The sequence below is a fragment of the Delphinus delphis genome, chromosome 10 (genome assembly GCF_949987515.2).
Source record: "Delphinus delphis chromosome 10, mDelDel1.2, whole genome shotgun sequence".
NCBI classification, from domain to species: Eukaryota; Metazoa; Chordata; class Mammalia; order Artiodactyla; family Delphinidae; genus Delphinus; species Delphinus delphis.
In genome coordinates, this window is record NC_082692.2 from 27,722,362 (window position 1) to 27,794,450 (window position 72,089).

Genomic DNA, 72,089 nt, shown 5'->3' on the forward strand with positions numbered 1-72,089 from the left:
CAGTGAAACATTTGTAGAATAAAAGTACAAAAAAGTATCCTTATAAAGTATTTCCAAATTTTGTAGAGTATGACCTAGCCTTTTTCCTCCTTTCAGATACTCTTTGTGGAGAAAATATGCATCTGACATCTTATCCTATCTCATGGTCAAACGTAATCAGAATCTGGTACAGTGAGTCTAAATATTTCAAGTATGGGGAATGGACCTCGACAGATGATGACATGATGATTGAGCATTACACTCAGGTAAACTGTGTGCTGGCAAATATACCCATTGGTTAAGTGACTATAAGCATGCGTGGAAAATAGGCGAATGAGAACCATGGAAAATCATTCTATCCATTTTTTGCAAACTTACACCCTTTAAAGATTTTTGTTTACTTTTAGTGGGAAATAATATTTGGAAACCAGTATCTGGGATCTGGGTGTGTGCAAGGACAGAGAAAAAACTAGGGAAGGGGTTGGAAAAGGAGGCTGAAACTTGATAAATGCAAGAGTGGAAGGAGATGAACACAGAAGGGAAGTGGGACTCTGTCACTGGAGCCTTATTAGCTATCATCAATTTTACATTGTATTTTCAATGCAGTAGAAGTCATTAAACAGGTGAATGATAGTACATTTAAAACTCATAGACTTAAATCACTCATGTATAGCAATGCAGACATTTCTAGGTAAAAGATTAGCAAATAGCATTCTTCTTTTAAGACTGATATCCTTGGACAAAAGAAGTATGTGCCAGGAACCCAAGAATATTATAGCATTAGACGATTTATTTATATAATTTACGTTATCAGACAGAGGATAAAAACCAAAATAATTACCCAGAGAGCTAAAAATATGACAAATGTGTGACGTCAATTCCTACTTTCCACTTCTTTTAGATAAAAGTAGACTAGCCCCACTATTTCCATCAAAAGAGCATGAGCTCTATTACTTTGGAATAGTAATTTAATATTTCCTCTTCCAAACACTTAAAAGGTTTATTATTTAATCCCCACCAAATACCTATGATGTAAAAGATAATATTATTATATTCCATTTTAGGAATAGGAAAATGAAATTTCAAGACATAAAGCAAACTGGTAAATACCATCCCACCAGGAAGTGGTAGAGACAGACTTTGAACCTGACTTAATTTTTTCTTGAAGCTCAACTTGTTACTCTCCACCATGCCAGTTTTTTGATGATTAAGTAAAGTCCCTTCCATGCTTTGATTTTTATGATCACCAAGCAGCCTTCATCAGGTTATTCCATATAGATTTGATAAGAAGAGAATGAGTCAGGGTCAGCGATGGCAACTGGGTGTGCATATGTATGTGTGTTATCTAGACACGTGGGAATCCTCTTGTTTCTAGGACTTCCTAATAAGCCATGCTCAAAGCATCCTAAAAACATGTGTTTATTTTCAATCAAGGATAACAATATTCGGAGAGTAATCATTTAGCAAACTACCAAATTGTTAATAAAATAACCTTATCTTTACAGGTTGTTTGGGCCACTTCTTACCTTATTGGCTGTGGCATATCATCATGTCGTAAAGGAATTCAGTATCTCTACATTTGTCACTATTGTCACGAGTATGTATTTTACAGCTTAGCTTCACATAGCTTTTAGAAACATATTTCCCTTACTAGTTTCCCTAATTTAGTTTCTCAACCATTCTAAAATAAAACTCAAATAAATATTTCTTATCAGTTAAGAACTTTAGGGATACAATGTCTTTTAGCCAACACCTAAAACACTACACCCACACACACATATTTTTATTTATATTTTTCTAAATAAATCCTTATCTCAATATAATGTTCAAATTAGGCACTATGACCAGTCATCTGGCTATGTGTTATTCCTTCTTCAAGCACTATTAGTTAAGAGAAACAAATTTCATCTAGCTTAAGCAAAAAAAAAAAAGGATATTTATTTTAACAATGCAAGAGTATTTTTAGAATGCAAGGGCAAAAATGCAATGGAGTATCAAGAATGAACAAATGAAAAAGCCAAGTGTTTTTATATTTAGCATTTTAGTATTGACATATGTATTTCCTTTAGAAATTAAATTTACATGTTACCAAAGGTGTGAGCAACAATTCCAAGAAGAGATCCTCTGATTGCTCTGGTTAGGGACAGCTGTACTCCTTTGTCTTGTCACCTCTGGTTATGAAGCAAGGTCAACTTCAGAAAAGGTAACTGCAAGAACCCACAGGGACCCACTTGTGTGGCTTGAGTGGTGATTATCAGAAAGCAGGGATTGTTCTGAGCTGGATATAAACCTCCATTAGTTTACTACAAATGCCAGTTTAAATGTTCTTCTGCTAAGGAAAGTTGTTGGTCTGCATATGTCTCCTTCACCTACCTGTGCTTACTTGTTCAATACACAAGTCTTTCCTCCATAAGATGAGCTCCAAGTATGGTAGTTATTGAACTCTCAGTTCCCATGTGTGTAGCACAATAAAAGATATGCAACATGAATCAATGAAATTGATTTCTCTCATAGTAAGTTACCATATTTACACTTTAAATGAGGTCTCCACTGTCCCTGTAGATTCAATAGATGTAACATATTCATACAATAGCTCTATGTGGGCTCTCTTCTGGTTTTATCATGTCTTGATTTCAGTACTTAATATTTGTTGTGATTTTATCTGTGTGATTAGTACTAAAGACAGTAAGGTCTCCTTGCATATACAATGCATCAATTGTACTAAATCCTTATGGGAGCTCATGGTCTGCAGTAAACTTCTGACAACACAGAAAAGTAGAATACATGGGGCTGAAATAACGAGAATTTTCTCAGCCAAAGATGAGGCCAAGAGTCTGACAAAACCCCTTGCTGAATTAAGTAATGTTTCTTTTATAAATTCAAATTTTAACAATTCATTCAAGGAGAAATATATCAGATAGAATATTTACTTTATTTTTTATTCAATATTAAGTGCAAATAAGGAGTTTGGGGTTTTTTGAGCACGCACAAGCCACTCGTTCTCCTTGCTTGGCCCTGCAATAAACCTTCCTCTACTCCAAAAGAAAAAAAGATTTAAGTGAAAATCAGCCAAAATCCCCATTGTTTTCTAGATATCTAAGGGAAGACCGTCTTCTCTGAAATTTTAAATTGGCTCGAAACAGGAAATTCTCATTTATTCTCTCTCCCCAAACTCCAACACTTTGGCTTTATCCATGTTGTTGTACTTTCATCTTTTATAATAGTGCACGTGTTTCTACAAATGACACTGACATGTATCAAAATTCTCATGATATAGGGCAAGATGAAGTTAGAACATCTCCAATTTGACTCACTTAAAAATTTTCTTACATTATTAAGAACCATGCCCTTTTACATAAATGTTTATCAAGTCCTTATGGGTATAAATAAGGATAAGAGTCCTATCATAAACGTTTCTAAAGCCCCCTGCTTGTTAGAACTTGACTGTCCAAAGAGATGCAAATTGTCTCAAAATATTCTTAGCACCTCAGAGTTGCCTGCGGTATATTCAAAAAGATAAATTATTCTCATTCTAAGGCTAGAAATCTTACATGTCATAGAGATTACATACAAGTGGTTACAAGTGGTTTTCAAAAATTGTTTCATTATTTTAAATTATTTTAATTGATTTTCAATAGTGAGTAAAATTTTATATGCATTTTTCAAACATCAATTTTATTAGGCCCTTTTTTCTTTATTCTTTTTTAAGGGGCAATGATCCTGACAAAAAGAATGTACCTCATAATGAGGGAACTCCATGCGGAGACTGTCCAAATAACTGTGAAGATAAACTTTGTAGTAAGTTTTACATCTCAGTGTGCTTACTCTTGACTGTTGATCCGGGAGCGATGTGTCCTTAAAATCAAGCATGTAACAATATTGTACTTTTCTATTACTTTTTCTTCAATCATCCCAAAGGAAAAATCAACGTTCTCTGATTTCCCTTCCTCCACCCCCAGAGTGACCCAGAAGACCACTGGTTAAATCTTTCGGATTGGAAATTAGAATGTCCAAGTCTAAACTCAAGGTTCCACCCTAAAGCTTAAAGTTCCCACCCTAATATGGGCACCTCGGATAACATGTTAATATAAGTATAAATTTTTCTCTGCTCTATAAAAAGTTTCTTGGCTCTCTTATTGCAGCCCTGAAGTTAGACATCTTGCTTTCAGGTTACTGGCGTTCTCAGATTACTTGCTGGTCATAACCTCCCTAACCTGCCTGACAACTTATCATGGCCGGCAATTTCTTACTGAGTGATCCTTATTCTTTGAAGTTTCCACTGACAGACACACTGGAAGATATTAGCTGATGATCACACTGTCCGTTTACCGCACTTCCTTTTATTTCCTAAGTAAATCTTACCTAAAATGTAATATTAACCAAATGAGTTCCAATTACATGTTCATTTCCTTAGATAGCAAAAGTTTCTTTTTATAGAGCTTCCTGCAGGCATAATTCCTTACTCCACAGGGATATGTTTATATCATAATTTTCAATAAGTTTGTGGAGAAATAACAAACCTCCCCCCGCCAAAGAAAATATCCTTTACCTTCAGATTTGTAAGACCAAAAAACTTATTTTCCTTCACCTGACCAGGTCATTCTGTTTGCTTTTAAATCCTATCACTTTCAGTAATTCATTTCTGAAAATAAAAGTACTTGGAGAAAGATCATATATCTACTAATTAGCTTTGCTACAGGGAATGGGGTAGGTTTTTTTTATCCAAGAGACAAAAGCAATGTCTACAATGGAATTGAAAAATGCAATAGAAGTGAAATGAGAGTAGAAAAGAAAAAAAGTATTACTTAAGAATATTGACTATATAACACAGAATATACATCTCTTAAGCCCTCTACTCACATATAAATGCATGAGAAAATGATAGATGAGCTTTTGAGTCAATATTGGGTAACCCTGCTTCTTCCTTTCAGCAAACCCTTGCATCTACTACGATGAATACAGTAATTGTAAGACACAGACACGAGGTCCTGCCTGCAGCCACCTGTCAGTTCAACGACTCTGCAAAGCTAGTTGCCTGTATCCCACTGAGATAAAATAGCCTTTGTTATTTGCAGCTGTAATGTGCTGTTGACTCATACCTTTGACCTTACTTTGCTTCAGCAGTTTCCCCTGCATTTCATGTGGTTTTAATTACACCCGAGATCTTAATTTTCACTAATCAAATATGGGCATCGGTATGTTTACGACAGTGCCCCTCACTCCTGTTCTGATACATCGTGAAGTAACACTGTTTTAAACTTTCTTAAACCTGGGGTGAATATGATTGATGAAATATGACTGAACTATGAAATATGATTTAAATATGCGGCAGTTCAACACGTGCCTCATATTTAAATCATGTGATGTCTCGTTCTCAGGTTGACATGATTCAGTGGATTGGATAACTGATGCAGCAACCTGTGCTAAAGGAGGGTCTTTCCCTGTTTGTCTCCTTCCCCTGCTTTCCCAGGTCTCCACCCGCCCTGATGTTTGTCTTTCCTGTACAATTTACATGCACGAATAATTCTTCACTTCTTAACTTTACTTCTACCTTAAATCAACCATTAAAACAATCCACGAAGCAAACAAAGAGTCCAGTCTCATTACTTGAAAGGTAAACATTGGTTAATTGGAAATGATTTAAACGTCTCATTGTTTCATTGCCATGTCTATACACATCTGTAAAGCAGGGCAAGAAAACCGCGTGAGTGCTTAACTGAACAAAAGATGTATTCATCATTGATTACATGCAAGGGGTAATCCATATATGGAGGATATTGTCTCCCTCATTTCAAACCGAATTGGAACATTAAAGAAGCCTAGTGAGGAGGGCTGTAGTAAACAGAGCCCATGGCTCTTCATTGGATGAGTCCTTGCCAAGAAAGAAGAGTCCTTCGTCTTCCTGTTGGGCTCTGCTATCCTCACAGGGTATGAGAGCTTCCCCTCTTGGTCTCCTGACTCTACTTCATTGAGGTTGCTGTTTATTAATCTTTCACGAGGGCAACTTTTTGAATACTTCCCAACCTCACTCCAATGACCACAGCTTATCAGGAGTGTTTGTGGACACAGCAGCATTCTTACTCCTAGACTTGAAATCTCATGGTATGTTCCAGGGTCACCATCAGGGGGAGTGTCAAGGCTGGACTCAGGAACCCAAATACATTGTTCTATTAAAAACAGATGTGTGTGGAGACAGCCCACACTCTATGGAATGTGTATCTCTCTAAATAAACCTGCTTTCAGTTTTTTAAAAAAGCATAGATGTGTGTGTGTGTGTGTGTGTGTGTGTGTGTGTGTACATATACTAATGGATGTCCAGAAAACCTGTAAAACAAAGGTAGTAGAGAGCATCACTGAGGGCAAAAGCCTAATTAGATTGTTGGGTTTTTAGTGGAGAGCAAATGGGCACAAAAATGGATCCAGGTTACAGGGAAACTTGAAGGAAAGACAAACTGAATGACTTCGATTTGATGCCATAAGAAAAGGTAATACATCCTGATTCTCAATTTAAAAAGCTCTACAATATAGGCAGAACACTCTATGATAAATCACAACAAGATCCTTTTTGACCCACCTCCCAGAGAAATGGAAATAAAAACAAAAATAAACAAATGGGACCTAATGACACTTCAAAGCTTTTGCACAGCAAAGGAAACCATAAACAAGACCAAAAGACAACCCTCAAAATGGGAGAAAATATTTGCAAATGAAGCAATGGACAAAGGATTAATCTCCAAAATGTATAAGCAGCTCAATAACAAAAAAACAAACAACCCAATCCAAAAATGGGCAGAAGACCTAAATAGAGATTTCTCCAAAGAAGATATACAGACTGCCAACAAACACATGAAAGAATGTTCAACATCACTAATCATTAGAGAAATGCAAATCAAAACTACAATGAGATATCACCTCACACCAGTCAGAACGGCCATCATCAAAAAATCTACAAACAATAAATGCTGGACAGGGTGTGGAGAAAAGGGAACACTCTTGCACTGCTGGTGGGAATGTGAATTGGTACAGCCACTATGGAGAACAGTATGGAGGTTCCTTAAAAAACTACAAATAGAACTACCATATGACCCAGCAATCCCACTACTGGGCATATACCCTGAGAAAACCATAATTCAAAAAGAGTCATGTACCAAAATGTTCATTGCAGCTCTATTTACAATAGCCCGGAGATGGAAACAACCTAAGTGTCCATCCTCGGATGAATGGATAAAGAAGATGTGGCACATATATACAATGGAATATTACTCAGCCATAAAAAGAAACGAAATTGAGCTATTTGTAATGAGGTGGATAGACCTAGAGTCTGTCATACAGAGTGAAGTAAGTCAGAAAGAGAAAGACAAATACCATATGCTAACACATATATATGGAATTTAAGAAAAAAAATGTCATGAAGAACCTAGGGGTAAGACAGGAATAAAGACACAGACCTACTAGAGAATGGACTTGAGGATATGGGGAGCGGGAAGGGTAAGCTGTGACAAAGCGAGAGAGAGGCATGGACACATATACACTACCAAACATAAGGTAGATAGCTAGTGGGAAGCAGCCACATAGCACAGGGAGATCAACTTGGCACTTTGTGACCGCCTGGAGGGGTGGGATAGGGAGGGTGGGAGGGAGGGAGACACAAGAGGGAAGAGATATGGGAACATATGTATATGTATAAGTGATTCACTTTGCTATATAAAGCAGAAACTAACACACCATTGTAAAGCAATTATACTCCAATAAATATGTAAGAAAAAAATAAAAGTTGCAATAAATGATCTAGAAGGAAAAAAATAAAAAAAATTAAAAGTTCTGCAATAAAAACTCATTTCTCTTCAGATGTAAATGGAAGCATGTGTAATAAAATTATCCAAGATATGCAGATGGACAACTGCCTATATTAGGGGTCATTGTTCTAAGCATTTGGTAACCTGGTCATAACAGCTAGATTTCTTTACTAGTGAGGGCATTAGTATTCCCTTTGCCAGAAGATCTTATGCCCTGATTTGGTATTTTCTGTCAGTTCTACCCCTTCAGGTACATATAGTTTGATAGGAATATGTCTTTTGGTGTGAAATTATTAAACGCTGTAGAACCATGGTTTTCTCTCTAGTCACTTCATTCATCTCAGGGTTTAGAAAATTCATTCACATGAAGGGTAATTCTAGAAAATGACCACGAGATGGCAGCATATACATATTATCGTTAAACTTGTTTTGAAGCCAAGGAAAATTAACTGTTAGATTGATATCCTAAAATTATTCTAAAGAGTAGCTAAACGATTTGCATAAAAAGATTATAGTAAAAACAAAACAACCTCCACACTTTGTTGGCAACAGGTCACAGTCCTTTAAGTGGATGTACACAATGAAAGGATAATAGCATTAGGGAGGTTATTCGTCCCACACCCTACTGATTACTTGTAGAATAGCTGTTGCTGACAACGACCTGATAACATATCTGAGCCTCAGTTTCCTCATTTGCAAATGGGGATAATAATAGTCCCTCCCTTGTAGAGTTGCCATGAGGGTAAAGTAAGGGGAAAATATATACAGAATTCCTAACAGATCCCGGCATGTTGTGTTAGCTATTTTTATAATTCACAATTTTCCATTGAGATGCCTGACACTATAGTTGCTTCTAATCAAAGCTGTCACTTATTAATTGTGCTCATAGTATAAAATTTAGTATATCACAATTGTATTACATGGAATATCTCATGGTAATAAAGGTAATACATGGCCTTCATTAAGTTGAGGTAGTTTCTTTCTATTCTAGTTGTTGAGTATATCACAAAAGGGTGTCGAATTTGTTCAAACACTTTTGAAAACAGTTGAGAAGATCATGTTTTTCCCCCCTTCCTTCTCTTAATGTGGTCTATTAAGTTGATTTATATTTGTAGGTTAATCCATCCTTGATTCCAGGAATAAATTCCACTTGGTCATGGCATACAATCTTTTTAATATACTCCTGAATTCAGTTTGCTAGTATTTTTGAGGATGTTTTCAGTAATAATCCTAAATTTTATTGTAGTTCCCTTTTCTTCTAATGTCTGTTTATGGCTCTGATGTTAGCATAACACTGGCTTTTCAAAATAAACTAGAAAGTTATCCCTCCTCTTCAATTTCTTGAATGAGTTTGAGAAGGATTCATGTTAATTCTTCTGTAAATATTTAGTAGAATTCACCAGAGAAATGTCTGGTGCTGGGCTATTCTTTGTTGGGAGATTTTGCTTAAAAATTCATTCTCTTTATTATGTATAGGCCTACAGAGCTTTTTTATTTCTTCATGACTTAATCTTGACAGGTTGTGTGTTTCTATGAATTTGCCCATTTCTTTTAGGCAATTCAATTTCTGGCATACTATTGTTCATAGCACTCTCATAATCCTTTTTCTTTCTGTGATTTTACTTATTTGTCATCTTTTTTCTTAGTCAAATCTAGCTAAATGTTTGTCAATTTTGTTGATGTTTTTGAAGAACCAGCTTGTTGATTTTCTCTACTGTTTTTCTATTCTCAAATTTATTTATCTCTGCTCTAATCTTTATTGTTTCCTTTTTTCTACTACCTTTGGATTTAGTTTATTCTTTTCCTAGTTCCATCAAGTGTAAAGGTAGCTAGTTGACTTGAGGTGTTTCTTTTTTTAACATAAACATTTACAATTATAAATTTTCATCTGTTTTTCTTTCTCTGCAAACCATAAATTTTTGGATATTGTGTTTCGTTTTCTATAATTTGAAGACATATTCTGATTTCCCTTGTGATTTCTTCTTGTCCCACTGGTTGTTCAAGAGTTTTGTGTTTAATTTCCACATATTTGTGATTTTTTCACATGTCTTCAACCAATGCCTGCTGAACTTGAAGCCAGCAGCCAGGGATCAGGAATTCTGGGTATTTTTCTGAAACTTGTCCTGTTACTCTTCTTGAATTTCCTGACCACAGAACTGCTGTGGAAGGCAGGAGGAGAAGCAAGAACACGTGTGTTTGTGAGCAAACCTTCAAAATGCCAACTTTATCTGAGTGCTCTGAGTGCCTTGTTGACACCACACTGGTACTGGGCGGCAAACTCAAGTATCTATGGACTTTTCCAATCAGCTCTTTAAATTGTTAATTCAGGAGATCATGTTGGGAAAGGAGGGCCTCCTTTTCAGCCACGCCCTGGGCATTTTGAATCCTGATATTATCTCCATCCAGCTCGTACAGTTCTGTTCATGTATGTGAGCAGATATTTATTTTCCTCATCAAGTGATGGTAATGACGGTAATGAGAAAATGTGTAGGGTTTTCACGGCGCATCCCTGAAGGGAGATGGGGGAGTTGCGCGAATAATTCAGTTGGCTCAGGACTGCGCTGAGGGCATAAAGCCCGGTGACGTCGCCCGCACGTGGACGGCGGGGTATTTTACACACGTGGCCGGAGCGGTGAACAGCAGCCGGTCCCTGGCCGCTGCCCTGCAGCACAAAGATCTGGGCTCTAAGCCAGGGTAAGAATTAGAGCAGGCTGGTTTAGACTAATTCTATTCTCCTTTAACTCAGAAATCTAAGAGCTCACATGACAGCTACCCAAGGGATTTTGTTTTTGGTTTTTTTTTTTTAGTAAACTAGTAGTAAAACCCTAGCTTTCTGCTTCACAGTTCAAAGTAAATAATTTTATCTTACACCATAAAACTATGATTTCTCCTGTACTATTCCTTCAGGTACATTTTAATCTAATACAACCATTTTGCAAACATATGAAATGACAGGGCAGTCTTCTCCAAGTCGGATTTCAAGCTCAAATATATATGTATAGCTATACAATGCATAAATACACACACAACTGTACACACAGGCACCTCTTTATTACCTCAGAATGAAAATGCATTTATTAGCCTAAGAGTGGCACCAAATGGAAATGTATGCACATACATTTAGATACCAGACCCCTTGAAAATAAAGCAGTTGTAGCTATTAATGTTCCTCTTTGACAGTTTTTTAAATTCCTCAAAAATATGAAACAGCATGAATACTGTCAATATATCACAACGGCCACATTAGGTTTTGTGATATGCATCATAATATAAAGAGCACTATTAGAGCACAACTTGGGAACCATTAAATCATTCTAAATCATTGTTCTATTCCATTAGTGTCAATGGTGAAACCACGTAATAGGCTTTACTACAAACTTCACCTTGGTAGGCCACTGTCTCTAATAACCACTTCTCTATGATGTGGTATCATACCCAGAAATCCAGGGAGAAAATAAAGTCTCCCTTATTTCTTTTTTATTGGATGGGTAAAGTTAAATTTAGCTGTAAGTAAAAAAAAAAAATCCTGAAGCTTTGTTCACTAACTGCGAGCTGCTGCTACTTGTACAAAAAAAAATTAGGCAGACCTTGGAAGAACAGTTTGAAATACATTTAAAACCTGGCAATGCTGAGGCCAGGGTAGGCCAGGCAGTGCCTGCAATTACGATGTCATTTTTGAAATGCACTTTAGCACATTTGTCCGCCTCTTTACACTTTTGTTCAGGAGCAGAGTCCTGATTATAGGAACACTGTAAGTTTCAAACCTGCCCTTTCCCTTATTCTCCCCTGGTTTGCGCTGTACCCTTTTAAAAAGTCATTTGGGCACTTTGTTGAGGTGAGGCTGGGAAGGACTTCAGCTCAAACTGAGATCAATTTTCAAATGTTTCAGGGAGAATCGTTGTACAGTGTTCTGTGCCCCTCTTCTTTACAAATAGAACCATTTATTCCCCTCCCCCTACTACGAATTTAGTCACAATCCCTTCGCTCTATTTCTTAGATACACTTACAAATATAATGCTCACTGCAAAGATTTCTACTACACGATAGACACCTTTGTTACTGGCTAAGGACGTTTTAGGATAGGATAACATAAGTGAAAGTCAGATGCAATTGCATAAATGAATAATAATATAACGAATGACTGAAATAATTCATCATTTAATAGACTACCAGAGCAAAGACAAAATTCTTTATATTCTCTCTGTTAACTTTGATAAATTGTAAAGTGTTTAAACAATTATTGATTGTAAATAAGTACTTTTTTTTAAACATCTTTATTGGAGTGTAATTTCTTTACAAAAACAACAATCTACCCTTTTCAGGTGAGCTTTGAATAAAGCCAGTTTAGGGCACTGAAACAGATTATTACTCTAATGGCTCCATTTTGCTTTTGGTCCATTCTTTAGGAACAGACTTAAAAAAAAATAATAACAATACATGTATCCCTATGATAAGATGATGTTTTAAACTTAGGAAGAGAAAGCAATATGGCAAAGAGGCACAAATAACAAATACATTAAGGGAAGTAGAAATAAGTCACTAGGAGCTGAATACTTCAGAAGGATAAGCAAAAATCATAGTGAGGAATCTGGTAGATGTATGTTTATAAGAATTATCTAATAAAAGGAAAAAAATAAATAAATTTGGAAATTATAAAGTAGATAAAGTGTAAGAAATATAGAAATCCAGTCTCATACCTGGTAGACTTATTTAAAGTGTCCTCATGCCATGAAACACTTTTAGATTTCTCTGTTAATAGTGTTAGATTTCTTTGTTAATTTGCTTACCCACATCACATGTACCAGACTGACATAAAAACATGTCTCTCCATCCCTCCAATTTCTCTTCCCTTCCATTTTCTTTTCTTCTTTCTCTCTGTCTCTCTCTACCTGCCTGCCTCCCTCTCCTTTTCTTATCTTTTTCCCTCTGTCTCCCTCCCTTTCCCTCTTCTGTCCCATCTCCCTCCTGTTAGCTCTCTTGCCCTCTCTTCTTCTTTCTTTCCTTCCTTTTTAAAAAATTAACAGTCTTTTTCAATGCTGGTTTATGCATAATATGTTTGGAAATAGCAATGCAGGAAAGTGTTAACATAGCACTTCATGGAAGGGAAATTAAAAATAAAAACCTGAGGTATTACGGCTTTTTTTTAATGAGGATTCAAACAGAAAAAAGCATAAGCTTGATTTGCTGTCTCTGTTGCCTAAAGAAAGTCTTTTAGCTAAAGCCTCACCTCTGCCCTTGTTCTTTACTTTCAGGGTATATTGTATTTCTCTTTTTTGTTACATGTTTGGTTTGCAATGTCACTGATGTTAATAGGAAAGAGACAGAATTGCTGTTTGAAAAGTCCATGCTCTGCTTTTTGAAGGCTACCTTTATTTTCTATTTTTGTGATATTTTCTTTTTTTGCTTTTGAAAATAAATCATGGCAAAGGTCAACTCTTAAATACATTGGAAAACTTACCTGAGTCAAAATTACATTTAAAAAATAATAGATGTTATCTTCTGATGTCAAATTGGCATATCAGATTTTATCACTTAAGAATTTAATCTCAAAGTGTCATGAATAAACTGGTATCAGAATTAAAAGGAAAACATTGTTGATGTTTGTTCTAAAGTGCTGGTTTTAGGCTTCAAATGGGGAACACACTAGATTTGATTTGTATCACACAGTTATCAGACAGAGTAGTTGTGTCTTCCAGATCAAAGGAAAAAAAAAAAAAACCCCAAGTCAAGCCATGTATTACTGCTTCTTAATTTCATTTACCTTCTGATTCCAGAGAAGATTTTGCTGAAGGCTTAGTAAGAGTAAGAATCTACAGGGAATGCTTCACTTGTGGCTTTGCCTAATTCTACATTCCTTCTAGATGGAAAATGGTGACGGTTGGAAAGGTGTGGGGAAAACTTTTTTTTTTTTTCCGGTACACGGGCCTCTCACTGTTGTGGCCTCTCCCGTTGCGGAGCACAGGCTCCGGACGCGCAGGCTCAGCGGCCATGGCTCACGGGCCCAGCCGCTCCGCGGCATGTGGGATCTTCCCGGACCGGGGCACGAACCCGCGTCCCCTGCATCGGCAGGCGGACTCTCAACCACTGCGCCACCAGGGAAGCCCCGTGGGGAAAACTTTGCAGTAGGATTACACTATGGCTAATCTGCAGGATCAAATAACCTACTTATTACTGAATATGCTAATCTATTTTCCATATTCTGTACATCCATTCCGATTTTAAGAAACAGTGCTTAAAGAATCTGGATTAATATGTGATCATAAAGCCTGCATGGAAAACCAATGCCATTAAATACTCTTTCATAGAAAAAAAGAAAAAAAAAAGAATTAGAGCAGGCTGGGAAACTGGAAATGCCCAGCCCGGGGATGGGGGTGGGAAGGTAGGTGGGTGAAAAGTGGGGAGAGAAGGATCTGTGGGGTGAGGGGTCTTCTGATCCTTCATGCCTCTTCAGGCACTCAGGTTGGTACATGACCTGATTCGGTTCAGACAGACGTCAGAGTGGTCAGTTTTGTTGCTCAGCACCTAGCCACCAAAGACTCAACATCCTGTCTGAGATATCCTATTGAAACTCATTACCTATTGTAAAAGACAAATCATTCTAGTTATGTGAAACACTGAGTCATAGCAGAAACCTGAAGTCATTTCTAACTCTGGTTTTTCATGAGATCAAACTAAGAGTTGTAGTTTCTTATGTTTTGAACAAACAGTTATTAGAAACTGTATATTACAAATAATTAGAATCGTGACTGAGGACTCTTCTGGACTTTATGTAATCTGCTGGCTTCCAGGAAAAGACATGAAGAGATATAGGTGGGCCCCCCTAAATCCACTCAATACATGCCTGGCTATTTACAGAAATTACCTTCTAAGGAGTGTATGGGTTGGAGGCCTAGATAAGGAGTTGAGAGTCTTGAAAGTGTGCTGTGATATTCCAAGGAAGTCGGTCAACCAACAGTTAACTGAGCTTCTTTAAAGAGCCCGTATCTTGGGCTTCCCTGGTGGCGCAGTGGTTGAGAGTCCGCCTGCCGATGCAGGGGACAGGGATTCGTGCCCTGGTCTGGGAAGATCCCACATGCCACGGAGCGGCTGGGCCCGTGAGCCATGGCCGCTGAGCCTGCATGTCCAGAGCCTGTGCTCCGCAACGGGAGAGGCCACAAAAGTGAGAGGCCCGCGTACTGCCAAAAAAAAAAAGCCCATATCTTGGGACTTCCCTGGTGGCACAGTGGTTAAGAATCCACCTGCCAATGCAGGGGACACAGGTTCGATCCCTGGTCTGGGAAGATCCCACATGCTGAGGAGCAGCCAAGCCCATGCGCCACAACTACTGAGCCCACGAACCACAACTACTGAGCCTGTGTGCCACAAGTACTGAAGCCCATGCACATAGAGCCTGTGCTCCACAACAAGAGAAGTCGCCACAATGAGAAACCTGCGCACCACAATGAAGAGTAGCCCCTGCTTGCCACAACTGGAGAAAGCCCGTGCGCTGCAACAAAGACCGAAAGTAGCCAAAAATAAATAAATAAAATTAAAAAAAAAAAAAAAAGAAAAGAAGCTCACGTCTTTGAGCTTGCGGGACATCAAAACACAAAATGATGTCAGAAGGAGATTATTGTCTTAATGGTGAGATCAAATAAATGCAGTAAAGCATTAGAAAAACAACACGAAACAGCTGAGTCAAGTTTTAAGTTTGTGACAGGGATTACTGATACTACCTATCTCTTCTTCATGTCTTTATTTTAAATATTCTCTTTTTCCCTATTCTAGGATTACAAAACCATACACCATGCTCTTCTTGTAGACACCCTAGAAGAACCATATCATCCTGGTCTTAAAACACCTACAAGAAAGGGCACAGTACTTTTCCATTAGTAAGTATCCAGGTAAAATAATGGCAGCCAGCTTTTCAACTATGCATGAATTAGGGTTTAAAGGAATAAAATATCAATTTTTCTTTAAATATATGTCACCCAAAGTGTCACTGCCTTCACTGATACAACAAAAAATTAGGTTGGGTGAGTGAGGGAGTAGGGAGAGGAAAGTGTCAGGGAGGAGTATGTGGCATCTTTTGTCTATTAAATTATGGAATTACGGGTCATCTAATGGAAACCTGTGGCATGATTAAGCTATACAAAGTTGTCAGGCTCATGTGTATGTCTTTCAAAGAGCTGATAGGATACAGCTCTTTGGGTATCAAAGAATACAACAGCCTAGATATCAAGTTAGCCAAAAGGTCTCCAGCGGAACTGGGCCTTGAGCATTGGAATATATGATTAGATCATAGTGATTTTTTTTCCTATGACACCTGGAAGTAAAAACAGGTCTTATAAACACTTCTAAAACTAGCAGTTCAAACAACATGCATTTACAGAGAGAGCGTATGAGCTCAGCAGACTGCTACTCATTGCGAAGGGTAATAATAAAATATTAATAATTTCCATTTATTGAGTATTATATGTCAGGCATCATAGTAGGTGTTTTATGTACATTATGCTGTTTTCAAAGCAAAATTATGATATGATAATCCACAGTTTACAGAAGAGAAATCTGTAGATCAGAGAAGATTTTTCAAGAACTGATGGTTTCCAAAGACTGTGCTCTTATCCAATAAGCTATAGAAAGTTGGCACCGGGAAGTAAAGGTCACAGAAAGGTGAGCCACAGAAGTTCAGCTCTAAGGTAGGATCTTCGTTACCTTCACAGTGATTAACCAGTCTTCAGTGGTTATTATAGAAATACTAGGCCAAAAAGGCAGCATCCAGATTTTAGTTTGCATCAGAAGAGAAGAGGGCTGGCCAGGGAGTGAGGGTATGCTTTACTTACTTGTGTTAAAAGCTACATGGGAACCAAATAATGTCAAAAACAATGTCCGATAACTGGCAATGAAATTGGAAGCTATTGGTGTGAAAAATTCTGGTTTGGAATTGTACTGACTTAGGTTTACTTGCACAGCCAGAACTTTCTAAAACAGAAATAGATGTAATATATATTGTGCTCTAACCTTCTCTGTACATTTCTTCTTCCTACAGACAAAGCAGATACTTCATCCTGCTCTGAAAACAAACAGTAAGTGATAACTCATTTATTTAAACGTGAACATTTTATTTGTCAATCATTTTTATTTTGCCAACGGTAAAGTTATATATTTAACAAATGTACCCATGATTTTCAAACTTTATGGATAGTTATTGAGACAATGATCTTGAATTAATTCTACTCTCACTATGTCAAGTTGAAACAAATGCATTTTTTACATCTCATTCTAAAATGGATAATAGAAATAGTTCCCGTGTTTATGATCTTGAAACAAGTATAGTAGAACTATATTGAATAGAAAACAATGTAAAATATGACAATTTGTATATATTGTATATTCTTCCATGTTAGTGATTTTTACTATGAACATATTGTATACTGTTGTATATTAACACAGGAATTGTTAAAATAAGGATAGAGTGTCTCCATTGAGCTACAAAATGTTTGATTTTCCCAGTTGAAACTATGTTTTCCTTTCAATGTGCATTGACTTGGACATCATAATTGGTTGAAGGTTAATTTCTGCCATTACTTAAGAACTTACCAGGACTTCCCTGGTGGCGCAGTGGTTAAAAATCTGCCTGCCAATGCAAGGGACACGGGTTTGAGCCCTGGTCTGGGAAGATCCCACATGCCGCGGAGCAACTAAGCCCGTGGGCCACAGCTACTGAGCCTGAGCTCTAAAGCCCGCGAGCCACAACTACTGAGTCTGTGTGCTACAACTATGGAAACGCCTAGAGCCCGTGCTCCACAACAAGAGAAGCCACCGCAATGAGAAGTCCGCGCACCGCAACGAAGAGCAGACCCTGCTCGAGGCCACTAGAGAAAGCCCGCACGCAGCAACAAAGACCCAACGCAGCCAAAATAAATAAATATAAATAAATAAATAAAGGAACTTACCATTGGCATAGGTTAATTAACTCTTATAGGCCTCAATTCCTTCATCCGTAAAACACCACCATACCTGCGAAGGTAAGAGAGTGAAATTAGACATTGTATTTTGCCCTACACTGTCAATAAATGTTCATTCCTCTCCCTTTGATAATCACACTATTGAGAAGAAAGGCAATACATGGAAGAGGTACCAATTGTCCACTATTTACAAATCAATAAGGCCTGAGATGTACTGCAGATAAACAGTTTAGAATTTTCTTTTCCTCCAAGAATTTGGGGGTAGCAATTGCATAGGAAGACAGTTAATCTAGGCAGTATTCCTTTAATTTACAAAGTGAGTAATTTTTATATGATGAATGGTGGGGAAGAGAATATGAATGCTTCCTAAACTTCATGTTCTTTTTGATTCATCTAAAGGACCAAGGATTTTTTGACACATTGAGAAAGCACAGTGTGGGCAACCCAATGCTGAGTGTCTTTTAAAAAGTTAATGAAGATATTAAGTAACCTTTGTACCCAATCATGGATTCAGCAAATTCGAACAGGCTAGATTTTCAATATATTAGTTCTATTTGTATTTTTTCTATACTTGGAAATTTGAAAATATAGACAGTGTAAGGAATAAAATAAACATAACTTCTAATGCCTCCATTGGAGAAATAACTACTACTAAAGTATTTGTACATTTCTGTGTTATCACAACCCTGAAATCTTGATTAGAGTTGTGTATAATTAAAAGGACAAGAAGTCTACTTTTCATAGACAAGAGGAAAAAAACTAAGAAATGGTATACACTGAAAATAACCTTTGCCCTAAAATTGAAATGAATAATCAATGCAAGATCATAATTAACTGTGGCGAAATCTGTTTTCTTCCATATTTTCTTTCTGATGGGCTGAGGAGCAATAGAAGTGGGCAGAAAGAAGTGGTATGTCCCTCACCTTTATAGGTATAATTCAAGTGCAACAGTCAAGTTCTTCAGCTTATTTTTTATTGTCCCTCTCAGAGACAAGGTTGGTTCTATCATGATTCTACTGGCACCATATGACAGTCCTCTCTTGTTACATTACTTATAAATTTGGGAATCACGGCTCCTTTGAGATAACCAAGATCATTACATTAGTTCTTCCCTCCTAGTTAGAGGTCCATGTACTACATGTTTCAATGTAGACCTTTGTTCTCTTTGACTTACTTCCTAGCAATGGCTTCACTCCCAGTTGTGCTGTTTCTGGCTACTGTGCTGCTACCATCTTTCCCCACCGAAGCAAAGGTAAGGTTAAAGTGGAAAAATCTTTCCAGAGCTATCCAGGCAGCTCTGTGGGATGGCAAGGCACTTTGAGAGCAGAAGTAATGAGAGTGTCTAGTACATCACAGAGCACTCCTTGGTAGCTCAGAGCACTTAACGTAATTATCTAGATGAAAGTTCAAGGATGAGCAGTCCAGTACAGCAGCTATCTGTCACACAGGGCTATTAAAGACTTGAAATGTGGCTTTTCCAAAACAAGATGTGCTGTAGGTATAAATTACACACCAGATTTCAAAGATTTAGTCCAAAAAAAGAAAAATATTGCATTATTTTTATATGGAGTACATGATATTTTGGAAAATTAATGCATTAGGTCCTTAGGGCTGTTGTAGGAAATTAACACAAGTTTGGTGGCTTAGCCCAATGGAAATTTATTCTCTCACAGTTCTGGAGACCAGAAGTCTGAAATCAAGGTATCAGCAGGGCCATGCTCCCTCTGGAGGATCTAGGAGGGAGTCTGTTCCATGGCCCTCTCCCAGCTTCTGGTGGCTTCCACCAATCCTTGGCTTGTGGCTACATCACTGAAATCTCTGCCTCCATCTTCACATCACCTTCTCCTCTTGTATCTCTTATAAAGACACGTGCCACTGGATTTATTTTTCATTCAGTATTGGCCCCTGCCTTAGGAACGTACAAGTAGGCAGGAAAAATGGACGCACAATGAGATCATGGTGATAAAATGTGGTCAGACCTATGTTCACAGTATTTGCAGAGCTTTGAAGGGGACTCAGTATTGGGGGAGCAGAGAATGACTTATTCCAAGGTGTCAGGGGAAGATCAACCAAGGACCCTGTCTATTCAGACTTACACTTCAAAATCTTACTCATGCTGGGACTTCTCTGGTGGCACAGTGGTTAAGAATCTGCCTGCCAATGCAGGGGACACAGGTTCATCCGGGAAGATCCCACATGCCACAGAGAAACTAAGCCCATGTGCCACAACTACTGAAGCCCGCACGCCTAGAGCCCGAGCTCCGCAACAAGAGAATCCACAACAATGAGAAGCCTGCACAGTGCAAAGGAGACCCAACACAGCCAAAAATTTAAAAAAAATAAATTGATTTAAAAAAAAAATCTTGCTCATGTAACATCAGCCTTTTGTGTAAATGTAGGCTATCAAATTGCTAGACCTTGTGGGAGCAATTCACACACCCTACTCCACCTCCAGGTTTAGGATCCATCCCCCCCAACACACACACACACACACACACACACACACACACACACAAAGATACACCAAAAATATCAGCACCTGATTTAATACCTTATCAATTATATTTCTGTCTCTAAAAGGAACAAAGTCAGCAATAGTCCATTCACTGGATGGCTTTACTCCCTCCAAATGGCCTTGGAGATTTTTTTAATGGGGTCTTTTGAGCGACCCTATAAAATCTACCTATAACAGGTAGATTCACCCACAGCCAACATCGTCCTCAATGGTGAAAAACTGAAACCATTTCCACTAAGATCAGGAACAAGACAGGGTGCTCACTCTCATCACAATTATTCAACATAGTTTTGGAAGTTTTAGCCATAGCAGTCAGAGAAGAAAAAAAAACAAAAGGAATCCAAATCGGAAAAGAGGTAGAACTGTTACTGTTTGCTGATGACATGATACCATGCATAGAGAATCCTAAAGATGCTACCAGAAAACTACTAGAGCTAATCAATGAATTTGGTAAAGCAGCAGGATACAAAATTAATGTACAGAAATCTCCTGCATTCCTATACACTAATGATGAAAAATCTGAAAGTGAAATCAAGAAAACACTCCCATTTGCCATTGCAACGAAAAGAATAAAATATCTAGGAATAAACCTACCTAAGGAGACAAAAGACCTGTATGCAGAAAACTATAAGACACTGATGAAAGAAATGAGAGATGGTACAAACAGATGGAGAAATATACCAAGTTCTTGGATCGGAAGAATCAACATTGTGAAAATGACTCTACTACCCAAAGCAATCTACAGATTCAATGCAATCCCTATCAAACTACCAATGGCATTTTTCACAGAACTAGAACAAAAATTGCACAGTTTGTATGGAAACACAAAAGACCCCAAATAGCCAAAGCAATCTTGAGAAAGAAAAACGGAGCTGGAGGAATCTGGCTCCCTGACTTCAGACTATACTACAAAGCTACAGGAATCAAGGCAGTATGGTACTGGCACAGAAACAGAAAGATACATCAATGGAACAGGATAGAAAGCCAGAGATAAACCCACATATATATGGTCACCTTATCTTTGATAAAAGAGGCAAGAATATACAATGCAGAAAAGACAGCCTCTTCAATAAGTGGTGCTGGGAAAACTGGACAGCTACATGTAAAAGAAAGAAATTAGAGCACTCCCTAACACCATACACAAAAATAAACTCAAAATGGATTAAAGACCTAAGTGTAAGGCCAGACACTGTAAAACTCTTAGAGGAAAACATAGTAAGAACAGTCTTTGACATAAATCACAGCAAGATCCTTTTTGACCCACCTCCTAGAGAAATGGAAATGAAAACAAAAATAAACAAATGGGACCTAATGACACTTCAAAGCTTTTGCACAGCAAAGGAAACCATAAACAAGACCAAAAGACAACCCTCAAAATGGGAGAAAATATTTGCAAATGAAGCAATGGACAAAGGATTAATCTCCAAAATGTATAAGCAGCTCAATAACAAAAAAACAAACAACCCAATCCAAAAATGGGCAGAAGACCTAAACAGACATTTCTCCAAAGAAGATATACAGATTGCCAACAAACACATGAAAGGATGCTCAACATCACTAATCATTAGAGAAATGCAAACCAAAACTGCAATGAGATATCACCCCACACCAGTCAGAATGGCCATCATCAAAAAATCTAGAAACAATAAATGCTGGAGAGGGTGTGGAGAAAAGGGAACCCCCTTGCACTGTTGGTGGGAATGTAAATTGAAACAGCCACTATGGAGAACAGTATGGAGGTTCCTTAAAAAACTAAATATAGAACTACCATACGACCCAGCAATCCCACTACTGGGCATATACCCTAAGAAAACTATAATTCAAACAGAGACATGTACCACAATGTTCATTGCAGCTCTATTTACAATAGCCAGGACATGGAAGGAACATAAGTGTCCATTAACAGATGAATGGATAAAGAAGATGTGGCACATATATACAATGGAATATTACTCACCCATAAAAGAAACGAAATTGAGTTATTTGTAGTGAGGTGGATGGACCTAGAGTCTGTCATACAGAGTGATGTCAGAAAGAGAAAAACAAATACCGTATGCTAACACATATATATATGGAATCTAAAAAAAAATGGTTCTGAAGAACCTAGGGGCAGGATAGGAATAAAGACACAGACATAGAGAATGGACTTGAGGACACAGGGAGGGAGAATGGTAAGCTGGGACGAAGTGAGAGAGTGGCATGGACATATATACACTACCAAATGTAAAACAGTTAGCTAGTGAGAAGCAGCCCCATGGCACAGGGAGATCAGCTCTGTGCTTTGTGACCACCTAGAGGGATGGAATAGGGAGGGTGGGAGGGAGATGCAAGAGGGAGGGGATATGGGGATATATGTATACATTTAGCTGATTCACTTTGTTGTACAGCAGCAACTAACACAACAATGTAAAGCAATTATACTCCAATAAAGATGTTAAAAAAATAAAACAGGTAGAATCATTTTACTAGAATACTGAATGCACTTCAACTGAACCTCAACATTCTTTCTCTAAATACATTCTAAATATATTCTTTCTCTAAAAATAGATACCATGTCAGGTCAAAGTTCCCCTTAAAGTCTAGGATGAGTCTTGAGGTCCGCTCTTACCCCACTGCTGCAGCCTGATTGAATGTGGATGAATCTGCCTTCATGTTCTTATTGTATACCTTTGTACACAATATTAGAAAATATAAAACATTATCACTTGTATGTCTAGAAAAATCACACTGAGAGTTCCCTTGAAACTAGAAATTGGCATTTGTGGCCTCAGAGGAGTTTTTAATTTGTCATGCCATGAATTCCATTCCCATTCTCAAAACTTCAAACTACTTTTTTCCTATTTGTCATTGCCTTGGATCAGTTCATTGACAGTGCTTAACAACTCATAGTGGCTTGAACTGAACACTTTGTAAAGTCATCTCAGAGCCCCTGAATTAACTTATTCACTCTTAAATGCAATTTTCAAAAATGTTTAAAAAAAAAACCCTAATTTTATTTCCCTGTAGGATCCATCCTTTACTGCGCTGTTAACCACTCAAACGTAAGTCCAAAGAGAGATTGTAAATAAACACAATGAACTAAGGAAATCAGTCTCTCCACCTGCCAGCAACATGCTAAAGATGGTAAGAAGCAAGAATATAAATAAAGTGGTGTGAACCAGCAGTGGTAAGAGCAGGCAGCTAACTGGCATCTCTTAAGACTCTTGTGGCTTACAAAGTTCTGTCTCTATTTTTCTACTTCATTTAGCTCTGTCATGGGCAGGGCAGAAATGAATTTTCCTTTATAATGGTTAAATAACTTGTCAAGATTACAGGGCTCTTAAGCTGGGAAGGCAGAATTTAGAAGCCAGATCTTCAGGCATCAAATATGAAGGTGTTACATTTTTGGTTCACTATCTTCCCTAGTCGAAAATAAAGAAATCTCCTATCCTTCAGGATCGATGCCATTTAGGGAAAATAACACCCCATTTCCCAGGGAATAGTCCATAAAAGCTAGACATCTCCCATGTGGACACAGTGGGCTACAAATGGAATTGGCAATAAACGAGGTCAGCTTATTACTACTGAAATATAGTCAGACTATCTCACATGTTAGTATTTAGAGCAGCAACATTATTAAAAATCTTAGGTGTGGCTGCTATGCTATCATAGTCAGATAATGTATTAGGTATTTCTCTCGTTAGACATACCTGTGGACTTGTCTTTGTGTGGAAACTGGCACTGGGACAGATAAAGACACACGCACACACATACACACAAACAAAAAGGTACTTTAATACCAATGACAATTAGATAATACATCTACAGAAGTTTTAAAGTAATGCAAATCAGCCTACCAATCAGATTTTAAAGCATATACTTCATTGGAATTGAATCTTTGTGTATTTTGTTTTTCTTGTGACATTTAGGAATGGAGCAGAGAAGCAACAGCAAATGCTCAGAAGTGGGCAAACAAGTGCACTTTAGAACACAGTAATCCAGATGACCGGAAGACCAGTATGTAAATGAGTCAATGTTTGTTGAATAAATGAGCAAATAAAATATTAGACAAATAAAATAGGATAGACCATTCTGGGGCATTGTATTCAGAAGACTTTGTGAATAAATGTTGCTTATATGGCTGTACTTTTAAAATTAAAGTATCTGTATAGAGAGAGATATGATAAGTACTATTTCATGCTTGTTGATTATTTACATTATGCAAATTATTTCTTAAGCAGCATCTCATTTGTTCCTCTTGATCAGCTCATGGTGAACAGGTCATGCATAATCATTTTCCCGATTTTAAAGATTAAAAAGTAAGGATGTGGAAGGAATGAATTATGCAAGAACACAACTGGTAGGAGTATCACATACTGGAAAGTTAACCAGGCTTCCTGATTTCTCACCCTTTGCCCTTTTTGTGATATTGTGTAGCTGTCTGGTGTTTTGAAATCAGATTATTTTGCATTCACAAAATGTGTTAAAATATGTTGAACTGTTCCTGAATTTTACTCTAAAAATATTTAAGCTTTTTTTAATCAGGATGAATATTTTGGGTGTGTTGACTCATTTTTTAAAGTTTTGATAACAAATTGTCAAGTATTTTGTATAGACTGTGTACCTATAAAGCATAGAATAATACATTAGACTCAAAAAAACTTGAAGACGTATCTTACCAAGGATCATAAAAGCCATGAGAGAAAAAAAAACTTCTATTCACAAACCTTACATAAAATATTTTACATTATCAAGCATGATATACACATAGGTAAGCCCAATTTAAAGGTAGTGAATAACTTACCTGTTATTTCAGTAGAATTGTTCTTGTTTATATTGTTGATGCAAACATTATGATGAAATTACAACAGGAGGCGACTGTGTTCAGTAGAACATTGGAAAATGGTCTTAAAGATCCAAGTCTACTGTGTTTCTAAGTTTCTGTCTTTCCTTATTAAAGGAGATATCCAAAAACATTTTATACTTTCTTTAAGCAGCACGTAAACATTATATTTCAAGTCACCAAAACGTAAATATTAAGAGAGGGCTGAAAAGGGTAACGTGTCTGGACCTCAAGGCACTTCTTTCTTCTTTAAATTAATTTTACTCTGGTAAGAACACCTTTTTTTTTTTTTTTTAGTTTTTAAAAAATTTTATGCTGCTAAGAACACTTAACATGAAATCTACCCTCTCAAGAAATGTTTAAGTGTATGATACAATATTGTTGATTGTAGGTGCCATGCTGTCCATCAGATATCTAGAAATTATCTTGCTTACCAGAAAGTTTATGCCCATTGATTAGTAACTCCCCATTCCTCCTTCCCCCCAGCCCAGCAGCCACCATTCCACTCTTTGATTCTATGAATTTGACTATTTGAGATACTTCATACTGATAGAATCAGGCACTCGTTTTCTGTGACTAGCTTATTTCACTTAGCAAAATATCCTCAAGGTTCATTCATGTTGCTGCATGTTGCAGAATTTCCTTCTTTTCTAAGGATGGATGATATTCCATTGTGTGTATATACCACATTTTGTTTATCCGTTCATCTGCTGATGGACATTTAGGTCATTTCCACATCTTGGCTATCATGAATAGTGCTGCAGTGAACATGAGAATGTAAATATCTCTTCAAGATCTTGACTTCAATTCTTTCGGATAAATACTCAGAAGTGGAATTGCTGGATCATTTGGTAGCTCTACTTTCAATTTTTTGAGGAACCTCCCTACTGTTGCCTACAACAGCTACTTATGTTTTATTCTCACCAACAGCGTACAAGAATTCCAATTTCTCTTGCTGTCTTTTGTTTTTTGAGAACAGACATCCTGACAGGTGTAAGGTTATATCTCATTGTGGTTTTGATCTGCCTTTTTCTGATGATTAGTGACACTGAGCACCTTTTCATATACCTGTTGGTCATTTGTACATCTTTTTTGGAGAAATGCTGTTCAAGTCCATTTTGCTCAAGAAAGATTCTTAAGTCGTTTCCTCAGGCAGCCCCCAGAAAAGATGGATCTCTGACAGTCCATCCAATTCTTTCCCTCCCCAGGGAGAGGCTAAGAGCTGGAGTATTTTGTTTGTTCACTCTGTGCTGAACCAGGAAAGGAGGATACGGCAACTGCCAGCCCAAATATCTGTCTCTGTTCTCACTAGCCGCAGGCAGCGAGTTTATGCTAGGTCTTGATAGCATTCCAAAACAGGCAAGTCAGGAGCCAGTCTTTCAGGCAGCCTCTGGAAAATGTGTGGCATCAGATGACCAAACCAGCTTCTTCCCTCCCCAGGGAGAAGTAGGCAGCTGAGGTTTTTGTCGGCTTGCTCTGTGCTGAGCTGGGGAGAAGGGCTATGGCATCTACCAATCCAAACTGCCATCTCAGTTCTCCCCCAGGGAACGAGATTGCGCTCCAGGACTGGCAAGAAAGATGCCAGTTCTTTGGGTAGCCCCAGAGAAACTGGACCACTGGACACATTGATCAACTCTGCCTCCCAGGGAAGAAAGGAAAAAAATGAAAGGATTTTTCATTTGCTTGCTCTGTGCTGAGCCAGAGGGAGGAGTTATGGTGTCTAGCAGCCCAAACACCATCTCCACTCACCACCTCCAAGACTAGCAAGACAGAAGCCAGCCCTCTGGGGCGTCCCCTTGGAAACGTTGGGTTGCTGGACACATGAGCCAACTCTTTCCCTCCCCTGGGAGAAGCTGGGAGTTAGAGGGTCTCTTCCTGATTGTATGGCACGGTGCTGAGGGTAGGGATTCTCGCCAGAGGGTTTTCCAATCTCCCTAGAGGCTTCAGTGAGTCTGGTTTCATATCCCTCAGGGTCAGGAAGCCTTTAGTTTTGTTTCTGGATTTCTGACAAGGGCAATTTGTTCATGAATTGTTGCTGAATCAGTGTGTGTGTATTGGGGAAAGGAGAGTCCAGGGCTTCCTACCTCACCATTCTGCTGATGTCACCCTCTGCAAGGTCCTTCCTGCCTAACTCTCTGAGGAGACATTATGACTCCTCAGAGAGTTATAATATAACTGGAAGTTATAATATACAGTTATAATATAACTGGAAGTTATAATATACAGTTATAATATAACTGTAAGTTATATATAGCTCTCCTCAGAGAGTTATAACTGTAAGTTATATAACATTATATAACTATAATGTCACATTGTGACATTATGACTCATGGATTAAGGGAAGAGCTACAAGTTTTGAACACCTTCCTGATGTCAGTTGACTCTTGATTGGGACTCTTAAAGACTGCCCGTAAACCTTTTTTTCTCAAAGTTTATGCAAATTCATAATCATAAATATTTATTCTGGCTCCTATATGTGAAAAATCTCTGCTGAGGGTGGGTAAGAGGAGAGAAAAAATAAAATTTGGTTGTTGCCTTGCGTAAGCTAACAATACAAAGCTGAGAGCACACACATTATACCTGTAAAGAATTGAGCATGAAAAAGAATGCATCTTTGACAACCCACAGGGAGAAGGATTTTGTTTGGTTTGGTTTGGTTTTGATTTTTATTGAAATATAGTTAATTTACAATGTTGCGATAGCTTCAGGTGTACAGCAAGGTGATTCAAATATACATATATATATATTTTTTACATTCACTTCCATTATAGGTTATTATAAGATATTGAGTATAGTTCCCTGTGCTATACAGTAGGTCCTTGTTAGAATAAATTCTTCTCAACCTATTCAAAGTTTGCATATTGTGGCCAGCCCAGTGGGCTAGGTAGATCTGTCTTCTATTCAGCTTTACAGTTGATAAGGAATGGAAGCATCTTTTTCATGTATTAACAGTTAGCAAATACAGGCACTGAGTTTGAAGAGCAACATCCTTGTGTTCATGTAGTTGACTTCTCTTGCCACGGCATGCTTTTTTGTTTTCTTCATGAATGATCTGTTCACACTTAGGTACAAAATGTGGTGAGAATCTCTACATGTCAAGTGACCCTACGGCCTGGTCAGATGCAATCCAAAGCTGGTTTGAAGAACACCACAATTTTGTCTATGGTGCAGGACCAAAGAGCTCCAGTGCAATTGTTGGACATTATACCCAGGTAACCAGAACAAATGAAAAACTTCTGCCACAGATGCTCTAACAGAGAAAGCTTCTCCAAATGATGACCAACACCAATGTTCAATCTGGGGGAAGGGCTTGAGTATAATAGAGTCCTGGCATTTGGCTGGTATTTCATCTAAAACTGTCATTTTCTTTTTTTTTTCATGGGCTGCAAAATTCTTGGCAGGGAAGTACACTCTGTACTTTTCCAACATTATAAATGGATACACGAAATTTAATATTTTTAAAGTTTGTGACTTTGTTTCAGTAGTTTAAATATTTCCATAAGGTATACGGCTACAAACTATAAGAGTCACTTTTTTTTCTTTCTTTTTAAATATCTGGCTGCGTTGGGTCTTTGCTGGTGCGCGCAGGCTTTCTCTAGTTGTCGTGACCGGGGGCTACTCTTCACTGCAGTGTGCGGGCTTCTCATTGCAGTGGATTCTCTTGTTGTGGAGCACGGGCTCTAGGCACGCGGGCTTCAGTAGTTGTAGCATGCGGGCTCAGTAGTCGTGGCACGTGGGCTTAGTTGCCCCGAGGCATGTGGGATCTTCCGGGACCAGGGATGGAACCCGTGTCCCCTGCATTGGCAGATGGGTTCTTAACCACTGCACCACCAAGGAAGTGCCAAGAATCACTTTTTGTTTTACATTTGCTATTATTTGTTTTCCCAGTATTTTCCCCTCTTCCTTAATGTATTCTTACATATTTCCTTATGCATTTGTAGCTTGTTTGGTACTCATCTTTCCGTGTTGGATGTGGAATTGCCTACTGTCCCAATCAGGAGAGCCTAAAATACTACTATGTTTGCCAGTACTGTCCTGCATAAGTATATACTTTAAAGTTTAATACCAATAATTCCATCGGCAATTTAATATTTTAAAATAATCTTACATTTACCCAATCAAAATAAAAAAGCATATTTTAATAAAGAGAAGGGATAAACCTTTGGAAATACTGCTTAAGGTAAGATACATTCAACTTATCAGAGAAGAGACCAAGTTCTCATTTCCAAGAGTAAAATCTGAAACTCTCTTTCCTCAATTATGAAGTCATGTCTTTTCTCTCAATTGCCTTTCCCCAGGGCTCAAGGTTATTCTCTGGGCACATGTAGTATGCCTTTCTCTAGACTTGATGTCATCAGTTCTCACTAATTTCACACCCTAGGTGGGTGGAAGCTTGATGGTAAAGCAAGAGGCAGTAGTGGAGTGGAAAATAAGGGATAGTAAATTGTGATTTCAGCCCTTTCTGCTGAAACGTTCCTATTCTTACTTATCTTGAAAACCATATATGTTATTATCATTAGATATGATTCATTCTTCTGGGTCTCAAAGGTTTTTCAAGAGATCTTTAATATATGTTAGAGTCCAGAAGAAGGAAACATCTTAAGCTTTTGTTTCTCAGAAGTTTTCACCAAAAACTCCATAATGAACAATTCCTTACAGTCTTTATTTGTAACAGGAAACATGCTCTTTCATTAAGCAAAACGTTTTAAGTTCTCCACAACAAATCCTATGGATAAACTAAAGACCTAACCTCAACATATCTGCTAGTCTTAATTTCTTTTAAAATTTGAAGTTCTTTACCACTACAGGCAGGGAGGCCCCAAACCAAGCCTCATATAGGATTTATTTGATACTATAGATGACCCAGGGATATGGGTCTCCAGTTTGAGAAATATGACCTCCAAAGTCATTTTCCTGAAAACAGCTATTAGAGTTTAGTAGAAAGAATAGATAGGTCATTTGGGGAAGGACAACATGGGCCTAGGAAGACCCTGAGCTCACCTCCTCCCATGCACACACTGAATCTACACCTACATATAAAGAAATTGCCCCCGAAGTTGATTTAACAGCTTCTGCAGATAGAAGGACCACATAGAAATTAGTAGGAAAGATGGAGACACTGTATCCATGGGAACCCCACCCCCATTTTAGTGATCTGCAGTAGGAGGGATATAGCTGAGGGGCTTGAGAACAGACTCACCTGCCCTGGGACACAGCAAAAAAAAACCCCAGCAATTTAAAAAGCATTCAGACTATACAGAAGGAAAATCCATCTACTAACCCGAGAGCTTCTTCCAAATGAACAGGGAACTGCTGGAGCCCTCCCCAGAGTCGAAGGCACCAGTGAGCACCATTGTTTGGTCCCCCTGGGACTCCCCCCAGTGCACACCTTCCCCAGCTGCAGCCCTAGCCATCCCACCAAGGCAGCCGTTAAGCACAGTGCTCTCCAGGGACTTCCTCTAGCCTGGCCCATTCCAGCTCAAGCTGGTCTGCTAAAGCCACCAGTCACAAGCAGTCACAGGGGATGCTCTTACACAAGGCCACTCCTTCAAGACCAAGAGCGGTAGCTGTTTAGCCTAAATCATAGAAAAAAACCCAAAATTTAGCAACTATACTCCAACAAAAAATTTTTTTTAAATAATAATAAAAACAAAATTCAAACAAAATGAGGAGACAGGAATATGTTCCAAATGAAAGAACAGAATATAACCACAGGAAAACACTCTAATGAAATGGAGATAAGTAATTTACCTGATAGAGTTCAAAGAAATGGTTATAGGATGCTCACTGAACTAGGGAGAATAATGGAAGAACACAATAAGAATTTCAGCAAAGACTTAAAAAATAAAAGAACCAATCAGAAATGAAGAATATAGGAACTGAAATAAAAAATACACTCAAGAGAATCAATAGCAGACTATATGATACAGAAGAACAGATAAGCGATCTGGAAGCTAGAATAGTGAAAAATCACCCAATGAGAACAGCAAAAAGAAGACAGAATTTTTTTTTAAATGAGGAGAGTTTAAGGTACCTCTGGGACAACAGCAAGCTACCAACAGCTAGGGGTCCCAGGAAGATAAGAGAGAGAAAGGAACAGAAAACATTAAAAAAAAATAATGCCTGAAATCTTCCCTAACCTGAAAAAGGAAACAGACATCCAGGTACAGGAAGCTAAGAGAGTCCCGAACAAGATGAACCTAGAGTTATACCAAGACATAATTAAAACGGCAAAAGTTAAAGAGGAAATTTTTAAGGCAACAAGAGAAAAACAACTAATCACACAGAAGAGAAACCCCATAAGACTCTCAGCTGGTTTCCAGGAGAAACTTTATAGGCTGGAAGGGAGTGGTAGGATATATTTAAAGTTCTGAAAAAACAAAACCAAAAAAAGCTTACAACCTGGAATATTCTGTTCAGCAAGGTTATCATTCAGAATTGAAGGATAGATAAAGAGTTTCCCAGACAAGCAAAACTAAAAAAGTTCATCATCACTAAACTGGCCTTACAAGAAATGTTAAAGGGTCTTCTTTAAGCAGAAAAGCAAAGGCCACAACCAGAAACAGAAAACACATATGAAAGAATAAATCTCACTGGTAAAGGCAAATATATAGTAATGGCAGTGGATCAGCCACTTAAAAAGCTAGTATGAAGTTTAAAAGACAAAAGTGCTACTATCAATTGTAACTGCAACAAGTAGTGAAGGACTACACAAGGTAAAAAAATGTAAAATATGACATAAAAATCATAAAACAGATGGGGGTAGTAAAAATTTAGTGCTTTTAGAAAGCCTTCGAACTTAAGTGACTATCAGCTTAAAACAGCTATAGATACAGACTGATATATATGAACCTCATGTTAAGTACAAAATAAAAACCTACAATGGATACACAAAAAACAATGAAAAAGAAGTCCAAAGCTAACACTAAAGGAATCCATCAAACCACAAGAGATGTACAGATGGTAACTGGAATTACTGTGGTGATTTCATAATGTATAAAAATATCAAACCACTATGTTGTACACGTGAAACTAATAGAATATTGTGTGTCAAGTATAACTTAATAAAAAAATTGATAGACCCTCGGAGAATGCATCCAAACTCACTGCCTGGCTGTGAGAGGGGAGGCATCGGGAACCAGGCATCTGGAGTGAGAGCTGAAGTGAATAATGAGGAAAGCGGGAGTGACAGAACCTCAAGAACACTTTTGTGTCTACGTCACAATCTTTCCAAGCCTTTCCAAGGCTACCACATGGACAGCCATGTTCTGTGCAGGAAGACAGATTCAAATACATCACTTTGGGCCCTTGGCTCCCTTGACACTACTGAGATTTGCATTCCCATGTATTTTCCGATGAATTAGATAAATTTAACAGCCAATAGGATAATCATCATCGATGACTTACAAGTTAGTCACTGTAATTGACTACACCCAGGCTATTGGCGTTTATCAAAACTTTTTAATCTCACGTTCCTTTTTCGGTAAACATAAAAATCTCTCACGCACTACCTCTGGAAACTCATAAACCTTCCCCAGCTCTCCCTGACCCACAAATACACGCACCACAAACTACTTAAATAGCACAATGCCATCTCGAAATTAAAATATATATATATTGGAGCTTTACTGTCCCTAGTTCATATTAGAGGAATTAGGGTATTTATCCTCTTTCAAATATAAAATTATATTGCAACATTGAGTATTCTTTTTCATACTGCAACCTCCTGCCCCCAGGATCTTTCCCCGTCTCTCAAAGTGATATATTTATCCCTAGCCAGCTGTCTGCGGGGCACGGCCTTACCAATCTGACCAAGTCTACCGGGAGATGAAAAGTGTATTGCTGCAAAGAAGTTATCTGGATGCTTTAGACTAGTTATGCCAGTATAGCTGCCCAGCCTGAAGAAGTAGAGTCAAGGAGATGGGTCGATGTGTGTGAAGTAATTTCTTAATTTGGATGTTATGTAAATTACATGTTGGGAATTGTAATTTTTCAGTTTTGTTTTGTTGTTGTTTTTTTTTTTTTTTGGCCTGGTGGTGCAGCTTGTGGGATCTTAGTTCCCCCACCTAAGGGGTCGAACCTGGGACCACAGCAGTGAAGGCCCAGAATCCTAGCCATTGGACCACCAGGGAATTCCCCTCAGTTTTGCTAACAGAACTAAAAACGTTACATATATACTTATATATATTTAGTGATTGATGTTGCCCTTGGCAACTAAACAGTAAAGTGAAAAATATTTGACAGTGTGTATTTTACATTACAGTGGTAATAATGTGAGTAAAAAGAGTACCCCTTACCAACAAGGAACACCTTGTGCCAGTTGCCCTGATAACTGTGACAGTGGACTATGCAGTAAGTTTGAAGTGATTAACTTGCTATTATAATCAAGAATTGATGTTTCATTTTCTTTTTATGGATAAAGAAATCTCCCAAAGTAACCAATTTAAATAACATATTTATGCCAAGACAAAAAGACTACCCAACTGAGTGTGTTTAAGTAAACATTTTACACATTTCAATAACCTACATATTCTCTGTAATGAAAAAAATACAGGCATACCTCAGAGACGTTGTTACAGATCACTGAAAGAAAGAAAATATGGCTATTAAGCGAGTCACACAAATTTTTGGTTTCCCAGTGCACATGAAAGCTATGTTTACACTATACTGTAGTCTGTGAAGTGTGCAATAGTATTATGTCTAAAAAAAACAATGTACATTAAATTAAAAATAATGCTTTTGGAAAAATTGCACCAATAGGCTTGCTCAATGTAGGGTTGCCACAAACCTTCAATTGTAAAAAACACAATATCTGCAAAGTACCGTAAAGTGAAATGCAATACAATGAGGTATGCCTATATTACCATATATAAGATAATGAAACATCTAGCATCCATTTGTTTCTGTGACCTCGCAGAGCTCATTAATAACTATACATTCGGGGCTTACCTGGTGGCGCAGTGGTTGGGAGTCCGCCTGCCGATGCAGGGGACACGGGTTCGTGCCCCGGTACGGGAAGATCCCACATGCCGAGGAGCAGCTAGGCCCGTGAGCCATGGCCACTGAGCCTGCGCGTCCGGAGCCTGCGCTCCACAACGGGAGAGGCCACGACAGTGAGAGGCCCACATACTGAAAAAAAAACAAAAAAAACAAAAAAAACCAAAACTATACATTCATGCTTCTGATAATTTCATCAATGTTAATGTCATTACACCAAAGGTAGTATTTTGAAAGCATAAAAATGTATAAATCTAAGGATGTGAGACCACATTGTGTCTCAGTCTATACAGGCAAACTGAATGTTTCTTTTGTGCAAATGAGTTCCTCATGCTGATTACTGCATTTTTTTCTAAAGTATAATTGGAAGCATGGTGATTAACATAATAAATGATCACTTGCCCTATAATTTACTCATGGTTTTGTGCACACTTTTAATGACAAAGTCCAACCTGTATATGATATGGGTTCATAGAATCCAAGATATTGTTGCAAAAGGAGGGAATAAAATGTCATATGTGTCATTTCTAAAGTTATCATGATCTGAAGTAAAAATAGCTATTGGTTTTTTATAGTTGGGATATTTTTATTAAAATTATTATGGGGCTTCCCTGGTGGCGCCGTGGTTGAGAATCTGCCTGCCGATGCGGGGGTCACGGGTTTGTGCCCCCGTCTGGGAGGATCTCACATGCCGCGGAGCGGCTGGGCCCGTGAGCCATGGCCGCTGAGCCTGCATGTCCGGAGCCTATGCTCCGCAACGGGAGAGGCCACAACACTGAGAGGCTCGCGTACCACAAAAAAAAAAAAAAAATTATTATGAACAATAGAGTTGACTCATTCCCTGAGACTTTTACCTTTCAAATGCATTCACCTTTAGTCAGCATTCTTTCTTACTGAATTATAGAGCTATAATTCAGAATATTGATGATGTCAAAACTATAAATTAACTAAAGGAAAAAAATCAGCTAAAAAAACATGGAATAGGCTTCCGGGAAGATGGCGGAAGAGTAAGACGTGGAGATCATCTTCCTCCCCACGGATACACCAGAAATACATCTACATGTGGAATAACTCCCACAGAACACCTACTGAACGCTGGCAGAAGACCTAAGGCTTCCCAAAAGGCAAGAAACCCCCCACGTACCTGGGTAGGGCAAAAGAAAAGAGAATAAACAGAGACAAAAGGATAGGGACGGGACCTGCACCAGTGGGAGGGAGCCGTGAAGGAGAAAAAGTTTCCACACACTAGGAAGCCCCTTCGCGGGCGGAGACTGCGGGTGGCGCAGGGGGAAAGCTTCGGAGCTGCGTAGGAGAGCACAGCAACAGGGGTGCGGAGAGAAAAGCGGAGAGATTCCCGCACAGAGGATCAGGGCCGACCGGCACTCACCAGTCCGAGAGGCTTCTCTGCTCCCCCACCGGGGCGGGCGAGGCTTGGAGTTGAGGCTCAGGCTTCAGTCGGAGCGCAGGGAGAGGACTGGGGTTGGCGGCATGAACACAGCCTGCAGGGGGTTAATGCACCACGGCTAGCCGGGAGGGAGTCCGGGGAAAACTCTGGACCTGCCAAAGAGGCAAAAGACTTTTTCTTTCCTCTTTGTTTCCTGGTGCGCGAGGAGAGGCGATTAAGAGCGCTGCTTAAAGGAGCTCCAGAGACGGGCGCGAGCCGCGCCTAAACGAGCGCAAACCAGAGACGGGCATGAGACGCTAAGGCTGCTGCTGCCGCCACCAAGAAGCCTGTGTGTGAGCACAGGTTACTATCCACACTCCCCTTCTGGGGAGCCTGTGCAGCCCGCCACTGTCAGGGCCCCGGGATCCAGGAACAATTTCCCCGGGAGAACGCCCGGAGCGCCTCACGCTCGTGCAACGTCACGCCGGCCTCTGCCGCCGCAGGCCCGCCCCGCACGCAGTGCCCCTCCCTCCCCCCCCCGCCCCCCACCCCCACGCCGGCCTGAGCCGGCGACCTACACGCAGAGGCGGGGCCAAATCCAAAGCTGAGGCCCTGGGAGCTGTGAGAACAAAGAAGAGAAAGGGAAATCTCTCCCAGCTGCCGCAGAAGCAGCAGATTAAAGCTCCACAATCAACTTGAGGTACCTGCATCTGTGGAATACATGAATAGAAAACGAATCATCCCAAATTGAGGAGGTGGACTTTGAGAGCAAGATTTATGATTTTTTCCCCTTTTCCTCTTTTTGTGAGTGTGTATGTGTATGCTTCTGTGTGAGATTATGTCTGTATAGCTTTGCTTCCACCATTTGTCCTAGGGTTCTATCCGTCCGTTGTTTTTTTTCTTAATAATTATTTTTTTATTTTAATAACTTTATTATACTTTATCTTACTTTATTTTATTTTACTTTATCTTCTTTCTTTTTTCCCATCCTTCCCTCCTTCCTTCCTTCCTTCCTCCCTCGCTCCCTCCCTCCTTTCTTTCTTTCCTTCTTTCTACTTCTACTAATTCTTTCTTTCTCCTTTTCTCCCTTTTATTCTGAGCCGTGTGGATGAAAGGCTCTTGGTGCTGCAGTCAGGAGTCAGTGCTGTGCCTCTGAGGTGGGAGAGCCAACTTCAGGGCAGTGGTCCACAAGAGACCTCCCAGCTCCACATAATATCAAATGGTGAAAATCTCCCAGAGATCTCCATCTCAACACCAGCACCCAGCTTCACTCAATGACCAGCAAGCTACAGTGCTGAACATCCTATGCCAAACAACTAGCAAGACAGGAACACAACCCCACCCATTACCAGAGAGGCTGCCTAAAATCATAATAAGTCCACAGACACCCCAAAACACACCACCAGACGTGCACCTACCCACCAGAAAGACAAGATCCAGCCTCATCCACCAGAACACAGGCACTAGTCCCCTCCACCAGGAAGCCTACACCATCGACTGAACCAACCTTAGCCACTGGGGACAGATACCAAAAACAACGGGAACTACGAACCTGCAGCCTGCAAAAAGGAGACCCCAAACACAGTAAGATAAGCAAAATGAGAAGACAGAAAAACACACAGCAGATGAAGGAGCAAGATAAAAACCCACCAGACCTAACAAATGAAGAGGAAATGGGCAGTCTACCTGAAAAAAAAAAAAAAAAAAAAAAATTCAGAATAATGATAGTAAAGATGATCCAAAATCTTGGAAATAGAATGGACAAAATGCAACAAACATTTAACAAGGACCTAGAAGAACTAAAGATGAAACAAACAATGATGAACAACACAATAAATGAAATTAAAAATACTCTAGATAGGATCAATAGCAGAATAACTGAGGCAGAAGAACGGATAAGTGACCTGGAAGATAAAATAGTGGAAATAACTACTGCAGAGCAGAATAAAGAAAAAAGAATGAAAAGAACTGAGGACAGTCTCAAAGACCTCTGGGACAATATTAAACACACCAACATTTGAATTATAGGGGTTCCAGAAGAAGAAGAGAAAAAGAAACTGAGAAAATATTTGAAGAGATTATAGTTGAAAACTTCCCTAATATGGGAAAGGAAATAGTTAATCAAGTCCAGGAAGCACAGAGAGTCCCATACAGGATAAATCCGAGGAGAAATATGCCAAGACACATATTAATCAAACTGTCAAAAATTAAATACAAAGAAAACATATTAAAAGCAGCAAGGGAAAAACAACAAATAACACACAAGGGAATCCCCATAAGGTTAACAGCTGATCTTTTTTTTTTTTTTTTTTTTTTTTTGGTACGCGGGCCTCTAACTGTTGCGGCCTCTCCCGTTGCGGAGCACAGGCTCCGGACGCGCAGGCTCAGCGGCCATGGCTCACGGGCCCAGCCGCTCTGCGGCATGTGGGGTCTTCCCGGACCGGGGCACGAACCCGGGTCCCCTGCATCGGCAAGCGGACCCTCAAGCACTGCGCCACCAGGGAAGCCCAACAGCTGATCTTTCAGCAGAAACTCTGCAGGCCAGAAGGGACTGGCAGGACATATTTAAAGTGATGAAGGAGAAAAACCTGCAACCAAGATTACTCTACCCAGCAAGGATTTCATTCAGATTTGATGGAGAAATTAAAACGTTTACAGACAAGCAAAAGCTGAGAGAGTTCAGCACCACCAAACCAGCTTTACAACAACTGCTAGAGGAACTTCTCTAGGCAAGAAACACAAGAGAAGGAAAAGATCTCCAATAATGAACCCAAAACAATTAAGAAAATGGGAATAGGAACATACATATTGATAATTACCTTAAGTGTAAATGGACTAAATGCTCCCACCAAAAGACACAGATTGGCTGAATCAATACAAAAACAAGACCCATATATTTATTGTCTACAAGAGACCCACTTCAGACCTAGAGACACATACAGACTGAAAGTAAGGGGATGGAAAAAGATATTTCATGCAAATGGAAACCAAAAGAAAGCTGGAGTAGCAATGCTCATATCAGACAAAATAGACTTTAAAATAAAGACTATTAGAAAGACAAAGAAGGGCATTACATAATGATCAAGGGATCAATCCAAGAAGAAGATATAACAATTGTAAATATTTATGCACCCAACATAGGAGCACCTCAATACATAAGGCAAATACTAACAGCCATAAAAGGGGAAATCGACAGTAACACATTCATAGTAGGGCACTTTAACACCCCACTTTCACCAATGGAAAGATCATCCAAAATGAAAATAAATAAGGAAACACAAGCTTTAAATGATACATTAAACAAGATGGACTTAATTGATATGTATAGGACATTCCATCCAAAAACAACAGGATACACATTTTTCTCAAGTGCTCATGGAACATTCTCTAGGATAGATCATATCTTGGGTCACAAGTCAAGCCTTGGTAAATTTAAGAAAATTGAAATTGTTTCAAGTATCCTTTCTGACCACGCTATGAGACTAGATATCAATTACAGGAAAAGATCTGTAAAAAATACAAACACATGGAGCCTAAACAATACACTACTTAATAACGAAGTGATCACTGAAGAAATCAAAGAGGAAATTTAAAAATACCTAGAAACAAATGACAATGGAGACACGACGACCCAAAATCTATGGGATGCAGCGAAAGCAGTTCTAAGAGGGAAGTTTATAGCAACACAATCCTACCTTAAGAAACAGGAAACATCTCAAATAAACAACCTAACCTTGCACATAAAGCAATTAGAGAAAGAAGAACAAAAAAAACCCAAAGTCAGCAGAAGGAAAGAAAACATAAAACTCGGATCAGAAGTAAATGAAAAAGAAATGAAGGAAACAATAGCAAAGATCAATAAAATTAAAAGCTGGTTCTTTGAGAAGATAAACAAAACAGATTAGCCAGACTCATCAAGAAAAAAAGGGAGAAGACTCAAATCAATAGAATTAGAAATGAAAAAGGAGAAGTAACAACTGACACTGCAGAAATACAAAAGATCATGAGAGATTACTACAAGCAACTCTATGCCAATAAAATGGACAACCTGGAAGAAATGGACAAATTCTTGGAAAAACCCAACCTTCTGATACTGAACCAGGAAGAAATAGAAAATGTGAACAGACCAATCACAAGCACTGAAATTGAAACTGTGATTAAAAATCTTCCAACAAACAAACGCCCAGGACCAGATTGCTTCACAGGTGAATTCTATCAAACATTTAGAGAAGAGCTAACACCTATCCTTCTCAAACTCTTCCAAAGTATAGCAGAGGGAGGAACACTCCCAAACTCATTCTACGAGGCCACCATCACCTTGATACCAACACCAGACAAGGATGTCACAAAGAAAGAAAACTACAGGCCAATATCACTGATGAACATAGATGCAAAAATCCTCAACAAAATACTAGCAAATAGAATCCAACAGCACATTAAAAGGATCATACACCATGATCAAGTAGGATTTATTCCAGGAATGCAAGGATTCTTCCATATACGCAAAACAATCAATGTGATAAACCATATTAACAAATTGAAGGAGAAAAACCATATGATCATCTCAATAGATGCAGAGAAAGCTTTCGACAAAATTCAACACCGATTTACGATAAAAACCCTGCAGAAAGTAGGCATAGAGGGAACTTTCCTCAACATAACAAAGGCCATATAGGACAAACCCACAGCCAACATCATCCTCAATGGTGAAAAACTGAAACCATTTCCACTAAGATCAGGAACAAGAAAAGGTTGCCCACTCTCACCACTCTTATTCAAGATAGTTTTGGAAGTTTTAGCCACAGCAATCAGAGAAGAAAAGGAAATAAAAGGAATCCAAATCGGAAAAGAAGAAGTAAAGCTGTCACTGTTGGTAGATGACATGATACTATACATATAGAATCCTAAAGATGCTACCAGAAAACTACTAGAGCTAATCAATGAATTTGGTAAAGTAGCAGGATACAACATTAATGCACAGAAATCTCTGGCATTCCTATACGCTAATGATGAAAAATCTGAAAGTGAAATCAAGAAAACATTCCCATTTACCACTGCAACAAAAAGAATAAAATATCTAGGAGTAAACCTACCTAAGGAGACAAAAGACCTGTATGCAGAAAATTATAAGACACTGATAAAAGAAATTAAAGATGATACAAATAGATGGAGAGATATACCATGTTCTTGGATTGGAAGAATCAACATTGTGAAAATGACTCTACTACCCAAAGCAATCTACAGATTCAATGCAATCCCTATCAAACTACCACTGGTATTTTTCACAGAACTAGAACAAAAATTTCACAATTTGTATGGAAACACAAAAGATCCCGAATAGCCAAAGCAATCTTGAGAACGAAAAATGGAGCTGGAGGAATCTGGCTCCCTGACTTCAGACTATACTACAAAGCTACAGTAATCAAGACAGTATGGTACTGGCACAGAAACAGAAAGATACATCAATGGAACAGGATAGAAAGCCCAGAGATAAACCCATGTACATATGGTCACCTTATCTTTGATAAAGGAGGCAGGAATGTACAGTGGAGAAAGAGAGCCTCTTCAATAAGTGGTGCTGGGAAAACTGGACAGGTACATGTAAAAGTATGAGATTAGATCACTCCCTAACACCATACACAAAAATAAACAAAATGGATTAAAGACCTAAATGTAAGGCCAGAAACTATCAAACTCTTAGAGGAAAACATAGGCAGAACACTCTATGACATAAATCACAGCAAGATCCTTTCTGACCCACCTCCCAGAGAAATGGAAATAAAAACAAAAATAAACAAATGGGACCTAATGAAACTTCAAAGCTTTTGCACAGCAAAGGAAACCATAAACAAGACGAAAAGACAACCCTCAGAATGGGAGAAAATATTTGCAAATGAAGCAAATGACAAAGGATTAATCTCCAAAATTTATAAGCAGCTCATGCAGCTCAATAACAAAAAAACAAACAACCCAATCCAAAAATGGGCAGAAGACCTAAACAGAGATTTCTCCACAGAAGATATATAGACTGCCAACAAACACATGAAGGAATGCTCAACTTCATTAATCATTAGAGAAATGCAAATCAAAAGTACAATGAGATATCATCTCATACCAGTCAGAATAGCCATCATCAAAAAATCTAGAAACAGTAAAAGCTGGAGAGGATGTGGAGAAAAGGGAACCCTCTTGCACTGTTGGTGGGAATGTAAATTGATACAGTGACTGTGGAGAACAGTATGGAGGTTCCTTAAGAAACTAAAAATAGAACTACCATACAACCCAGCAATCCCACTACTGGGCATATACCCTGAAAAAACCATAATTCAAAAAGAGTCATGTACCAAAATGTTCATTGCAGCTCTATTTACAATAGGCAGGAGATGGAAACAACCTAAGTGTCCATCATCGGATGTATGGATAAAGAAGATGTGGCACATATATACAATGGAATATTACTCAGCCATAAAAAGAAACGAAATTAAGCTATTTGTAATGAGGTGGATAGAACTAGAGTCTGTCATACAGCGTGAAGTAAGTCAGAAAGAGAAAGACAAATACCATATGCTAACACATATATATGGAATTTAAGAAAAAAAATGTCATGAAGAACCTAGGGGTAAGACAGGAGTAAAGACACAGACCTACTAGAGAATGGACTTGAGGATATGGGGAGGGGGAAGGGTAAGCTGTTACAAAGCGAGAGAGAGGCATGGACATATATACACTACCAAACGTAAGGTAGATAGCTAGTGGGAAGCAGCCGCATAGCACAGGGAGATCTTCTCAGCGCTTTGTGACCGCCTGGAGGGGTGGGATAGGGAGGGTGGGAGGGAGGAAGACGCAAGAGGGAAGAGAGATGGGAACATATGTATATGTATAACTGATTCACTTTGTTATAAAGCAGAAACTAACACACCATTGTAAAGCAATTATACTTCAATAAAGATGTTAAAAAAAAAGTCAAAATACAAGAGTTCAAAAAGGCAAAAAAAAATAAATAAATAAACCATGGAATATTTCTACCTCTGCTGAGTGCTATATTAGCTAAGGAGCTTGGAATTTATCCTATTAGCAATAAGCACTCAATTGAAAGGTTTTCAGCAAAAGAGTGACAAGATCAGAATCATGTTTGATAAAGAGCTTTCTAGTACTGGTAAGTAGAAACTATTGGATGGAAGTCAGCAAGAAAACTATTGAAAAACATGGATTAAAAAGAAATTGAATGTCTTGACCTCATTACTGGGAAAATGAATGAAGAACAATGGACAGGGCTGAGAGACAAGAAGTAGAATAGCCAGTGTTTGTTACCAGTGCTGGTTGGTGCTGGTCAGAAGTAGAAAAGAAGGAGTTCAGATTGATTCAGTTCCTGGCCTGAATGACTGAGTAGTCAGGGAACCATTCCCCTGGGATTGTGGGAGGGGAATAGTCACCTTGGATCCATTTTGGGTAAGAGGATGAATTTAGTTTGAGATTTGTTGGGTTTGGGGTCCCTGGAGAACATCCAAAAAAGAAACATTAGAAAGCAAGAAGGCATATTATCATTGTTTTACATCTCTATCTTCCCACTGGAATCACTTTCTCCTGAAAGAGAAAGCATTGGTGTCTGAGGCAGTGTGTCCAATAGGATGAAATGATAAGGATGTTCTCTATCATCATGTATCTTACAAGTAGCCACTAGTCACATGTGGTCATTGAACACTGTGGCTGGTAAGATTAAGGAACTAAATTTTTAATTTCGCCTAGCTTAAAATAATTTAAGTTTAAATAGTTCTATGTGTGTAGTAGCTCCTCCCATATTAGATTCTGTAGGTATTTTCATTTTACTCTCTTTGCTAAGGGAGAAAAATAGGTCAATTCATTTTAGAAACATGTCACCAAGTTCAAAATAAAAAGTGATGGATTAATCAGTGAGCTCAACTAAGGCACCTTGTATGTCCCTCAAGAAGTGAAAGGCCCCTTGTGGTGTAAGTGACACTGACTTGTTTGTCCAATCTTACCCACTCATACACTTTGAATATGTGGATTGTTTTGTCGTTACTGAGAAAAATGATAATGAGGTAACTCATCTGTTTTTGTTACAGCCAATTCTTGTGAGTATGAAGATCTCCTTAGTAACTGTGATTCCTTGAAGAAAACAGCTGGCTGTGAACATGAATTGCTCAAGGAAAAGTGCAAGACTACTTGCCTATGTGAAGGCAAAATTTACTGAAATGCCCAACTTGCACTGTGCAGGACTAAGTGGAGAAAATCTGCATCATTTAGTTGACACATACCAAGAGGGAAATTGTAGCCATGTTAGTTACAAATTTGATTCCAAACAGTAAGGAACCTTTTTCTCCAGGATATTTACAGAGATCTCTTTCATACAACGATTTACAAAAGTAAGTTAGTCTATGACAACAACTTTGGACTGATACAAATTTGTCACCTTACATTTAATTAACTGAATCAAGTTGAGAATTTTGAAAGTAGTACAACCACAGGACTTAGTCACTAGAACTTTGGATTAAAATAAAGAATTACATGTTTTCTGAAACAACATGCCAAAAGAAAAAAAAAAAAAGACTGTAACATTGTCATTCCTACTCCAAGATTTTTTACATGTTTAAAGAATGAATTCAAAGATTGACATCTACCTTTGTCTTATGACATCCTCTTTAAATAAAGGCAAACAGCTTTTAAAATAAAGAATTTATCTAAGCAAACACACGTATGTGATTCTTGAGTCATATTTTATAATATTAATATATAACCCCAGCTAGACTAGCCCAGATATATGATTAGACAGAGCAAAATTTCTGAAAACATTTGCCTATAAAATTAAATTTTGGGAGTTCCCTGGCAATCCATTGGTTAGGACCCTGCACTGACACTGCAGGGGGTCAGGGTTGATCCCTGGTCAGGGAACTAAGATCCCACAAGCTGTGTGGCACGGCCAAAAAATAAAAAATTTAAAAATTAAATTTTAACAATAACAAAAAGGAATCAGTTGTATTCTCTTTTTGCTTTTTGACATTTTGCTCTCTTCTGCACTGGTTTGATATCCTACCTTTTGTGTAAAAAGAATAGTAAATACAAAAATACACATGTAATTTCACATTTATGCAAAATGTACATGAAACATGAGAAAAGTATACCAGAAACTAATGAGATTGGTTATATAGAGTGGGTGGGTGAGAATGGGTTGGGCAGGATGGAGGGTGTCAAAAGGCTAGGAGAAAATGGGTGGGGCGTGACACTTCTCTATTTCTTTTTATATAGTTTTAGCTTATGAATTTTGTTTCACATACTCTTCAAAATAAAATATAATCAACAAGGGTGGGCAGAAAAATCCAAAATGAAATAGAAACAAGAATAAAATAAACTGTTTTGCACATAGATCAAATAATCACCATAAAGGGTGGGAAAAAAGAATCAATTCAACTAATGTTTGAATGTCATATTTGAACTGTATGTCATCTATATTTATATAAACAAATGTTCAACTCTAGTGAATAAGATTTTGTTTTGTTTGTTTTTAACATAGACACATGGGTTAGTAATTCTGAAACTACTATATATCCTATGAACACACAAATAAATAATTATAAATAATGGAAGCCAGGTTTCTCACTGTTGGAGAAAGTCTTTACACACATGGAAAGAAGGAATACAGGATTAAACCCTGTGTTGTTGCATTGGAATTGGAGGTATTAGTGTGAATTTGTAATTTTTCACTTATACATAGAGGTGTTAGAAAAATAGTGAACAGAACAGAAGGAATTCCTGCCCTCATGCATGGATAATTTTTGAAACTGGAGGATAAGAACATAAGGGTTCCCAGAGCCACTAGGGACACAAACCATTCTTTGGGATGATAAAAATTGTTCGTAAAATGTAACAACAAAATGTAGTGTTAACCACTTTTAAATGAAACACATAGTGGCTTTGAGTTAAAGAAAGTTCCAGGGACTTCCCTGGTGGTGCAGTGGTTAAGAATCTGCCTGCCTATGCAGGGGACATGGGTAAGCCCGGGCGCTACAACTACCAAGCCTGGGCTCTAGAGCCTACGAACCAGAACTACTGAGCCCACGTGCCACAACTACAGAAGCCGCGCACCTAGAGCCCGTGCTCCGCAACGAGAAGCCACCGCAATGAGAAGCCCGTGCACCGCAACGAAGAACAGGCCCGCTCGCCACAACTAGAGAAAGCCCGTGTGCAGCAATGGAGACCCAATGCAGCCAAAATATAAAATACATAAATAAATTTAAATCGATGTGATGCTAATTAGAAATTAAAAAAAAAAAAGTTCCAGGAAAAAACGGTTTCACGTTGGCCACATGAAGCATTAATCCTTATCCCGGCAACGTTGGCAGCCAGCAACAAAGACGGTAGTAGCTGATGAGCGGTCAATTCAGTGGCGTCCAGAAGACAACCTCATCTTTGAGATCTGGAGCTATTGGAAACATGTTCAGTGAGAGTCCCCAAGCATCAGAATCCTTAGAGCCCCAGATCTGTGAAAGAAGGTGGGGTAGAAGAGTAGAAAAAGAGCAGATGCTATGGGGGAGGTAACAGGATCTGTTAGCACACATGAGAAAATCCCTGGGGGCACCCAGTAGCAGTTGGGTGAAAAGTGTAGGGTTTATGGCTCTTTCAATAGCAGGCAGAACGGAACACCCTCTTCCCTGTCACATACATGCACACACATACATGAAAACAATTGATGGAAACTGTCTTAAAACCAAACCCCCTAGTACTGGGAAATACGATTATAAAATGTACTCTGGATCTATATATAGAATATTTAAATGTCATCAGGTGCTGATTTCGCTATTTCAAATTGAGATACTGTTTCTCTTTTGTAAGTGAAATAACACATGTAAGATATTTAGGAGTAAGAGAGACTAATGGTGCTCAGTAAATTCTAATTTACTTCTCTGTTTCACCTTAGTGCTACCAAAGTTAATTAGAAAACATTCTACATTCCAGGTGATATGCTGATTCTTTTACATTCATTTTTTGCACTTTATCCTCGCAATAGTCTTTTGTCTGCATTTTGCAGGTGAGTGAACAGGGACAGGAGGGTTAAGTATTTTGTCCTGATATGGACTGCTACCCAACGTCAGAGCACAGACTCAACCCTCACGCTTTTGGGGAATACACAATGCTGTTTCCTGATCTAGACTGAAATTAATTGACAGTTTGGATTAAAAATGCATTCAGACAGAGGATTTAATGGGAAATGAAATAAAGTTTTATACAAAGTTCTTAGGTTCTTTGTTCTATATTTATGGAGATGTGTTTATTTTTGACAATGTGACATTTAAGACTTGTATTAACAGTTCAATGGTAGTCAGGCATGGAATACCTCCTTAGAACTTTATAAAATTACATCATGACTCAAGCCTATTGACTTCCATTTCTATTATCTTAAAAACCTGTTCTATAGTTATAAAAAAGGTGACAGGAAATAAATTAAAACTTGAAGAGAACTAATTAGGCTGGGTGCGGGCATGAAGGAGACTTCTGGAATTAGTAGAGCTGGTTTCATAGCTATACACCTATGTAAAAATTAAATTGGCTATATACCCTTAAGATTTTGTGCATTTATTGTATATTAGTTATGCTTCAATTTTTTAAAAAAAGATGCAGGGAGGGAGGAAAGAAGGGAAAAAAAGGAAAAGGCAAAAAAAATAAAAGAAAATAGGTTACTATGATATGACAAGGAGCACAGGTTTGGGAAGAAAATCTGGTTTTTGTTTGGTGCATATCATGAGTGGAGGTATGGAGTGGCAGTTGAATATATGAGTCTGGGATTCAGTCTAGAAAGGAAATAAAAATTTGGAAATCATCTCTGTATAGTTGATACCTACAGTCATGATATTAGATTAGATTCCTAGGAAGTGATTGAAGGAATGTGCTAAATCCCAGAATATGCTGAAGCTTGGAAAATAAGATATAAACGTTCACCAAAAGCGTCAAAACAGGAGAAGCAGCAGAAAGGACTGAAGAGTATAATGTAAATGAATGTCAGAGAGACAGATTACTGTGTAACTCCTATCATTTTTTTCAATCAAAGAAATGAATCTTTAAATTCTCTATGCCTGTGCAATTACCTGAAGGAGGAAAGGAATAATTCCATCTCTAAGGAGACACAAAAGGATCATACAGATGCTTGGGGAATATTGAAAACCTTTTGAAAATGATCGTGAAATTACTGTCAGTTGATAGCTATCGGTTAACCCTGAAAAATGATGAGGAAGGAGGAGCCGTATAAGGTGACTGACATGACAAGTGGAAGGAACCAGAAAATCTTGAAAGCTTGATATTAACCTGTGGGAAATTCCTATGATTTAAAATATTTTTCTTATCTTCTTATATTTAAAATATTTGACTTATCAACCCAATCAGGTTGATACAAGCTCCTTGGAGTTATGGACGACTTTTCTCTTATGTCCCCTAAACACTCAGCACCCTGTAGAACAATATTTGATGTTCAGGGGATGTTTGTCGTGTTAAGTTGTTTGTTTCTAAACTCGTTTTCTATTTTTTTTTTTTTTTTTTTGCAGTACGCGGGCCTCTCCCTGTTGTGGCCTCTCCCGTTGCGGAGCACAGGCTCCGGACGCGCAGGCTCAGTGGCCATGGCTCACGGGCCCAGCCTCTCCGCGGCACATGGGATCTTCCCGGACTGGGGCACGAACCCGTGTCCCCTGCATCGGCAGGTGGACTCTCAACCACTGCTCCACCAGGGAAGCCCTCCTTTTCTATTTCTTATGTTATTATTTTTATTTTTAAATTCCGGATGGATTTTTTGGTATATTCACCCTGCAAATATGAAGAGCCAGAGCTGAAAAGGACCTTCAGAGGTTCTATGGCCTACACTCTTTTTCGAGATGAGAACACTGAAAACCTGAAAGAGGTTACAGAAGTAATTAGTACAAGTTACAGGTCTAACATTGATTCTAAACCCAGGTTCCCTGAGTCCAATTTTAGTAAGTGTCTCACTAAAACTACACTTATTCTTAAATATCATCATTGCTTACCTCTCTACCATAATCATATTTGCCTTCATTACCTATTTCAGTATCAATCCCTCAAAAGATTATCTGCTTTGATTCCTTGACATTTCCTCAAGTACATCTTTATTCATTGTTAAATTTGGTCTATGTTTAACTAGAACTCTGTTCAGTAACCCGCACCCAGTACTCTGCTCAACATTAGCTACCGAGTAACAATGTAATAAATGGATACATGAACAAATAAGTAAATGAATGAAAAAATAACTCATTAATTGCTACAGGAATGTATTTTGTGAGACTGACACAGATTTTTTCAGAAGCCAGAGGGTTCTTTACCAAGAAGGATGTGTTGCCAAAGAATTCCTTAATGTACTTCTTGTTAAAATTGTACATGAAAGAACACTACTTGCTCTCTAATTTAACAAAAAAAAAGAGAAGGGAATAGTGTCGGCTCCACCTTTTTGGTAAACATGGACCATCACTACTGTTTCTGTGGGGAAGAGGAAATAAGAGCCAGCTTCCCTTTGAAATATAGTAAATACAAGGAAGAAACATACATAAAGGAATATTGAAAGTTTAGTTGATTCCCAAGTCCTCTCTCTCTCCTTAATACGATGTTTATTGTTCTAAAATGTTAAGTTGATATATTGGTTGTTTGGTGCCTATAAAATTGAAAGAGAAAATAACAGTGTCTAAAAATGTAGCATAAAGGAACATACCACAATATATTTATTTGATCGAACAAGAAGATTGAAATTAAAAGGCAACTCTGAGCACTGATATACATCATTATATTTATAATTGAATATCCAACACCATTATGCATATCTCTGGTAAAAAAAAAAGAATAGTCTTTCATTCAAAAATATATTAAATATATACTTGATAAAACGCAATGGGGAAAGAAGCAAGTTCCGGGAGGAAAAAAAAAAATTCTGCCATACTTTCTGGGAGGCCCTTCAGTTCTAACCTTATCTTTGGAAAGCAGCTTGCTCAAGACCGTGCCTGGTTTACATGACTTCCCTTTCATTTTAGCTGTACGCTCCCTTGGGCCCAACGGCCAGGACCCTAATCAGGCGGGATCTCCCTGGAACCCAGATACAAGTTTCTGTCCCCACCTTTCTCCTCTACTATCATCTCCTTCTCTTTTGTTCTTTATTTTAATTTTGTACAGTGGAATTGCAGCTACTGCATTTTATTATGAGTGAATTTAGGGAAACATGTTTGGGACCTAATCCTTTCTTGGCAAGACTGTGGAGAATGAATATTTTTCAACATTAAAACCCTTCTCCACCTTAACCAAGTAACCAAGGTTAACATCACCAGTGATAAAACATATCCATATCTCATACTCCGTGATATGATAGGAGGAGAAGGGCAGTTCACCTCTGGAGTAGTTAACCCTAAAATCCATAACCCCAGTCTCATCATGAGAAAACATCAGGCAAACCCAATTTGAGGAACATTCTGCAAAATATCTGAGCAGTACTCTTCGAAAACATCAGAGTCTAAGATGACTAAATGTAATATGGGACTGCGGATGGAATAGAAAAAGGACACTAGCAAAAAAGTCTGGAGCTAATAGCATTTTTTTTTTTTTTTTTTTTTTTTTTTTTTTGCGGTACGCGGGCCTCTCACTGTTGCGGCCTCTCCCGCTGCGAAGCACAGGCTCCGGACGCGACGCGCAGGCTCAGCGGCCACGGCTCACCGGCCCAGCCGCTCAGCGGCACATGGGACCTTCCTGACCCGGCGCCCGAACCCGCGTTCCCTGCATTAGCAGGCAGACTCTCAACCACTGCGCCACCAGGGAAGCCCAATTTACTGGTTTTGATCATTGTACTATGACGATGTTAGATGTCAACACTAGAAAAAAACTGAATGGAGGGTAATAAGGAACTCTGTTATCTTTGCAATAGAGATAAATCTTAAGCTATTATTCTAAACCTAAAATTATTCAAAATAAAAAATTTAAAAATCTCTTCTGCTTCCGAATGTTGATAGGATATAAACACTTTAGTGATTTTATTATTTAAATAGTATGCCTTCGTTTTTCCAATATATTGTCCTTATACCAAGGTTTCAAATTTTTCCCCCAAACTGCCCCATACACTTGACACTTTGTTAGCTTTTTTTTTGTTTGTTTGTTTTGTTTTGTTTTTTCGGCACGCGGGCCTCTCGCTGTTGTGGCCTCTCCTGTAGCGGAGCACAGGCTCCGGACGCGCAGGCTCAGCGGCCATGGCTCACGGGCCCAGCCACTCCACGGCATGTGGGATCTTCCTGGACCGGGGCACGAACCCATGTCCCCTGCATCGGCAGGCGGACTCTCAACCACTGCGCCACCAGGGAAGCCCTAGACTGAAAATTTTTGAGGTAGCAAGGAGTGACCTCCTTAAAAAGGGGATGCTTTTATAGAATGCAACCATGGCTCAACACTTAACCCATAGTAATGATCAGATTTGAAGATTCTTTGTACCTGACCATTGGTTGATGAGATTCATCCATTTAATAGGCAGGGGTAAATACATGTTAGTGATCCCCACTCTTTCCATAGTAAAAACTACATTTAAATAAATATAGAATTATATTTTAAATATATATTATATAATATAAATGTATAACAGTCCTCAACAGAATAGAAATGTAGTTTTCATATCTTTTGATTTGAAAAGTACATAGGGCATATTTTTTTTTCTCAGTGCAAAGTTTGAAGTTCATAGCAATTTTTAGTATTCTGCAATAAAGCCATTATGTATCAGGGACAAAGTTTGGGGACATCTGTCGAATAACTATATGCAAACATAAAATATTCTCTATTATCTAGATGTCCTCACTGCGGAAAAGAGTGCCTCAAGTAAGAAAGTTGACATCTATCTTAATTTGATAGTACCTTCCAAATTAAAGTAAAATAAAATATAATAAACAGAAGACAGAGCTAAAATTAGAAATGTCTTCCTTTAATATTTCAGAAGATTCTTTGACATTTTTCAGTACCTTGAGATCAGCAGGAACCTAAATTATCTTACATAGAAAATGAAATGGTATAGCTGAAAGAAGTTAAATTTAGGAAATTGGACAGACATGTTTGGCCAAGCTCTGCCTTCTACCTGCTGTGCAACCTTGAGCAAGTTGCTTAAACTCTCTGAGCCTCAAGTTTATTATCTGTCTATAGAGTTCTCTTCTACTTGGCAAAATTAGCTTTACTGTCTTTGTTAAGTATCATTTCACAGGTCCTCTAGCTCTTCTTATGCAATGCCGATCATATGAGGGGTGTTGAATTAACTTTTCTAAGGTGCACAGGATCTCCTAGGAAGATTTTGACTAATATTCCTCTAATTGTCCCTGGGATGTAGAGTTAAGGAGATTTATTGCTATAAACTAAGGTGTCCATGAGAATTACCAAGGACAAGAAATGATGAGGAGATTCCTGAGGTAAAATTACATTGAAACAAAGGGGAAGTAAGGCCATATTTAAAACAGACTTTTTTTTTTTGGCTGCTTTGGGTCTTTGTTGTGGCGCGGGCTTTCTCTAGTTGTGGTGTGCAGGCTTCTCATTGCGGTGGCTTCTCTTGTTGTGGAGCATGGGCTCTAGGTGCGGGCTTCAGTAGTTGCGGCACGTGGGCTCAGTAGTTGTGGCTCGCGGGCTCTAGAGTGCAGGCTCAGTAGTTGTGATGCACGAGCTTAGTTGCTTTGTGGCATGTGGGATCTTCCCAGACCAGGGCTCAAACCCATGCCCTCCTGCATTGGCAGGCGGATTCTTAACCACTGTGCCACCAGGGAAGTCCCCAAAACAGACATTTTTAACCAGGGTTCCATGGATAGAGTTCAGGTGGTCCATATACTTGAGTAGGAAAAAAAGTGCATTTAATTGAAATTCAGTATTTCCATTAGTAGTTTTATGACTTTGTCACCAATAGAAATCCCAAATAATTTTCTCTCATATTATTCTTGTTCCAAATATCTTAAAATAATGAGTAAAAATTGTTTATACTCATACTCCTACTTTGAAGTTATACTAGTTATTAGAAATGCCACTAGATCTTGTTATTTTCTATATTATGAAGACGCATCTACATCAGACTTTTGGATTTTATTATATTTTGATCAATGAATTTCAATGCAACTGGTTAACTTGATAATTCTATGCATGTTATTTTGTACATTTAAGAAATATTTCAAGAAGGAATTCAGAGGCTTCAACAAACTGCCAAAGTGTCCATAGCACAGAAATGTTAAGAACCCTTGGCTTAAGACAAGGGCCTACACCTCAGACAGCTGCTTTGGGTGTGCTGGAGCTCACTCTGGTCCTGTAACCCAGCTCGGTGGTAATATTCTGGGAAATAATTCCACAGCCATGTAGGATGATGAGGAAACACAGGGCCCCCCAGCTAGAGCCCTGAGAGGTGGAAAGAGCCTTTTTGGGGACAGGAAAAACCTTTTCTTCACTAGATACATATGGGATCGTAGTTCCCCGACCAAGGATCAAACTTGGAATTCAGGCCCCCTGCAGTGGAAGCTCAGAGTCCTAACCACTGGACCGCCAGGGAATTCCCTGTTACTTGGTTTTCTACAACCTTGTGTAGAGTTTATCAGCATTAGTACTTTGCCTTTATGATCTGTTGGAATTATCACGAGCACCCTTTGGGCCACTGCAAAACCGAAACCACAGTGGAGGACGTACATGTGTGTCCCCGAAGTTAACCATCTGAATCCACTCCTGTGGTGCTGTCTTTCACTCAGCACGATAATCTCTAGGTCCTTCCGTGTCACTGCAAATGGCATTATTTTGTTCTTTTTTATGGCTGAGTAATATTCCATTGTATATATGCAGCATTCTTAATACTGAATGCAAGACCCTTTATAATCCAGCCCAGCTACCATTACAGCTTTATCACCAGATACCCCACACTTGGTCCCTCCCCATTTCTCCCAGCTTTACTTAACGAATTGCTATTCCTCAAATATGCCGTGTGCTTCCAAGCCTTATGCTAGTCCCTCTTTCTGTTTTACTGGTGAAGCCTATTTATTTTTTTAATGCCTCCATCCATAGCATTTCATGTGCTGGTAGTGTTCTTGGGCCAAGACAAAATGAATTGCTGCCTTATTTGTGTTCCCCAATACTTTTACGAACACTTACATTACTTATCTGTTTTTATACGATCACTTGCTTACATTCCTGTCTTCCCAACTAGATTAACTTCCTCAAGGAAGTTAATAGACCCCTTCTATACTTTGCTTACTTTTGTGTCTCCTAGAGGGCCCAGCTCAGTGCCTGTCATACAATTAGCACCAAGTTTCTGCTGAATTAAAGTTACATTAGAGACTAGACACTAGAAATAATGCCACTTGCAGCAACATGGACGGACCTAGAGATTGTCATACTGAGCGAAGTAAGTCAGACAGAGAAATACAGGTATCATATGATATCACTTATATGTGGAATCTAAAAAATGGTACAAATGAACCTATTTACAAAACTGAAATAGAGTCACAGATGTAGAAAACAAACTTACGGTTACCAAGGGGAAAAGTTGGGGGAGGGATAAATTGGGAGATTGGGATTGACATATACACACTACTATATATAAAATAGATAACTAATAAGAACATACTGTATAGCACAGGGAACTCTACTCAGTACTCTGTGATGACCTACACAGGACTAGAATCTTAAAAAGAGTGGATATATGTATAACTGATTCACTTTGTTGTACAGCACAACATTGCAAATCAACTATATTCCAATAAAATTTTTTTTAATTAATTAAAAAATTTTTTAATTTAAAAATGTAATAAAAAGAGGAAAAAGAGTCTAGACACTTGTGTGCAATAGATCATTTCCATCAGCTGGCTTCTTTCAATCTATATTGTATTTTCTTCAAACCAGCATTTACAACAGTTTGATTACAGAGCATAATTCACTCCAGTGGATGGGGCGTTTTCACTAGTCTTGCCCATTTTTTTTCTTGCAATGTCACTGGAGTGCCTTGAGCACGCAGCCTAATTCTACACACAGAGCAGCACTTCTGTCCTTATCAACCTCCCACAGACCGCGAAGCCCTCAGTGTGCCTCTGTCCTTTGCCACAAACATGAGGTTCACGTTCCCTCTCATGGCCATTGGCCTGGAAGTTGCCATGATTGTTTTATTTGGATTATTTGTTCAGTATGAAACGGATCAGAACGTTTCCCAGCAGCCCAACAGCACCAAGTCACCTACCGTGGATGTGGACAGATACCTTGACCTGTATCCTTGTGAGTAAGCAATCTGCTTCTTATTGTACATTTTTGGGTTCTCAGAATGTGGACCCATTTTGGGTTCTCAGAATGTGAGGTCTGTGAATACCGTAACCCCTAGCACTCTACATGGGAGCTCTTTACAGAATTATGTGATAGTTCTGAGTGCTAAGGTTATTATAAGTTTATGCTGGGGCATCTGGTCTCTGTAGTTAATGTGTTTGGATAGAATCTGTGTTTATTAAAATATCAGAACAAGAAGCTGAAAATGTAAATAATTGATCAATGTTTTGTGTTTCCTACATGCTGCTAAATGACCTTATTTTTCCCTTCATCACTAGTTCTGCAAGGTATAAAAATATCCCCCCCCCCAAAAAAAAGACTCAAAGTTAACTTTGGAGGAGAAAGAGTAGAAACAAAATGGAATATTGAGAAGGAATTCATGTAAGGGCCTTAAGGTATAAGAAGGGGTATTAAGGATGATATAGGATGTAAATGATGTACTCAAGGCTTTATAATATTCTGAAAGGAAGACTGTTTGTTCCTCTGAGATGAGAAGAAACGTGTGAACACCTGAGATATTTTAAAAGCAGGACCCTTCCCTGGGAATGGCAACTGGAGGAAAGAACGGATATAGTTTCAAGTTTGGACAGGCAGGCTATAAAATACTTAGTATAAAAATAATAACTACCATTTACTGACTGCTTACTATGAGCCAGGCATATTCATCACCTTGTTAACCAGGGAGGGAGGTTGTGATATAATCTTGTTATACAGACTGTTTATTCAGTGAGGCACAAATAATTTTAGTATTTATTATTTATTAAGTGTTAAATTTTATTAATTTATTCAATTATTTTTGTAGCGATATTTATTATAGTTCTATAGCATATGTCTAAGCTTTTTAAAGAAAATATGACATTTGTTCTCTCATTCCTACACATTTTTGAGGGAGTTTATATAATGAGGAGTAGTCTCATGTAGAAACTGTGACCTAGAGTTGCCAAGCGACTCAGCCAAAATGCACATTCGCAAGTTAAGGGCAGAGTTAGGACCATAAGTCAGAGACTCAGGGTCCAAATCTAGTTCTCTTTACACTACATAGATATCCAAACGGGTTCTTGATTAAAGAATTTTATAATTTGCAAGTTCAAGAACACCAAAACAGAAAAGAATTCTGTTCAACTCTGTATGCTTTTGTACATTTTGTTTCTTCCTCCAGTAAACATTTTTACTATGCACCAAGCACGTGCTACCGCAAACTCACTCAAAGATGAAACAAGTAAGATGTCGTTATTGTAAGACTCCACTGTTCGGTACAAATGTAAACGAAGAGCTGCAGTATGGCATAGAAACAAAATGCCAAAAACATAATCTAAGATTAGTGTTATTCAAATAAAGTTATCTTAAGAGATCAAAAGCTCTGTAATTTGCATAATTCAAGCTGAATTCTCTCAGTGCCAGCGTCAACACTCATAGGTAAAACTTCAATTCAGAATTTGAGATAAAAGCCAAGTTGGAGAGAAGAGTTACTAAACATGGTCATTTTTTTCAATTGCCTAGCAATCATATAACCTTTATACTCTGCTTGCAAGGAACATAGAAATCCATTCATTTTATGATGCATTAAGAAAATATCTATTTAGCTCCCAATTCTCGTCAAGCAATCTTCGAGGTCCTAGGCTCTAGGCAGTAAATAAAGCAAAGCAAACAAAACAAGGAAAGTCCACGCCCTCGCTATTACCGAAAGTGGAGTCTGGCTGCTCGCCGCTCAAAAGCCAATAAAGAAGCAAGTTTGGTGGAAAGGAAAGTTTGCTTTATTATAGATGCTGCAGCTGAGGAGGAGGGCAGACTCCTGTCCAAAGGCCGACTCCTCCCCGCCCCCCGACAATCAGGGCGCAAGAGCTTTTACAGACGGAGGGAGGGGGCTACATGCAGAAAGAGCACAGTCAGCTCTGACAGTCCTCTTGATATTGGTCATCAGTGGTCTGATCAGTGTCATATTGATTGTTTTAAGTACTGTTAGTCTTTAGTTCCAGGGTTGGTTTGTTCCCATTTCGTTGAGGCCAATTCTCAGAATTGTGACAGCTTATGTCATGGCTACAGTCTGTTCATCATGTAGTTAACTTCTTCCACCTGGCCGGGGTTTCAGTGTCTATAAGGCAGCTCACAGCATGTGGCTCAGGATATTATCTATAGCCCATGAGGAGGAACTAAAGGTCCTTGACTTTGGTTAATGATTAAACTATTATTATTTAGTCTTTTTGGACTGCTATTCTTTGCTTCTGCATTTTCTCACTTCTATTAAACTTATTCTTTGGCTAAAGTTTTTCCACAGGCAAAAGGCAGGTGGAGAACATGGATTGGGGGAGGACCGTAGGGTCCTACTCTATTTCATTATAAAGTTTACATTCCAATGGGGAAACCCAGACCATATACACACACACACACACACACACACACACACACACACAAACACATATATATATATATATGAATAGATATATATTCAATATGTATATATATATTCATATTCACATATGTACTGTGCTGGGAGGGGAAAAGAATTTACACATATGTACATATATGTACATATGTGTGTATATACATATGCATATCTGTGTATAATACAAGCAAATATATACATGTATATATTTGCTTGTATGTTATACATACACACAGCACACAGCCATACACTAACACACACACACTCACATGGTAATAAAATGCCACAGCAATAAACAAAGCAATATTTAAAAAATAGATGTACCTGGGCCAGGGGGATATCCTTTCAGCCTTTCTCAACCAGGGTTATGTGAATGAATTAAGTCTTACTAGCCCAAGGCATCCACTGCATACAATTAATTAACTTCTCTTCTGTGCTTCTACAGTGGTACCAATTCTGTACCATCTTTGAGAGAACTAGAAAATAGTTACTTAAATCATTATCTTGTTCCATGGTTTAAATGAGAAATCTGATTGAGAAAGGCAGTTAATGTAGAGTCTGGATAGGTCTTTTTGATACGAAGTGACATTAAACAGAACTAAAAGAGGCAAGAGAATAAGCTATATGGAAACGGAACAAGGACATTTTATATGGAAGAAACAGCAAGCGCAAAGGCCCTGGGGTATTTAGTATATGCAGTGAGCAAGCAGGGAAAACAAACTCAGAAGTGTGAGAGTTCGGGTGCTACAGAGCCTTGTAGACCGTTGTAAGCAAACTGTTTTTATTCTGAGTCAATAAACAATTGGAGGACTTTGACAGGAGGAGTATGATATGATTTAAGTTTTAAAGACATTCTTCTGGATGTTACGTAGAAAAGAGTTTGTAGGGGATCAAGGGAACAACTAGGAAGTCATATTACGAGAACCATCTAGTAATCCTGAAGAGATATGAAAGTAGGCTGGACCAGAGTCATAATGGAGGAAGTTCCGAGAAATGGTCAAATTCTGGCTATAACTTGAAAGTATCGCTAAAAGGATTTTCTGTTATATCAGCTGTATCAAACATGAAAACAAGAAAGGGATCAAAAAATGATATCTAGGGCAGGATTCTTTTTCACTTCTTTAAGGAAACATCAAATCACAGTTGCCAGTAATAATAATGATTAACAATCAACAGCCAACACAGACACACAGACACACACAAACCACAACATCTTCCTCACTATAAGGGCAGTGAAGCCAGGACATAGGCAGGGGGCAGGATAAGGGAAGAAGAATTTAAGCAATAGAGGCCCCTGGGGGCCCAGAAGAAGGGCATTACACAGAACACAAGGTGAAATTTTACATGGAAGGCAGTCTTCACTCATTCAAAATGCTCCCCATAACTCAAGTCTATACACAATTAAAAGTTCTCTCTTCTGTAAGGTGGCTCCCAAGATCTAAAATTCTGGTTAGTACTAATCTTCCAGTTCAGCTCTGTTATCACTGGTTAAAATATTTGGTAGAACAGCCCTAGAAACCACACAATTATACTAATTATACCTATATATTTTTTCCTACATTTCAAACAATTGATGTACATCAAACTTATGCAACAGCATAAGTCACTGGAGAGAAGATTATTAACTATTCACTCACTAAGAAGCAAAGTTCAAGTCAGGTCAACAAACATTTGGGGGCACCTACCCAGCACCATGGACGGTGCCAAGTTCAGGGGTTCAAGCACGGAAGAGGCGCATTTCCTGCCTAAGAAGCTCACAGGGACTTTCACCAGTTCTCAGTTGCAGTGTGGTGAAAGCTATGAATTTTTCACAAATAAATAAAGTAGGACCTTAATTTACATTTAAAATAAATTCAATAGGATATAATTTTATTCATCTCTCTCCTCTCTTGCATTCCTCACTATGCAATGCAGAGAAAGGGGTGATATCACACAATCCTGGCATCTGCTCCCATCCCAGGGCACAACTACGGAAGTGGGCAACACACCTGAATATCACATTGCATGTCATGACGGACCCCAGAGAAACTCACCTGAGGAACTAGATACACTCCACGGTTTTTGGCCTTCATGGCACCCAGCAAAGTGTTGGCCAGTTTGTTGAGGCAAATAATTTGATAAAGGAATGACGTTTGGCTGTGACTGTCAACTAATCCTTGCTAACACATAGCAAGACTAGAGAAAAGTTTAAGGAGAAGGCTCCTTGAAGGCTGTTAACATGTTACTAGAGATTCTACAAACACAAGGTCTTTAATGCCTACAGGACATTAAAACCACATCAATGAACTTTATGTCCTCTGTTAAACATTAGAATCCATTAGTCTATCTTTTTTTTTTTTTTTTTTTTGCGGTACGCGGGCCTCTCACTGCTGTGGCCTCTCCTGTTGCAGAGCACAGGCTGCAGACGCGCAGGCTCAGCGGCCATGGCTCACGGGCCCAGCCGCTGCGCGGCATGTGGGATCCTCCCGGACCGGGGCACAAACCCGTGTCCCCTGCATCGGCAGGCGGACTCTCAACCACTGTGCCACCAGGGAAGCCCCCATTAGTCTATCTTGAACTTTGAGTGGATCCCATGTGTGATCTTGTTACACTGATCATTTGAAAAATACTGATTCACAGTTACGCAGATACTCCAAATGTTGACATAGTTCATTATATAATATCAAAAAAGGATACTTGTTAATATCACCAACAATCTCACCAGAAACCCCAAGAAGTTTCAGAAAGCTGGCAAGCTTGTAGTGGCAGACATAAATATTCTGAAATTCTAATTTTTAATTTACTTCTAATTTTTAAATTTACTTCTTATTTAACCAAGTATAGTTGATTCACAATGTTGTGTTAGTTTCTGGTGGAATTCTAAGGTTTTTTTTTAAAACTCAAAATGTATTACTGGCATACTGTGAGTTCTTTTCATTGAAATCATAACATCACTTCGTTCATTTTTCAGAAAAAGTTAATACCCATTTGAAAAACCATAGTTTATATCAATCTTTTTTCCAAAAAAAAAAAAAATGGAGTTCTGTGGAAAAGTTGCTCACTCAGTTCATAACTCAAACAATAACAAACGTGCTTTTTCTTTTCTGAGACAACCATCATGTTTCAGTAGTGCTTTACGTGTAAAGACATGTATGAGAGGGTTAATAGTTACAATTAATAGTTTTTACTGATTCATCAAGGAATTTGTAAGTAAAACTGGCTTTTTTTACTGCAAGTGTGTGGTCAGGAAGAATACCAGACTACTAATTCAGTTTGGTACCACTGCTTTCATTCATGCTAAAGTACAAGTAGTTTTCTATACCATTGTTTTTCATCATCTGCGGAAATATCAACACAGTGAAAAAGTCAAATAACATCCTGAATTAGAATTATCATAAAAATAATTTTAACCTCAGATTCCCTGAAAGTGTTTCCAAGATGCCCAAGATGTCTGCAGATCACACTTGAAGAATTACTGAAGATATAGGTAAACTGGCAACGAATGTACACAGCACTAGAAATTATTTTATGAATTTCAATACCAGCAACAGATTAGTATGATGATTTATTTTTAAAATCTCAATTTAAGAATATGCTCCTATATTTATTCAGATATCATTCAGTTCATTTATTTATTTATTTATTTATTTATTTTGGCTGCGCCGCACGGCTTGCAGGATCTTAGTTCCCTGACCAGGGATTGAACCCAGGCCAGGGCAGTGAAAGCACCGAGTTCTAACCACTGGACCACCAGGGAATTCCTCATTCAGTTCATTTATTACAAAAGATTCAGCAAATCTAGATATACGTGACAGGCAAAAGGTTACAAAAAGTGCAGGGTAAATGATTCCTAGGAAATTGTTTGCTGCTATCCTAAGTGATACAATGCTTGAATTAACATGCTGTGTTTTATAATCTAACAATAAGATACCAGCCTCCTGTATGCTGCCTTTGAGTTGACTCATTTCGTTTACTTAAAAGGACTGGAAGCAATGAGCACAAATAGAACCCATATCTTGCCTTCTAACTACCATTTTCCACTCAGAGGCTCATTCCAGGTCAGGGCAAAGCAAGTTCAATGTAAGCCAAGTGTATAAAGACTAATGGGGGCGTGCCAAGAGAACACAAGATCCTACTTGAAAGAGCACCAGCTAGCCAAATTGGGGATAAATAGAGCATTAAAAATAATAATGGTATGACGGTAATAGATTATAACACGCTGAAACAAAGAAAAATTGATGATAAATGGGCACAGACAAGCACATAAACAAATGAAATAAAACCAGAGGGATGTGCACAATGTTACAGCTGTGCCCGGCAACACTGTGCAGAGCATCTGGTGCTTGAGGGTCATCTAGACGTATGCCAGGTAAAGAAGTGTTGGGTATAGGGGAATTCCCTGGCGGTCCAGTTGTTAGGACTTGGCACTCTCACTGCCAGGGCCCCGGGTTCAATCCCTGGTCAGGGAAGTAAGATCCCACAAGCCATGTGGCGTGGCCAAAAGAAGAAAAAGTGTTGGAGGTGGGATGGGGCAGACATTCTAGGCAGCACGCGTATACAGGAAATAGAGGAGAAAGAAGGTTCTGTTTCATTTTTCTGTTGGTTGGTGGTAGGAGAGGGAGAGTTGGAATCATCAGTTGCATTTCAAAGACATTGAGTTATCGGGGCTTAAAAGATACCCTAGTCCAAGATAAATGTGAAGTAAAATATAGAACAAAAATACCAGACGTTGCCAAGTTTACTTTAGAGGCTAACGTTGCCTGCTAATTGACAGAGACAGACAAATACTATAAGATATCACTTACACGTGGAATCTAAAAAATAATACAAATGAATCTATATACAAAACAGATACAGACTCACAGACATAGAAGACAAACTTATGGTTACCAAAGGGGAAAGGGAACAGGGATGGAGAAATTAGGAGTATGGGATTAACAGATATAAACTACTATACATAAAGTAAATAAGCAACAAGGATTTACTATATAGCACAGGGAGTGTTACCCAGTATCTTGTAATAGCCTATAATGGAACATAATCTGAAAAAAATTTTTTAAAAAAGGCAAATCACTATGCCTTATACCTGAAACTAACACAGTATTGTAAATCAACTATACTTCAATTTTTTAAAATTGCCTGCTACTGAGAATATCTGATTTAGACAAGTCTTGGCAGTCTTTAAAACCCATCAGAAGACTTCACAAAAGTTCCAATCACTAAAGAAATCCCTTTTTCCTTCTATGAAGAGGATACTTAATTCCTTTAATGGCAGAGTCTTGCACCATAAAACTAAACTCATGACCCTCTCCTTTGTCCCCACCCGCAAAAAAAAATTCCTAGTGCAGGATGAAAGACAATACATAATCCTGTTTATAAACCTTTTTATCCATACCTTTCATACAGAATCATTATTTGTCAAGAGCCTTCTCAACTTTGTAAGCTCTCTTAGATGAGGTTCTTAAAGCCCCCTTGTGGCGAAAAGCAGTAACAAGAATTAGATTTGGGGGAGGGGTGGGAAACAGTGGAGCACTGTTAATACAAGAAATTCCTCCCTCTATATAATGTCTGGTTTTCCAACAAAGGAAGAGGGGAATAGAATCTGAATAATTATTACTCCCAGTGTGAGACATTACAAAATTAGTTAAAACAATTTTTTAATTAGTTGGTTACTGCACACTTTAAAATCAGCTGATGACAGGAGGAACGAGAGTACTCTCGGAAAAAAGAAAAGAATGTTTAGAAAAACAACTTGGCATAATGAAAAAAAAAGAAAACAACACAGTGAAGACAGTAAGACTGGGTTCTTATTTTTATTTTAGTTTTGTGATTATAAACAACTCACCTAACTTCTCTGGATCTTAGAGTCCTGACCTAAAAACAAAATAAAATAAACGAAACAACTTATAGAGCTAGGAGAGACTTTGGGCTTCATCTAATCCAAACTGTTCTTTAAAGAGGAGAAAACTGAGTTGCAGAAAGGTCTAGGAAAATCATAAACAGTAAGTAACGCATACTCTCTGAGCTCCACTCCAACTTAGTCTATGATCTAAATCAAATGTTTACATAAAAAATTTAAATGGTGGTAAAACAATCTGTAAAAATAGATGAATGCATGTGGTCACCTATATTTCCAAAATCAAATAGGTTGATGTTAGTTGACAGTTGCCCATCGGCAGGTCAGGTAAAATCCCAATTCTGAAGTTCTCTGGGAAGATATGAGATGAGGGTGGGCATCCAGAATGCGGGTATAAGTCAGATTATTGCCAATAGGCATTATCGCACTAGGAAAAAAAATAAGACTGCAGCAGTCTCCTCTCTGAGACCTCCCTCAAAGCTGCTAAGGAGAGAGAATCTTCAGAAATCTTTTTCCGTTTTCACCCTCCTCAGACTGACTGTCTTGGGAGGTTGCACCAACAAATAAAATGACCAAAAGGCTCACTGCGTGGATGGAGTCGAAACAATGATGACACTGTGTGTACCTGAATCAGCAAGTTTGGTCTGGTTTTCTCATTCTCTTTATTACATTTGCAGCACTCATATACAAGTGAGACTAGCTTCTAGACCACCAAAGGAACCTCGTAATTCAGTCTATGATGCCAACTTCTGTCTGTCCTGGTATTTGTCATAGAGTAAGATGGTAGGGTAAGTCCCCACGGCTCCAACCAGCCCTTTTCAAATACTGGGAATCTTTGGAAAGACAGCATCATCATCCACTTCCGGGTTTGTGATCACTGCCACAGATTAGTTGATCGGATTTAATCTGAAAAGTTTGAAAAAAATGTAGTATGCAAGCTGTGTTGGGGAGAGAGTCAGGACAGTTCTACAGAGACGAGGGGAGCCCAAAGGGAAGGTGTCACAGACTCTAAGAGCGACATTAGCCTGAAAGAACGTTATTGGGGAGTGTCTTATGATCAACACCTGCAGCAGAAGTGTTTGCGCAGAGAGAGAAGCCTCAGCTGACCCCACTAGAAACTCTGAGACTGGGATTGTCTAGCTTCAGGTGGCCCTCTCCCGAGGCAAGGGGATGCACATGTGAACCAGTCACTGGGCTCAGGCTTCCCGAGGGAAGGCCTGTGACCTGTATAAAAGAGTGTTTCCCAGAGGGAAGGGAGAGCTGTCACCTGGCAGCACTCCCTACAGCCCCAGGAAATGTGAAATATAGCTTTTGCAGTATTGCAGATGAGAACACTGAAGCTCCCAGAGAATAAGTGACTTGCCCGAGGTCTCACAGTCACGTGATACAATTGGGGGATATCAGCCTACATCTCCAGAACCAAGTCAAGTATCTGTTCCTCAAGAGGATACAGCCTTCCTTCCGTTGGCTTAGAAAGTGTTAACAAAGACATTATCCCATATGACTTGAATAATGATCTAGTAAGATTTCCAGGGCTGGTCCTATTATACACATTTGATAGATAAAGACAGCAGCTCATTCATTTAGTCAATGTTGCCTCTTTTCCTATATGCACGCTTTTATGACAGATTCAAGGGAGCAAAGGATGAGTATGCCCTAATCCCTTCCATCGGGAAACTCACAATCTAGTGCAGGCAATGGACACCTCACCAAATAACTATTACAGTGTGATACGTGCTAAATAAATGGTAATGCAATGTGACAAATGCTGAAGCTGAGGTTTGGGAAAGACAAGAGGAAATATTAACTTTCGCTGGAAATACTGGGGAAGTCTGCAAGAGCGGGTGATACTTGCACTATGTTTTGCAAAGTTTTCCTCAGGTGGAAAGTAATGGAAAACTCTTCAGGGAGAGGATGAAAGACACACTGGTATGATAGTGCATAGTCTTCCAAGAAAAGGCTCAGACACTGAATAATTTGCCCAAGGTCTCCTGGCTGGTAAGTAACCAAGCTGGCACTTGAACCCAGCCTTTGGCAGCCCAGTTAACGTTCCCTTTGTAGTGTTTTCTGAAAAGGATGTAGCACTTAGTAAATGGAATATGCTATGATGTAACACTTTCTCAGTGGTCCCCTTATGCAGATTTTTTTCCCCCTGCTCTTTTGCAGTCTTCCAAGATGTGCATGTTATGATATTCGCTGGGTTTGGCTTCCTCATGACCTTCTTGCGAAAATATGGCTTCAGCAGTATGGGCATCAACCTACTCATTGCTGCTCTGGGCCTCCAGTGGGGCACTATTGTACAGGGGATCCTGCAGAGCCATGGAGAGAAATTCCACATTGAAATAAAAAAGTGAGCACCCCTTATTTTCCAACCATTGTGTTTTCAGAGCAATTGTTTCTCTGCTTAGTCTCTTGACAGTCAGCCTCTGAACTAGCTTGCAAATTGTTTCCTTTCCATGATAGAAGATCGTTGAGATCCAAGGACCTAAATCAATGCCTTGCTCAACTGAACTGGACCATACATTCATGTCTATATCCACTATGATTTGACCTTAAGGGTATGAGAAATCTCCTTCCATAAAATTATTATTCCTTCCTTATTAAGGTAATAATAATAATTATTATTCCTTTACCTTATTAAGGTAAAACCCTAAATGAGGTAAAGAACAGGGAGGTTAAAGGAAATGTGAGAGCAACTAAAGATTGTATGGTAATTGGAGGCGGGGGTGGGCAAGAACGTGGGAGAGGATAAAAGTAGGCCTGGGAGAAGCACCTGATGGGGACAGGTGGGGAGAGGGCCCTTGAACTCTAGACAGGGTGATGCTATAGTTCATTACAACTCATATATGTAGGGTGTGCATTATTCTTCAATATCTTCTTTCTTCTTCCCTCAGCATGATAAATGCAGACTTCAGTACAGCCGCAGTTCTGATTTCTTTTGGAGCTGTCCTGGGAAAAACAAGTCCAATCCAAATGCTGACCATGACAATTTTAGAAATTGCTGTCTTTGCTGTCAATGAACATCTGGTTGTCGAGGTATTTGGGGTAAGTGTTCTATCGATACTTACCTAGCTTTGAACATCACAACACATGTATTGGATGCCCACTATATTCAGGGACAAACCTTGGTGACAGTGATACCATAGCAAATAGTACTCATAGTCATCATTTGAGTGCCTACTGTAAACCAGGAGTTTTATAAACATTATTTAATTGCAGTATCACCACAACAGTGTAAAGTATGTATTATGATGTTACTATTTATACACAATAAAACTGATGATCACAGATGCTAAATGACTTACTTGCCTGAATCTGGATTCAAATCCAGAATTTTCTAGCTCTACAACTCTTTTTATTAAAATACATTTTCTATCAATGATCAATTCCTATTTATATTTCAACTACTCATTGAATAGCTCTTTCAAAGCCTTTCATTAAAGCTTAGATGAAATTTCTTCTCCTCCGTGAAAATCTCATTGATTCTCCCAAGGAAAATAAATAGAATATTTCTGGGCACTCTCCAGTATTTTATTTATGCCTCTATTGAACATGTAATTCAATAGCAAATACTTTTGGTAACTTTCTAGGTGTCATGTGTTGGTGATTCAGTGACAAACAAATAGTTAAGGTCTCTGTCTTCATAGGGTTTACAATCTAGTGGGGGAGACAGACACCCAACAAATGATCATACATTCAACCATCTACCTATAGAATCATGCACACATACACAAAAATATTACTGTAAATTGCAACACATGCTTTGAAAAAATAAATAGAGCGGCTCTGAAGGAGTATACCTAAAAGATCTAATTTAGACTGTGGAATCAAGGAAGAATTATGTAAGGAAGTGACAGCTAAACTGGACCTGAAAGGTACATAGGAGTTTATCAAGCATGAAAATTTAAATAAATTAATAAATTTGTATCATTTTCCTACTTTAATAAGTACAGAGCAATGCCTTGGGTTTGGCACACTGAACTTTCCATCTAGAGACAAGAAATGTAGAAAACTGGATCAAATCCATTGTGTCCTAAAGAGGGACCTAAAATGCGCTTCTTCAAATGAATCTTGGACCTCAGCTCGTTTTCTTTTTCTTTGGTTTTTTTTTTCTTTTTTTTTTTTTGTGGCGGCACTGAGCAGCATGTGGGATCTTAGTTCCCAGACCAGGGATCGAACCCGTGCCCCCTGCAGTGGAAGCACAGAGCCTTAACCACTGGACCGCCAGGGAAGTCCCTCAGCTGGTTTTCATATCATCATTGCAGGGTGAAGCTTCTTGAAACTTCAAGTCTTTGAGTTACAATGAAGTGAGCTTTTACTGCAATGTCAAGCGAATGCAAAAATCATGTTTGTTTTGTATCAAGTGCAATGCATAATATTTCACTGAGAATATCTCTAACCTTGAAAAGTAACCTAAAATGTATTGAGTGCCCACTAAGGACCTAACAGTTGAAAAACATGGTCCCAGCTCAATCTTACCACAAACTGTATTAGCTGGGTAACATTTCCCCATTTTACAGAACTGGAGATTCAAAGAAGTAGAGTAATTTGACTAAAGTCACATCAGAGAAGTACCTGACCTAGGATTGAAAGTCAGTTCTGTGTGGCTCCAATGCTTGCACTTTTTTGTTTTTCCCGATCCTGTTTTATTCCCTTTCTCTGACACATTTTTTCTCTCTCTTCATCTTTTTTTCTTTAACCCATGAAGCAGTTCTTTCATTGACCTCCCTCCTGTAGTGAGTTTCACCTTTATTTACATGAATGTTTTGCCACCCTCAGGCCTCTGATATTGGAGCATCAATGACCATCCATGCCTTTGGGGCCTACTTTGGTTTGGCTGTAGCAGGCATCTTGTATCGATCAAGCCTGAAAGAAGGGCATCGCAATGAAGAGTCTGTGTACCACTCGGACTTGTTTGCAATGATTGGTGAGTTGGGATGAACTTGCCTGATTCTTGTCTATTTGGTCAGACGCAAGGGAATACCCCTATTTTCCCCTAACTCTTAGATAACAAAGCATAAAAGGAAAGACATCTTGTCCGTGCCCAATGCAAACGGCTTCCCCTGGACTGCCTTCCATATTCAGAACGAATACCCCTTTTTGTGATTTACTACAGGGACTCTTTTTTTATGGGTATTTTGGCCCAGCTTTAATTCAGCCATCGCTGATGCTGGAAAGAACCAGTACCTGGCCATCGTAAACACATACTTCTCTCTTGCCGCCTGCGTGGTTACAGCCTATGCATGCTCCAGCCTTCTTGAGAGCCGAGGCAAGCTCCATATGGTAAGTGCCATGTTAACTCCCATGGAACTTTCGCTAAGCGACCCTGATGGCTGCTCTGATGACTAGTTCACTTCTGCGCTGCCCGAACAAATCACAACACTGCAGACCTTGGAGAATAATCTGAAAACAGCATTCCTTTATTCTTCAAATGTGTACTCTGGCAAATCTAGTAGGGAATATAATTATGCAAAAATGAAAGATCTGAAGCGTATTTCTTTAATGATAGAGCTAACTGTCCCCAAGTTCTTAGAAAATCTTTCTTAGAAACAGGAATTTCTACAAGAGTAAAAAAAGAGAGTGGGGGAATGCAAGTTGATTTTCTAACAGCAGATATTTCTCTCAAAGAAATAACAACTAAATGTAATGTGGGATCCTGAATAGGATTCTGGAAAAGAAAAGGGATATCAGTGGGGATACTGGTGAAATTCAAAAAGGTATTTAATAATATTACACCAATGCTAATTTCCTAGTTCTACAGTGATGTAAGACGTTAACATTGGGGAAAACTGGGTGTGGTATATATGGAAACCCTCTGCAATATTTTTGTAACTGCTACATGTCTAAAATTATTTCAAAATCAAACTTTTTTTATATCTCCCCCAAGATAGTCTTTTGAGTTTCTTGACTAAGAGCTTAAAGAAATATCAGTGAAGGAATAATCTTCAGATCAGCCACTCTTCCTTTCTGAGCTGAGGGAGAAAAAAGATATTGTACCAAAATATTACTTTCTTTTTTTAAATTTTTTTAAATTAATTTATTTATTTTGGCTGCGTTGGGTCTTCTTTGCTGCGTGCAGGCTTTCTCTAGTTGCCTCGAGCGGGGGCTACTCTTCATTGCAGTGCACGGACTTCTCATTGCAGTGGCTTCTCTTGTTGCAGAGCACGGGCTCGAGGCGTTTCACTAGTCGTAGCACACGGGCTCAGTAGTTGGGCTCACAGGCTCTAGAGCACAGGCTCAGTAGTTGTGGCGCACGGGCTTAGTTGCTCCACGGCATGTGGGATCTTCCCAGATCAGGGCTTGAACCTGTGTCCCCTGCATTGGCAGGTGGATTCTTAACCACTGCACCACCAGGGAAGTCCCACTAAAATATTTCTAAGCATAGCTAAGGACATGTATTTCAGTTCTCTACAAATTGTTTCATGAGAAAAAACTGAAAACAATAAAAAGAAGCAATCGTACATGTACAGCTCAGTGGTTCTCTTTCAAAAGCACAGATAACCTGTCTTCCTCTGGCAGAACTGTCAGAATATGATTTTTCTGAGGAATTCTGGTAAATGGAAACTGGTTACTCTTTCCTCCACCCTCAAATGTTCTCAGAAGAGTGACACTTGCAAAAGCTGTTGTCTTTGATGTGTAATGTGTACTTTTCAATGTCTCTAAATCCCCTCTTTGATTATTGGAATATCATGGACTCTGCAAAAGCACACAGTGGCCACAGGCTTCTTTCAGTTCACGGTAACCACAAATGCATTCCAAAGCTGCATAAAGAGGCAGAACACTGCCAGAATAACTGCTGTATATTTCCACCCTCCTACTACAACTTCTTTTGATTTCCTCACATCCCTCTCCACACTGGTCTTACTAATCTGATCTCTCATGCATGACCAAAGAACCCTACAACAAGGATACCAAGTGTCAACTGCTGGGAAGAAAGGCCTTCTGAAATTACAAAGAACCTTCTTCTTAAAAAGGAATCCTGGGACTTCCCTGGTGGCACAGTGGTTAAGCCGCCATGATCCCAGTGCAGGGGGCCTGGTTTCGATCCCTGGTCAGAGAACTAGATCCCACATGCATGCCGCAACTAAGAGTTCACATGCCACAATTAAGGAGCCCTTGAGTCACAACTAAGGAGGCTGCCTGCCGCAACTAAGGCTGAGTGCAACCAAATAAATAAATAAAAATTTTAAAAATAAATAAAAAGTCCATTCCCCAATAATATTAAAAAAAAAAAAAAAAGAACGAATCCATAACCCTCCCAACTGAAGAATGTGTGGTGTATGGAATCCACTGAACCCACGATTACTACAGTCCTTCTGAACTCCTCCTCCTTCCTCTCACCTCACTCACATTTCTGTGCCCTACACAGGTTCACATTCAGAATGCAACCCTTGCTGGAGGAGTGGCTATAGGCACTACTGCAGACATGGCAAATACCCCATACTATGCTATGATCATTGGGAGCATTGCAGGAGTGGTCTGCGTGTTTGGGTTCAAGTTTCTGACTGTAAGTATTAACAAGACACTCTGAGTCAAACTTTGGATCTGCCCCATCTTCTTCTCACATCCCACCAGCAGAGAAAAGCTATGAAAAGTCCTTTCCTAAGCACCTCTCCTTGGGTCATTCAACATGTCAGTGTTCCAGTGGTTTCTACTCTTTCTTGCTTTCTTTTTTTTATATCAGTTACTTATAACAGTATGAACTGAACGTACTTGTATTGCTTTCCTCAGGGCAGTTCCATTAAAGGTTTTGTTGTTGTTGATGTTTGTTTTGTATAATTAAGGACTCTGAGCCCTATTCATGGGATTTAGGATACCATCAGTAGTTAAGAATGAGTAGGAGTTAAAGTCACTCACCTTCAAATCTATCTACATAAGACTGAAATGAGCAGTTTTGCCACCAGTGTATTCAGATTCTTTGATGTAAGCAGGTGTCAGATAAAGATGGAGAACTGGCTTGCAGATAAAAATTTTCCTGCATGGTCATTGACTTCAGTCACACAGCTCTCTATACTTAACAAAATAATAAAGCTTCCTCTTTTTACAATTTTAGCCATTTTTCACTACTAAACTGAGGATCCACGATACGTGTGGGGTCCATAACCTACATGCCTTACCTGGTTTGATAGGAGGCCTCGCCAGCATTGTGTTCATAGCCTTGGAGACAGCTGACACGTGAGTGAAAGAATGGGTTTTCCTGTTCCCCAAGGTCAAGTGCTGTTTTCTTACTCTTAGAGAAACCCAGTGATGAGAGAGCTTTTTCTTTAGCAGTCCAGACCACAGTTCGTAAGTACTGTTCTTATTGAAGCCAAAGAGACACAACCAAGATAAAAGAATTGTATTGGAAGATGTTTCTTAACTAGCATTATTAATGTTTATTTTTGTTTAATTAACGTGTTTATTTAAATTTCTCTATCATAGGCAACTGTCTCATTGCAGATAGGACAATTTGATCATCACATTCAGATTACAGTAGGCTTACTCTTTTACTTGGTCCTACCAAAATCAAGCATATGGGGCATATGTGATGAACTGGCAACCTTTGCATCCAATCCACACAAAGAAGAATGAGTTAACATAATGTGGAGAGCATTTGGATCTGGGGAATCAGAAAGACTGGCATATGGTTCCCACTTTGCTACCTAGTTAAGTGGCTTTTGACAAGTCACTCAGCATTTCTGGTTCTAAGTTTTCTCATCTGTAAAATGAGAGACTTGTACTATTTATTCTCTGAAATCCCTTCTAGGCTCTAACAGACTTAGATTCTTCCCCAAGTGGCCAGAGAAAGAACAGCCATCAGTCAAATTTAGGAGAATGGAAGTGATGCCATAAGCCATGAGTCGTAATTTTATGCAACAAGATTGGAACAATTTGAAATGAATGTCATCCATGCAAAACAGCTAGGAAAATTGTAGAGTTCAGATCACTCAGGGAGTAAGGAAGGAGGAATAAAAATGCGCAATTTTTGATTGAAAACATGAGGAAAAGGTGAATGTGTTTGATGATGTCTCAACAAGACCACTGGCTGGAGTTATATAATATGAAAAGAAAGTGTTTCTCTTCCATTTTAGCAGATTAAAATATTACCATGTTAAGACCAGTAATGATAAATATTTGAAAAACTTGCTTCATCA

The 72,089-nt window shown here is 38.7% G+C and overlaps 3 protein-coding genes across 3 annotated transcripts in view; all 3 read left to right on the forward strand.

Annotated features, from left to right (window-relative positions):
* The window catches only part of CRISP1 (cysteine rich secretory protein 1), a 12,885-nt gene extending 7,847 nt beyond the window's left edge, over nt 1–5,038 (forward strand). Inside the window, 4 exon segments of the mRNA XM_060021249.1 lie at nt 97–245; nt 1,485–1,576; nt 3,689–3,777; nt 4,911–5,038. Coding sequence (XP_059877232.1) covers nt 97–245; nt 1,485–1,576; nt 3,689–3,777; nt 4,911–5,038 — 458 coding nt within the window.
* An 11,774-nt stretch (nt 5,039–16,812) lies between these two features.
* On the forward strand, nt 16,813–43,652 carry CRISP2 (cysteine rich secretory protein 2). The gene is given in 8 exon segments (XM_060021251.1): nt 16,813–16,840; nt 18,904–18,974; nt 23,244–23,360; nt 24,146–24,233; nt 28,126–28,271; nt 29,001–29,116; nt 33,323–33,411; nt 43,525–43,652. Coding segments are annotated over 7 exon segments (753 nt in total). The 5' UTR covers nt 16,813–16,840; nt 18,904–18,905.
* A 10,876-nt stretch (nt 43,653–54,528) lies between these two features.
* RHAG (Rh associated glycoprotein) overlaps nt 54,529–72,089 on the forward strand; it is a 21,673-nt gene continuing 4,112 nt past the window's right edge. The window contains exons 1-7 of the mRNA XM_060021624.1: nt 54,529–54,691; nt 65,122–65,305; nt 65,850–66,000; nt 67,735–67,882; nt 68,072–68,238; nt 70,325–70,462; nt 71,009–71,130. Coding sequence (XP_059877607.1) covers nt 54,529–54,691; nt 65,122–65,305; nt 65,850–66,000; nt 67,735–67,882; nt 68,072–68,238; nt 70,325–70,462; nt 71,009–71,130 — 1,073 coding nt within the window. The remainder of the gene's footprint in view (nt 54,692–65,121; nt 65,306–65,849; nt 66,001–67,734; nt 67,883–68,071; nt 68,239–70,324; nt 70,463–71,008; nt 71,131–72,089) is intronic.